Consider the following 70,731-nt stretch of genomic DNA (forward strand, 5'->3'; position numbering starts at 1 on the left):
TCGCCACTAGAGGTCACTCCTTCCCACGCGAATTCGCAGCTGGACATGGCGCACGCGGTGCTTGAAATGAAAGCCGAGTCGAGTACAAAAACTGACCACGGGATTTCTGGCTAGTAAACACGCACACAAAAAAATGCATGTCGGACTGGCAAAGTAATTCATGGTATATAATTTCCACATGTGTTAATTTTGATACACCACTGGGAAAAGGAATTGTATAAGATACTGTTGTACATTCTGGGCCAGCACATTTTTGACTGAACTAGCTCAGTTGGATAAAATTCCATACTTATGGGGCCCAAACGATTTTTTCCCGAGGACCACATACTATCAGAAATGCACCGATCACATAATACGTCTTCACTTATATGTTGCTCTGTCACTTGGCGACCACAGACAGTTCTTTCTTAGAATGATGCCTGGGTTAGTTTTGAGCAGTTTCTTTAACACCTACCAGTATTGCACCAAAGCCCCACATATCTTACAGTTTTTCAATTCTAAATATTTTCCCTGCTCCTGTCTTGTTCCAGTGGCCGATGTGGCATTTTAAAGCTTCTAATCACCATGAAAACGACGTAAAAACCAATATAAATTATAATTATGTTCCTCAAGGTTATGGTGGATTGACACGTTTCAGGACTGTAATCCTTCGAGTTGTGAGTCACACTCATACACATGTCCGCTCGTAGACTAGGTCGCACAGAGCCTTCAGTTGGAACGGCGACGTTGTGCGTTAGAGAGGTCTTCCCTCTGGGCTGAAACGTTCAAGCCAGGCCATCGGAGGCATCCAGTCAGAGTTCTTTGCTTGTTCTTTGATGTAAGCTGCCATTTGCCAGGCAGGATGCAGAACAGGCCCAACTGTCACATCACTGTGACTGAGCAAAAGGGCAGAGGGTTGCCTGGGGTCCTGGAACGGCAGATCAAAACAAATAAATTCTGACTCCAAATGCTTCGGGGAATCAGTAAACGCGACCTTAGTGACCCCTGTGTGTGTTTTTAGGGCACACACTGCAGGCATACCTTGGTGAGATTTAGCATTTCCCCGTGCCAACACTCCAAACACAACAACATTTCAGACCTCTAACTATCTTCTCGTTTACAGTGGATGGTAACTGACTGCGTTTCCAAGCACCGGTATACGGCAGGTGGCACCTGAAGCTTATGATATCAATGGACCCGGGTAACGCAAAAACGCCTCCCTTCACGTGACGGCAGGCAAGAAAAGCAAGAAAAATCCAGCATAAACACTATTTAATTATTGATGCCGGACCAATTTTTATAGCAACGTTAAGTAAATAATTCATAGTTGGGAAAAGGTAGGAGAAGACTGAAATTGTCCAGTCAAATTTACTCCTAGCTGGAGGTGAGATGAGTGTTTACCATCATGGATCGTGCTTATAAGTTGCCCTGGGATCTTCTTCAATTACTATTATAAACCCCACTTCTGTGCGATGTTTCAGTATGAGAGATCACTAGCATGGATGGGTCTTCAAGAGAAAGGTAAGGTGACACCCCTGATGGATGGATGGATGGATGGATGGATGTATTCTTTCAGGCCCTACAGTAGCTGCACTTAGCCCAATGAGCACAGTATAGATTCAGACTTACTCTCTCTCTGTACTCTCCACTGTGATGATATCAGGGCTGTCAGTAAAACTAACAGCAGTAAGTCTGGACGTCCGAATCTGCATGCTCTTGGCCTCACACTCCCCCAGGTTACAATATGCAGGGCAACTGGGGCATGAAGCACAAATAATTTAACGCGTGTGCCTTTGCAATCCCTTATGAACACATTCACTTTCCAAAAACTGAACTCGCTCTGTCATTGGAATGAGTCTGGACCCTAATTCAAAGTAACAAGTCCTGTCCTCTCAGCAGAGACCTGCCCGACTGCGGGGGCACCTCCAGACACAGGTGACTGTGTGATTCTGCGGCTCCTCCCTTCCTACCGCCATTCGTTGCTCCCCCTGTACATTTGCCACCTGCACCGTTGTCGTTATTGGTTTGAATCTTTGGGAAGGACTGCGGCGCCATCTTCATCCATCTTTGTGACGTTGCTAGACGACAAAGCTCGGCCTCATATTAACTTAAGTGAACGGTCCATTAATGCAATCCTGGTACCAATGTATCCATAAATTAGGTGAACACTACATTAATTTCATTGAAATAACCCAGCCGTCCATCTTCAAACCTCTTATCCGACGCCGGTGACGTGCAACGTTTGATGTTTTTCTCTGAAAAATGTCTGCCAATTCATGAAGCTAATGAAGCCTTCCGAGGAACATTACCAGAGTGATAATAGGGGTGGTCTTGGTGGGGGGGGGAAGGTTCCCCCGTGGCAACATGCATGGCGCCCCCTACTTGGGACTGAAATAAATGCATTATTATTATTACAGTTATTATTATTATTTACATGTATATATGTGTGCTCAAATTCTATGTGCTGGGAACAGGGGAAACACAAACATGAGCACATCTTCCTGACAGACTTGTAAACCGGGTCAGCTGGGTTGATAACAGAAAAAAATGATCAAGTTTCTGGAAGTGAGACGGTCTAAACAAGAAATCAGAGTGAGTTACATGTTTGTAAAAACTGTAAAATGGGACTGCAAAGCACTGCATAGATAAGTTGTCAGTTTTTAAATTTGTCTTTTGCTTCTTAATGCTGGCAATCTAGTGCAACGCTTGGAGGACATTAAGATCTAATGCGTCTGGCCCCCCCTGACAGAACGATTGGCCCCCGTCTGCCCCCTCCCCAACTGAAATGGTCTAAAATCGCCCCTGGGTGTTAGTCATAATGCGGGCTTTTGTTAATTTTCTGGGGTGACCGCTGTCTGAGATCCACCATCGCCTCGAAAGCAGGGTCCTTACCTCACCAAGTAAAACGTCACACCTGTTTCTCATTGCAGAGTATCATGATAAAATATTAATCAGCAGTAATACAATAGCTCTTCAAGGTTTATGTTCTGGGAACCCTACATGTATTGATTTTGTGCATATAAACTTCATACGAATCCATTCGTAATTGCTGCCGTAAAAAGCAACGATTCTGTGTGTTGTTCCTGGTAGTGAATGCAGCAATGGCCTTATTATACATTAATCAGGTAATTTCTCTACAAAAATTACTTTCAGTTAGCTGTGTGTATAATTTCATAAACAAGAGCTGCCAGAACATTCACCGATGAGGTAAAGCTGTAATACAAATACAAATTGTATATGGATTATTAATTATTGGCAAACATATTTAGAAGAAAGACATTAGAATGGAGTAAAGAAATAGTAAAAGACTGCTTGTAAGTTATGTAAGAGTAAAGTGCAAAGGTAAATTGACACGGCTGGGGGGCCCATAAAATGGCTGTTACTAATAACACCTGTTAGCTTTATTTCTTGGTTCATTAAATCCTTCAGTAGCTGAGCATTCTTTGAGAGGAACTGGTTTTATATATAAAACATGCTCCCTTTCCACATACAGTACAGGAACAGAGGGTTACTTGGAGTCTGGGTTGTGAGCCGTTATTCCTGAGTGGACACTTCTGAAGCTTCTTCTGACCGAGTAGCTATGCGACTCGCTTCTGCCAGCCAGGCGTGGAGAAACCCCAGTGCATCGCCCTGTAACGGCGGCCCGTGGCGTGCGGCGTACTGGTTTTGATGCGCGTGGTGGTAAGCGGATGTCGCGTCGCCGCCCAGGTTGACCAGCTTGAGGTGCTGTTGCTGTGCCAGCAGAGAGTCACACTCCCACGACCCCATGAGCTAATCTGCACACATGGAGCCTGGGATCAGTGCCAGCGTCACACCTGTCAAACAGCGAGATAAGACAATGTGCAGGAGAGGCTAAATATCGCTGCCCGATCTACAGCGGCCCATTCCAGTTGGTGCTTTTCTCTTTGGATTTAATTAGCTCCTTTCGTTAGCATCTATTCTTAATAACCTTTTGGAAAATGAGCACATACCCTTAAAAAGTGGGTGGCAGATATACAAACTGCTGTAATTCCTACACCGTTCACCTGATTTGTATGTAAATACCCTCAAATTAAAGCTGAAAGTCTGCAGTTAAAGAACATCTTGTTCATTCCATTTCAAATCCATTGAGGTGGTGTATAGAGCCAAAAAGATTAGAATTGTGTCGATGTCCCAATATTTATGGACCTGACTGTACATAGCACTTTGTTCTCCATTCCTGACGGGCTGTTTAGTATTTCAAAGCACTTTCATGTTCTCCAAAGCAAATACATTTTCTAAATATTTTTATAAATAGCCTCTTTGCCCTCATATTCTCCGTCTGATTTTCATGCCAACTCAAATAACAGCATGTTTTTTGTTTGTTGTCTTTTTCTACTACCGGTTGCAGTTTGTGCAAGCCTGGATGTAAATACACTCTATATTAACCTTGTAAGATAAACTTTTATTAAGCACATACTCAGCTCCCAATATCTGCTTCTAAAAAAACAAGTCTGACAGTCAGCAGAGGTTTTGGCTTTTTTGGGTCTCAAACCCAACACCTTCTTCTATCATTAGCCTGAATATTATACCATTATTGTTGTAGAGATGTTTTAAACCGTATAAATATCTGCTCAGATCAGGCTTGCACACAGGGACAGGGGCCTGGGCGGTCCTCGTACATCACAGAGAGCACAAAGGCTTCACAGAATGGAGAGTACAAATCACAGATGGCCACTCTGTTATTGGTGCTGTGTGTCTCTCTTTAAAAGCGTGCCAGGCACACGCGGAGAATTACTGTGCCGTTTCCTTGGAAGTCTGTTTGCTCTGTAATGATCCATGAGCAATAAATTTCATTCTGTGTTTTGATTCTACTAAGACATGAATTTAAAAACGCAGAATAAGGAAACTAAGCCACAGGCACAGTTACTGAATCCGGTTGAGCTGCCACATGTTCTAGGGCCCATATACATAAATGACTTTCTTTGGGATTCTGAAAAAATAGGGAATTAAAATAATACTTTAATCCTTTAAGCCTCAAGCAAATCACATCTGACTACAAATTCATGTAATTTAGGTATTTGTGGAAGGTGAGATCAGATATGTAGTTTTTCCTGCCTTCTGATAACATTTCTGGATGTGTCTGAACATATTGATCATAAAATTGTTGACTAAGTGCTACAATGTGCTTTCAACATTCAAAAAGGTGTCCAGTGGTTGTTAACTAAATAATTTATTATTAAATGATTGTTTGCATACCATTGCAGGAACCACTGTTTGGCATGTAATTTATTGTTGTTATATTTATCGAATGATTAATTAATTACTTTGTTTTCATTTAGTTATGCTGTACATATAAAAAGGTAGCCACAGTTTTTCTGTGCAGCCTCCTGCTGTTCCTGGATACTCTCGCCAACCCACCTCTGCCATAGACCAGAGTGATCCCGTTGCTACCATGTTTTTTAAATAGCCAGTCGCATCCTTGACGTCATGTCCGAGATCCATGCTCAGTCACGGTTAGCGATCACGTTAGATCTGTACCGTGCTCGGGTCCAAATGACCGCGCTCGGGTCCAAATGACCGCGCTCGGGTCCACGTCTTCAAGCAGGCCCAGGCATGATTCAGCATACCGTGCCCAGGTATGGCACTGAGCGATCACACTAGTCAAACGGACTGGACTTTGGGGGTCATTGGTGCTCGGGCACAGTACGGGCTCACGCTCAGTGATATCCACAGACGCTACATGAAATCAGTCTGCAGATCGGCACATTGTCAGCCAGGGTCGGCTAATTCAGCGTGGGCATTTACACTCACTCGGTGCATCTGATTCATTCAAGTCAGAGGCTGCGAGGTAATTGTCAGCGTATTTGATCGATTCGGCTCCGGCACTGACGTAGTTCAGTTTAACCGATCCAAGTGTTTATGCAGGAAGCCAGCGATTAAAATGTTCCTTCTGCTCATGTTCTACTGTGTGCTAATTCTGGATACGAACTGCGGTAACAACATTACCGAGGAATGTGCCAGAGATCCTGATTTTAGAAAAACAAGAATTAATCAAGCAATATGCTTGCCGGTCAGAAATATCATGCATTCAAAGCAAAGTGCAGAAAGCAACTTAAACTGGCCGCATGACCTTGAAACAACTGTAAAATGCAGCAAAATAATAGAAAAAAGTAATACGTACTAAGCAAAGTAAGTGTGAGAGAGATCTGATTACAGGCATTAAACATACACAGCACTATGTGGGAGCTCTGGGGGTTTGGAGAGTGATGGTCGGAATTTTCTGTGGATCCTGCAGCAGACCAAGATAAGGAGTCCAACTGAAGGCAATAATATGTCCTAAATATGGCATTGGAACAATAGACATCAATCCATCTATACAGTACATCCATCTATCCATCCATCTTCCAACTGCTTATCACTTATAAACGGCCAGATAGCTAGTTGGAAAATTAACGACAGTTTCCTCGTACAACGACCCTCCTGATATGTTGCTTTTAGACTGAGACCGTAGTACCAGTCAAGCCGAGGCAATACAAACGAGACGAAACACAACATGTACGTCACATAAAACAGTGTTTCTCACATCTAAGCATCCTGCATGGACTTTGTGGGACCTGGGTCTTGAGGAAAGGTAAGAGGAGAGGAAGAGTGGAAGGGGTGGAATTTACTATCAGAAGGGGACTGGCAAATCGAAAGCGATGCTGCATCCTTTGATACTCCGGAACGTCGTTACCCCATAAGTCTGACCACATACTGTACATCAGATGTAATGTCAGATTACAGCCAACTGATGAAACATTCAGTGATGCGTGACTCATGAAATGATGCGGCGTCTGAATAACGCGTGGGATGGTCTGCAGAACGTGTGAACAGTCCATGTTTCAGGCTACTTCCTCTCAGCAGTCTTTGACGCGTGAACTTGTTCCAAACCGTGTGCATGAATGGGCCCAGTTAAATAAACAGGGCGCAGATAAATTTTGGAGAAAATGAAAAACTGCGTGAGAAGTTCGTCTTGATGTTAACGAGACATCTGTGAGGCAACATGGGAACTGGTCCAATATGATAATATTTTCCACTTCTGGTTGCTGTGATATTTTGAATGTTTTTTTTTTTTGTAGGGCAGAAGTTTTGCTGCCAAAGATGTTGGCAAACGCCAGTGAGACTTTCAAAGGCTACAGCAGGCTAATCGGCCATAGTCAGATGCACATACTCACTTTCCTGCACATTAAACAATAAGGAACTGTCTCCGCTTTGCAATACTTCTAGGTAAGTTATGTAAAAATTAATAGCAAGCATGAGATTAAAGAAATGCTATAAAATTAAGCAGAATTGCTAAGCAACAGCTGAAACCCTCTAGGTTAGTGTTTCCCAGTTTAGTCCTCAGGGACCTACAGACAGTCCATGGTTTTGCTCCCTCCCATCTCCTGAGGGAGAAAAATGAGGTAGCAAAAATGTGGACTGTTTGGCAGGGAGCTCTGAGGGAGCAAAAACATGGAGTGAGGTGGCTGAGGAACGGACTGGGAAACTGCTCTGGGTTAAGAATCAGAAAACAAACTATTCTCACCTGTGCTCATGTCTCCAAGTAGTATAGCAAGAGGTCAGAATAATATTTTCGGAATGTAGGGAGACAGATCATTTTCATTCATCCGGGGCTTTTTATCTCAAACGAAGAATATCGCAAGACTGGCAAACCTTGAAAGGACAAAACGTTAGAATGACAGCCATGGTGGGGAGGGGGGGGGGTGGCAATCCGAAGGAGCTTTGCTGCTGACGATAACATCTTCCCAGGCGTGCAGTCAATAAGCAGAGTGCCAGCTCTCTGCATCCTAGGGAAAAAAAAAAACCGTATTACTCAATATCACTTCCCAGAAGTACAAGGACAAGCTAATAGAATACCCAGTGGTGTCAGGAATTCCATGAGTACGACTTCCTGAACGATAACGCCGTTTGTACCCTAGTTATTGAGATTCAGGGCTGTGTCAGGTGATGCTTCTATATATGCTGACACAGTGAGAGGCAGCATTTCTGTCACCTCAAAGCAGGGGCAAGAAGCTCCTTGGTCAATGTGCCAAAGTTCACGTGTCAGGATTCTGCAGTCGAAACATCCCCATGCAACTCAGCAGGTCTGCAGCAATCTGATACTCAACCTGCGCAGCCAAAAGAGGCAGTGCATTTGCTGCAATGTGTGCATTTGCTGCAATGTGTGCATTTGCTGCAATGTGTGGGCCAATGTTTCTGCTATGCTTCCTGGTCATTGGCTCCATTGATTAGAGTATATATTTATTTACCCATATTGAGTAGGCTGGCCTTCTTCATGCGTAGGATACAACTGCGGCTAGGCAAGGTCGCTTCCTGCTACGAGCCTGGGTTTCATTGCTGTACGCAAAACTACTTATGAGAGTGTTAATTAGCCTGACTGATCCCATCGGGGTCATTTGTAGCTTGTTAGTGATCTGTGCCCGTGTCTGGAAGGTCATGGGTTCAAATCCCATTGCTGGTAGAGTAATTATATCCATGCTCCTGGATCATGGCTGACCTGGTGCTCTGATCTCAAAAATTACTCTCACCTACATATACGTGTGTTTGTGGTTCGTGGAAAACAAGATGAGGTACGTGATAAAGGCTCAATTTCCTCATGGGGATGAATGAAAGACTTCCGTTGTAATGCATTCGGTTCTATGATTGGTTGCTCTGAATTTGCGCTGAATTTGCTAAACACTGGAAATCACAAACTATTGTAACCTGACAATGTACTATGCTGAGCTGTCTTCTCAGAAGTGGAAGGAAAATGGTTAATTGATAATTAACTGTGAACTGAATGGATTTTTAGTGATCTCCATGTCTAGCTCACACAAAATGTAAACTTTGTGGTAGTGAGGTAAGTGCACTCAGACAACGAAGTAGAATATTATGAAATATTCAGTTTTGACTAGAAAATGATGTCATCAGTTCAAATGCTGAGGCGATTCTAGGGCCGAAGGCAAAGACAAACTTCATGGGGTCCACCGACTAATATTCCCCTGACATGGTAAAATTTATTACCATTATTTTTGCATGAAGTCTAAATTAGTAACAATAATAAAGAAAATTTATTAAACGCAAGTTCCTTATTTTCACTTTTATGTAAAATTTGAATACACAAATAAAGCAGATTTGCTGTTGCAATGTACTATGTAATCTGTGGCCCTCGGGGGCCCTCTATCAGCTCGGGGCCCCTTGCCTGCCCTGCCTGTCTTGATGCTGCACCTCTCTTCAAATAAGTAATTGCTTGCACTAAAAATCTTTGCTGAAAAAATTATTTGTTCTGCAGTGAGAATTCTTGTCAAGGCAATCATAATAAACGGTAAGCTATGTTTGACATTTGCACAAAATGTAAACCAATAATGAAAAGGGCCACTGGCAAAACATATAAGAGTTAATTATCGTTATTAACAATGTTAAGCACATAAGCCTTCTTGCCTATAACAACCAACACATTCACAGTAACGCCATCTTGCTGTGCATGATTACTGAGGTATTTACTGAATTATTGTCCCTCAAAGATACGACGGCAAGGCAGTGTTTGTGTTTCCGGCACTTGGAAAATTCCTGTCATTCTCTGCCCTTTTGCAGCATCTAAAGTCCTGCTTAAGAGAAATGACAGACGAATGCTTCCAAATTGATAACAGAGAAAATGAGAAAATACCAGCAATGTCCCACTGTCTTTCATGCAGAACAGGTTGTGAAAAATGATTCTATAATTGTAAATAATTGCTTTGGGAGAATAGTTTCTCGCATAACAAAAAAAAAAATGCAACTAATATGTTTAAATGTGCTTGCTCTCTGGATAGTTTCCCTAAAATGGACTTAACAACCTCGCTCTCCCTTAAAAGGTGGGGAAAATCCATGCCGCAGTTCTGCATTTCCACTGACTCCGCGAGAACCCAAACACAAGCAGTACGGGACAGACTGCAGAACTGGCCACCATTTTCAAGGAAAGCTGATTACCTGCATCGGCACGTAACATCCTCACACCTGCAATCACTGTAGAAACCTTATTGCCAATCAGCTTTTAATTAAGGAAAAATTAGTTCAGTGTGCTGACCTAAGTTCCTCTGCATGCCTATTTTTAGCGCTCTGCACGTCATTGAACTTCCATTCACCCTTGATTTAGTAAATGTCTGGGCAAATATATTGTAAGCTGGAGTAACTTGTGTGGCTCTCCCAGACACATTCAGCCAGCTGTGCATAATTAACAGTAAGATGAACATTCTGCCAAGCAGAAAACGTCAAAGGTCAGACACAAAATTGCTTCCATTACGAGAATTAAAGAATGAATCAGCGATTAGCTATTCAGGATAGTACAGGATAAACTACGATATCGCAAAGGAAGGACCAAGTCACAGATTAACAGTCAAAAACCTAACAATAATTCTATTTACCCCTTACTATACACCCCTTACTTGGTGTATAGTTGTACCCCAAACAATAATCTAGGCACTATAAAGGAATTCGGTTGAGGTAATGTTGGATATAGATAAACAGGAAGGAGATTTACAGTGGAAGCCGCTTTTAGCCACTAAGATGAATGTGGGCATTACAGCCATCGGCCGAACTGAAGAGTTTCCCCCAGCAACAATAAAGTATTTTTATCTTGTTTACAGAAACCACACAGTATAACACATTTAACAGAGATTTAACACATCTATGGGTGGCTGGCGGTCATGGTGAACACAGGGATGCTGCCACCCGGCTAAATAAATTATAGGTGTGTTTTCTCCAGGATAGTTGCCACAACTATTTCAGACAAAATGGGGACATTAGACAAGACTGTCCAAAGCTGAGTGCTTCATTGCCCAAAAAAGTGAACAGAGCAACAACGGAGACCCGAGCCAGGACACCATCTGCTGAGGGCGCGAGGTTTTCTGCCCGAGGCAGACACCTTTCCCAGATGTATTAGTGAGCATTCAGTGCTGACAGGACTTGGACTGCTGACAAAGAGGGGCTGCCCAGCTCCAGATGTGCAAAAAAAATCTCCCATGTATTAACAGAAAACAGGGACTCTGGGAATAAGACCAAAAATGAGGTGATTGTGTGGCTCAGCGGGTTTGGAGAATGGGGCTCTGTTCAGAAGGTTCCTGGTTCAAATTATAGGATTGGTCCTGATTTTACTGTTGGGCCCCTGAGCAGGACTCTAAACCCCCAGTTGCTTTGGAAACTGTCTGACCCTGCATTCTCATTTGTCCTTTGGATAAAACCGTCTCCTAAACATATCCAAACAAAACTGACTAAGGAACCACCATCCACAACTGTGGCCAAAGGCTTGATCTTGCAATTAAACCAGACTGAACAGTGAGGGCCAGTGACTGACTGTTCATATGGAGCCACTGGAAACCATTGCCTGTTGTCACTTCCAGTTGGTCCATGACTGTGTTCCTTCCCAGAATACCGGGGGTGGGGACAGGGCACCACGAAGCAGGATTTCTCAGTTAGCTTGAAACAACTTAAGCTAGAAGTCATCTTGGTCTAGTAGGAAAGCTCCTTACCTAAACACTTATTGTGCAATCAGGACTATCGAGACTTCTGGCTTAAGTTAACCCAGCTAACTGAAAAATCCTGCTTTGTTGAACAGCTCAGATGTAGGTTCCAGCCTGCATAGCACATCAGCTTTGAAATAATGTTTTCAGTGCTGATGCTTCTTTCTTCTCTTGCTCCACGTCATTCCATGCATTATATACTACGACAGAAAGTTCACTGTACTCCGGTGCCTTCAACTGCAAGTTTGTGATGTAAATCAGTTTCAGGAGCCAGACAATTATGAGTATTTGTGTCTGTAGTTCACAGATTCCACCTTACGTAGCACATTTATTTTCAAGGACAAACTGAAAGATTCATTTTCCGTAAATTAGACATTAAAATTCAGGGAGAACAAGGACTTCACTGAGCCATCACAGCCCTGGAGCACCAGCAACGTCACTGCAGCCTTACACAATTTCCCCCAACAGTGAGCAAGGGAGGGAAGCAGCACGTTCTGAAATGAAAGACTCCATTCCCATCTGTTTCACAACTCTGAGTAATAGCATGACACGACCTTGACAATCCTTAAAATCCATAAGACTGTTGGCCGTGTCAGCATTTATATATATTCGGCCAGCGTATGGGAGCCTTTTTCTGGAAGAAAGATGTTTTGTCTTTAATATGGAGTGTTAGCCAGTGGACCTCAGATATTTAACCAGGGAAAAACATATAGATATGTGGTAGTAAGTCTTTTCTCTGCTTGGAAGAGTGAGAATTCCATGGTAACAACAACAACGATAATAACAACAACAACAATAATAACAACAACAACAAGGATAATAACAATGACAACAATAATAACAACAATGATAACAACAACAACAACAAAGATAATAACAACAATGATGACAACAACAACAAGGATAACAACAACAACAACAATGATAATAACAACAACAACAATGATAACAACAACAACAAAGATAATAACAACAACAATGATAACAACAATAACAACAACAACAAAGATAATAACAACAATGATAACAACAATAACAATGATAACAACAACAACAAGGATAATAACAACGATAACAGCAACAACAAGGATAATAATAACAACAATGATAACAACAACAACAATGATAATAACAAAAACAACAACAATAATAATGATAATAATATTTTAATTTCTTAATTTGTGTTCTATGAGCCTGTGAATTTCTGACCCAAAACTACCAAAACACATTCCCATTCCAAGGACATGCAGGTGGACCAGACCTTTCAAGTGAATTCTGACTGGTTCTGATTTGTATGGTGCTTTTCGGAATTTGTAAATGCACTAGGATGAAATACAGGAAGAAGCAGGAAGCACAGCAGAATAATAAGAAAGGTAACAAATAATAAAAAGGAAAACTCCAAAAAAGCACATCTACCTATATATTAGTATTAAGTGAGTCTTAAATGGCTGCACTTAAGAGCATCAAGCCGCTGAGGAAAATGCAGTGATGAGGTAGCGACTGAGAGCACCCGGGGTCCCGAGATTAATAACTGCGTGTTTTTACTTCGCTCACAGCGTCACTGCGCTGTGCACAGAGAGCAGTTCCTGAAGCTCGTAGTTTGACCGAGGACCTTTGAAAATGTGCTATATGATGGCCTCTGCCTGTACAGAGCTTTCCGCTTTCCGTCTCCTCCCACTGTGGGAGAACCTCCTCCGCACCCTCATACCGCAGGGCCTATCTCAGCCCCTTCACCAGCTTTTTCAATTACAGCCAAGGAGATTACATACTGTATAGAAACTCGTTCCTTTAGCGTCTGAAATGCTTCAAAATAATATTCCTGTTGGCTTTGTGGTTTTTATTGGTTGTTATATTAGATGCTGTGCTGTCTGACGTATCGTTATATTTGAGCCGTATACAGCCGTGGAAAAAACTAAGAGGCCAGTCTATATTTTTAAACAAATCTGCATTTTTAAATCCTGGTTTAATCGTGGTTCTGCTGGCAGAAGGATACGCTGAGCAGCAAGATGCTTTTAGGTTGAAAATTTCTACAGCAGCAGTACACAAAAATAAAAAGTGAAGCAGGAGATATTGGGAACGACCAGAAACCAACCAGGTAAAAGGTGAAAGAGGCTTTCTAATGCCAGAGATGACCGTTAACTTATCCAACAGTTTCTCATGAACTGGAGGATGACATCAAGTGACCTTCAAAAGGATTGGGAAACATTAAGTGCAGGTGTGAGGTGCACTGCTAGGACAGTTCATATCAGGCTACTAGAAGCAGGACTGAAGTCCCATACAGCAAGGAAGAAGCCCTTCATTACTGAGAAGCAGAGATGAACCAGGCTACAGTTTGAAGAAAAAAATATATTATTCACAGATGCACAACCATAAATTGAGAAATGAGTGAAACAAAAAATTTTGCTGAATATGAGAGGAATTTCTGTGAGCTTCTAATAGATGATGAAGTTTTCTTGAAGCCCGTATTCACGAAAAACGCCACCAGCAAAGCAATGATATTCATCCATCAAATTACATGTCACCAAGAGTGCAATTATAATAGGTTAATTGGTCGCTTACCACGAATAAAACCATTTTAACACCATGGCTAATGAGCAGAAGTGCTGACTCTGGTGATGGAATAAACTAGATGTAACAAAGGTGCCTGGTTTAATGAACTTTTATTGCTGTTCCATATTATGATATCATGTGAATTTATGGACCATTTTTATCTGAGTCATTTTCTTCCTTTTCCTGAGCTAATGCTTCTGTCCAAATGCTCCTCTGGTCATTAGTTTTTTTAAGGTTTGTCGCCTCTACGGATTCCGTCATAACAATTCAGATTCATCTGAAAGTTTTGTGTCCGGTATACAGTTCTTGTGATGTGCATGGAATGTTCTATTTATGTCATGTAAGTCTTATAAAATGCTATGAACACATGGGCGTTCTCTTTCCTGTTTATTAACACGTCTGATGGTAGAAGGTGTTCATCGCTGTTCTTAATATTTTATTTCTCTTCCACACTCAAGACGACTGACGATATCAATGCCAATCACGCTGTACAAAACTCTCTAACGTCGCTTTAGTTGGCAGGCGGAGCGGATGGGGGATTGTGGCCGAAGTGTACGACTGTCCCAGATGTTTGTCTAGCAGCAGAAGCTACAGCCTAGCACGGAATATGCAGCGTGGCTCTTTGCTTAGTTACCATGGAGACAGCCTACTGAATAGTGATGAGAGGTTCCCGCCCAGTTACCATGGTGACAACCTAGATGCAAAACACAAAGAAGGAGCTTCCATGCCCTGGATGGCAAAGCTGCTAAATTTAACAGTTTGTGCTGCTGTGGCCAGGTGTGTGACTGGTGATTTGGGGCCTGCAGCCATTACAGTGATAAAGGCATGGATGACTTACCTAAGGGGCCAGTCCCAGAAGACTTTTCTTTTTTTTTCACTTGTACTGGAAGGGTCTTGATGTCATCCTCTTAAACTGCTCCAGGGACATTGCTGCAGTTAGTTCTCATGTGGAAGAGCGATTTTTTTTTCAATATTGTGGGTATACTGGACTTTACTGGCCGGCTTTTGGGGATTCGCACTAACGGCATACAGAGGGCAGATTGGACTGGACACCGCTGAGGGTAATTTATAGTTACCTGTTCACCTTGTGTTTTAAAATGATGTTAGAGGGATGTAGGGCTTTCGAAGGAACAAACAGGCACGCTTAGGTCCAAACAGAAACACTTTATTAAAAATAATACAAAATAACCTTGCATTAAAAATCAATACCAAGATATTGCATGAAAAGCAATGCAAAATAACCCTGTATATCAAATAGTACTATAGGCAATGATAATATGTGCAAAGATACTAATGATTTTATATATATACATATAATCAAAAATTATATATATGATAAAAAAAAAAAAAATATATATATATATATATATATATATATATACCTCTGGGACCCTGGTTCGAGTCTCCGCCTGGGTCACATGTGTGCGGAGTTTGCATGTTCTCCCAATGTTGTCGTGGGGTTTCCTCCGGGTACTCCGGTTTCCCCCCACAGTCCAAAAACATGCTGAGGTTAATTGTACTTGATAAATTGCCCGTAGGTGTGCGTGCGTGCGTGTGTGAGTGAGTGGTGTGTGAGTGTGTCCTGCGATGGGCTGGCCCCCCATCCTGGGTTGTTCCCTGCCTCGTGCCCATCGCTTCCGGGATAGGCTCCGGACACCCCGCGACCCAATAGGATTTGGAAAATGGATGGATGGATGGATATATATGTGTGTGTGTGTGTGTGTGTGTGTGTGTGTGTGTGTGTGTGTGTGTGTGTGTGTGTATAGAAAAGAAGCAATAATACATAGAAAATGCGAATTATTATCATAAGCGGTGATAATTAATCCCAATAATCAATGAAATGCACAAGCCGTTGTAAGTTACTCACACTCAGACAGACCATCATCGCCCACCTTCACTCTTAGACTGGGGAGCCTGTTTCAGTCCTGGCAAGAGACCAACACATGAGTCCGGAGAAAGTGCCGGGTGAAACGCGTTCTATCCCACGGCCCCAACCAACACTGAGCTCTCCCCCTTCCTTTATACAAATTTTTGGGCACTACATGTGGGCAGGGGACGAGCTGGCCAGGCTCACCCCTCCCCTTAGGTAATGCATTCTCAAATTTCCAATTTTCTCCGGGTAATACTGCTGTTTAAAAGAAAAATAATGACAAGTTTCCACGATAAACACGTTCCCCTCTTCCTTTAGATAAGATCAGTTCAATCAAAATAATTAGACAAATGTCCTTGATCAACTTCCCATTTCTTCTGAAAACATCTTCTGAGAACGAGATAAGCGTCCCACACACTAATCGATGATGTATAAAACACATGTTAGACCGCCCCTTCTTCCCAGGGAAACCCCTCGGAAAAACAAAGTAAGCGTCCTTGAACAGAGTTAGCATCCCGTAAAAATAACAAATGTCCTTGAACAGAATAAGCATCCCAGGACAAGAATTTTAGGACAAAATAAACATCTTGACTCCTCTCGTGAGAAGTTTTTCGTGAGAAACAAGTTATATAAATGATCAGTAAAGAACATGTTTATGCATCTTCGACCTTGGTACAATAATATTATGGGTGAATCGTGGACGATGTATCTGAATCTCAGGATCATCAGTCCATACACGATCTGGATTAATCCACACCTCAATCACCTCGTACGTATGTCTGCTGGGTGGGGTTGAAGGTACTCCACCAAATCGTGAGTAGTGGAGTCGGGCAATTACAATTTCCCAAATCATCACAGTGACAGGGGGACATTTAACATATTTCTTAAATTCTATGCTATGTGGGCGACGTGGCCAGTAGCGCTGGCCACCTGTGAGTTCGTCTTAATGCACCTGAACAGCTTGTTATCAGGCTGTGGACCTGCACAGATACACTGGGACAACGTGCGCGCTTCAGACAGATTCAGCCATGCTGAACAAGCGCGCCATCTACGTCAGAAGGTAACCCGATCAAGAACGTTTGGGTAGATGGATGGATGTGAGGATCGAATCAAAGTCATTTCATTCGAAATCAAATCAATCAAATGGCATGTTTGTCACCTGACTGAGTGCAGGTGAGTGACAAACATGCGCTGCAAAGTCTGACAACAGCAGCGACAAAACAGCGCAAATATTAGACGTATGCAAAAACGGTAAATATAAAAGGGTAAACACAGTAATAATAAATAGCATGCAAATTAAAGGCAAATGAGTGAACGAACAGCAATACAGTGATCACTACCAGTAGATTCAGTAAGAGTTACACATACTCATTGACTACATGTAGTGTGTTAACACCGTCATATGAATCTGAATATAAACACAAAAATGATATGGACAGACAGATTATTAAGATGATTCCCAATGGGTAACACAGCAGTTTTTGTAATAGAGCAAGATAATAGTTGAGACTGGAAACAAAATATACCAAATGTCTGAGGGAAGCCTAAAATAAAACCTCACCTTCAGTTCATGCCAGGTGCTCAAGTGACATTATTTCCAGTGCAGTTTCCTGATATGAATGCAGATCTTGAAGCACATCCATTATTCATTCAAATAAATGTGACTCTGGGATGCCCTTCTTTGGTAGGAAACTCAGCTGGCCAATCCAAAAGCTAATTGGCTGAGAGGAGCCTTTCTGGGCAAAGTTTAACGTAAACTAGCACACCAGCAAAATGACAGACAGGCCTAGCTTTTATACAAAAAGAGATTTGGACGGCAGCTTAGTTGTTCATGGACACCCTACACATATTCATATACAGATAGTCATGTTTGATAGATGCATATATCACAGCTGCATATATCAATACAAAAACTGATATAATGGTTATAACAGGAATGTCCCTAATTTATCCAAAAAGCTAAACTCAAGTCAATGTTTTTAACTGCAGAACAACCTGTATTAGTATGAATGTACTGCTCTAGAATTTTGCTTATATGCATATGAATATAATTGGTTGAGAATGTGAAATCACGTGATGGGCTTGAATATATAAGAGTGGAAGAAGCCTTTCTTGGAGGGGGAGATCGTAGGGTTTGCTCAGTGGGACTCTGTGTCCCTGCTCTTCCCACCTTTTACTTTGTCTTTTGACTCTCTCATTAAACTTTCCCCGACTATCCGCTGCTTGTAAGTGAATTATTCGACAATTATTCGCCATCACGGGATCGCGGTACCAAAACGTTCACAACATTAGACCCTCCTTGGAGACTCCTGGCGGCAGATTGGGCCCAAAGCAAATGGGATAAGGGAACATTAGATTAATGACCCCCCCCAGGTTAGGCAATCTTCCTGCTGGCTGTGCTGGTGGGGGGTGGGATGGGGGCTGTGACAGAAACCAGTTTTGCAGAAAAAGGTTTTTGGGAACATCAGCATCATTATGGGAAACTGGGTTCCTCTCTTACTTGGTTCTGATGTAAATTATGTTTGAAAAAAAGTGTTATTTAGTTACAGCTGCATTACGATTTGTGGTGAGTTTAAATGCCATAACTTTAATAGTGCTATATCAGTGTTACATTTGCATGGAATAATTCGACAGTTGACTTTTATTACATGTTTAAGGACAGTGTATTATGTAAAAGACTGGATGGTTCAAGTCCCGCTGGACTATATTCAGCAGATAGTCTTGAGAAAATTATAAGAAGGACAAGATTTGTGTATTTGTTGTGTGCGTATGTTGAAACCTGAATCTGTTTTGTGTGCTATTTTTTGTGTGGATTTAGGGATTGAATGCTGTTTCTGCTCCAGCTGTGTAGTCTGTGCATTAAAAAGCCGTACATCCACGTCTGCAGCTGACTAGGTGTGTGAGGGTCTGTGTGCCGGAGGTGCTCTGTACATATGGGAAGCCATTCTTCCAATTTGTGCTGCTTTTTCCTCGCCTTTGATCTGCGCCTTTGTGGGAGAGACCTGTGTACTGCTTCGCTTGTAGTTTTGTGTGGGGAGTAGAAAGGGGGTGTAAGTTTCGAGTACCTTGTAAATAGTGTGACACAGAGTGGCGATACCAAGTGGTGAAATGGGCTCTGAAGTGTTCACTCTCCCCAAAGGGGGCACCAGCAGGTTTTATCTGTGTGAATTACGTGTCTGTATCAGTCTGTCAGGTGGATCGGTGGGTGAAGCAGACCGAAGGGGATGATAAGGGCCGGTGTGAGACTGGTAGATTTAAGAGAGATGGACTGGAATATGAATGAGAGATATTGAGGAACAAGGGGAGCGGAGAGCAACAGCGAGTGTTACGGCTTGTGGATCCAGGTCCAGGTGGCGTGGAGAGCAGTGGATTCAAGGATGCGAAAACTTTATTGTCTTTTGTACAAGAACAATGAAATACTGCCTTGGGCACCTCCATACAGACTAAAGCAGCACATAACAATAAATAACAGCAAGTAATAAATAACAGAAAAGTGAGGAAAAATAACATACATATAACATATGCAGTATTTATATAATATACACTAGTGGCCAAAATTGTGGCAACGCTTAGCATTTTTGTTATTATGCGTTAAACATCGCTACACAAATATTGGCAGTAATGTATATACACAATCAAACCTTAGAAAATTGGCAGTGTTTCCAGTTTTGGCCATTTATACCTGCCCTATGCGCAAATGTCAGTAGCACTGATCCTGTCAGCTGTGCTGATGTCCACTAGCTGCGCAGACACCTAGCAGTATTGGCCCTGCTAGTCGTGCAGATAGTACTGCGCAGACACCAGTAGTGCCGACCCTACCAGCTGCACAGACATCCACATTAATGGCTCCAGCAGCTGCACACACATCAGAAGTGTAGACCCACCTAGGTATGCAGACTTCCCCAGTACAGACCACACCAGCTGCGCAGACTTCATCATTATTGAGCTCACCAGCTGACATCAGCAGCGCAGACCCCAAACCCAAACCGGTGCAGGGGAAAGCATGCAGACAGAGAGGTCGCAGATGGAGCGGATGGATTCAGGACCTTCTCTCCTACCACCAAATCATACCTCAAGGAGAAGTATGAAAAAGCATCTCGAGTCAGATAGCGAGAGCAACAGCCGGCACTAAAGCAGCAGCGATAGCGGTGAACTAGGGAAATACTGCCCTGGAAATAAAATCTGGAAAAAGGGAAAGTCAATCACCCAAAGGTTAGCTAAGCGAGAGTTTCCAGGTCCGGAGGGAGGTCCTGCACGAGTGTAACTGTCCCCAGACAGGTTTTGAGTTAAGAGAAAGTGCAGGGATCTTAACGCAGAAATAGTCATGCATAGCTACACAGAGCCAATTCATCACTTGAGAAGTGCATTTGTTAAGTGACACTTAATAAAAGTCACGCGTCGACACTTAAGAAAAAAGTACAGCAGGCAAACTGGACGGTGACTGGGGAGGATAAGAAGAGATTGATGACGGTGGTTAAAGACATAATTCTCGCTTATGTGGACTAGCCTCAAGCGCAGGGGTGTAAACGACATCCAGGAGGAGAGCCAAGGGAGTATCTGTAAAAGGGACCAGGGAGGTTCTGAGCAGCACCCAGGACTGATGGTGCCACTCACTCATATGTTTGTGTGAAGCCTGCGGGGAAAGTTGGCGAGCGAAGACAGAAAAGCAACGCGCACGCTGGGAGAGCTGAGACGTTCAGGAGATGCTGGGTGTGAAGACTCACTTGTCTAAACCAGGTCACCAAAGGTCGCCAGGTCAGATCCCATGGCAGACAGAATGACGTCACCACTGGGGCCGTGAACGAGGCCCTTAACCCCAACTGCTCCAGGAAGCGGCTGGCCCCGCTCTCTCTGATCCTCGCTCGTGTCTCTCTCTGGACAAAAGCATCTGTTAAATGAAAGTCAGTGAAAACAGATGGCAGATAGCAGTGAAAAGAAATTGCTTTTGATGATGCCAACACTGCTCAGTGTCACCCAGGCTTTAGATAGTACCTATGCAAGCGCAAACAGAATTACGCCGAGCTGCGGATGGCAGGACGTGGCGGCCAGAATGGTCGCCGCGCTGCTAATCTCCCTAACTGGTAATTACCCCAGAACTCCAGCAGTCTCAATAAGCCCTGCCAGCTTCCTATTCAGGTACGAACACGGAGCCTTGCACTGCCATGCCGTTACCTTTTATGGTAGATACAGGAGCTGCATATTAACATTTCACTTTCACATAACATTCATTCCTTCACTGCAATACTTTCCCTGACATTCGTAGCGCTGTAACAGTTTATCGTGGTCAGTTACTTATTGTTGTTATTATTGTCTAAATATCATTTAACTTTAATGTCTATCTATCCACCTTCCTGCGCAATCTTTTACTCACCATTCTGACCATCATAAAGGGATTCTCGGGCACTGTATTGATAACTGTTGGTGTTTCGGGTGAAACCACTAAGTGAAGGAATGCTGGTGAACCTCTTCACCAGAGACGTGTCACTGCACAGTTACCGAGACCTAAATGGTTTCTATCCTTAGCATAACTCTATCAGCCCCTGCAGCACATTGGTATCGAAACGTCCTGCCCATTTGCTTTCTTCTTTTCTGTACAATTAGCCGTACATTTCCACAGCCTGATTATGTGGCTCTCTATACCTCGCGCGACGACCGAGACGATGCTGAGATTGTGAGACTTACGCTGTTATGAGCTCCATATATCTGACTTCCTTTCTTTTTCAGCCGACAATTCTGCCTTTCAGGGGCTCAAACTCAGTTACATCAATTTGCCAGCAACACTCCATATGTGGCCTTGGTGATTTGGCCTAGTTATCAAGTAGAAGACTTGGCTAGGATGGCCGCTGAGGCACATGAAAGGGATTATAAACCGAACAAACGAACCTCTTACAGATTGGGAATCCACTGTGCACCAGTAGGGGGCGATATCAGCGCCATTCTGCCAGGCGGTAACTATGGCTTCCTGTTATTCCCTCAATAAACTCTAGTCTCCTTACCCATCACAGACTGCTTGTTAATTTGCCAAATTGATTCTATCGCATTGTGTTTCCAGCATCCTTAAGTACTTCATCCATATCTGAGCTGGCACCTGTTACTATGGGGGTTTCCATACATGACCAGCTGTCAGAAGACCCCAGTCGTAAGAATGAAAAATACAGAATTCTAATGACGTTGGTCACACTCCTTCAGCTACCTCCATCTGCATCACTTCAGACATTTCTAAGCCTCTTCCATGGAAGCCGCACTACCAGCTTAGTCCAGAGGCTGAAAGAGGCACGAGTAGTGAGTTCACCTAAAGCTGGAAGCAGTTTCTGTAAGACCATTAGGCACTGAATGGAGATACGTTTCATCTTCCCCGGACACATGGCTTTGTGATGCATGTTTCCTACTTCCTGTTTGCCCTCTTTTCAGTAGCTAAGCTAATACATGAATCCCAAACAGTAGATTCTGAACAATATTAAAATTTAAATAAGCAGATATCTTCGCATGAAGTCAAGTGGATCTTTACTGCCATGCCCTCTATATACAATCTGCAGCATACAATGGCACAAAATCACACTCCCCAGGAGCACAGTGCACAGTATATATTCATAAAGTACAGAAAACCTAAACAAGACAAGAGCAACACATGAAGCAGAGCGAAAAATATAATAACCAATAAATAGAAATAACACAGAATACACATGCAAAGACACACAGGGCAGCTAGGGGCACCCGCGCAAAATAGAATATGATCGAAATCTTGATTTAAAGAAAATGAATAAATAAATAAAACATACATAGCGATACAGTAGATGACACAGATGTACAAAAGGTGCAGTGTTGTGCATTGTCCACTGGATAAGGTAGCCAGTGCTGGTGATGATGGACCAGGTTTATAATGGGGCTGGTAATGAGTTCAGAGTCCTAACTGCTTTGGGGAAGAAGCTGCTGCAGAACCGGGCAGAGGAGCTCGGGTTCTAATGGGAGGGGGGCAGAGAAGGATGGGAGGGGTCCTCCGCTATGCCGGAGACCTTGTGGATACAGCGCATGAGGAAGAATCCGAATCACAATCAGCTTTATTGGCCAAGTATGTCTAAGCATATAAGGAATTTGGACATGCAAAAAAAAATTTTAATGTGACTACAAGAAACTGACAATTAAATATAGCACGTACAGAAGAGACTTAAGCCAGAAGGACATGGTGCAAAGTGCAAGATGCTGGTTGCTAGATATACAGTGGATGCTTGGTGATAGCAAATACTGCACAAGAGTTGTCCTTAGACTTAGGTGTTCATCAGAGTGAGGGCCTGTGGAAGGAAGCTGTCTATGTGTCTGGTTGTTTTGGCGTCGTGCTCTGTAGCGCCTCCTAGAGGGGAGGAGCAGGCGCTACAGAGGGTGAGATCAGAGTGTGATGGGTCTGCAGTGATTCTGCCTGCCCGTTACCTGACTCTGCACATGTAAAAGTCCTAAATGGAGGGCAGTTCCACACTGATTTTATTGCAGTTCTGACTATCCTTTGTAATCTCTTCCTGCCCTGTTTGGAGGTCAAACCAAACCAGTCCACAGCCTCTGTAACACTCACATATTGTCTGTTGAAAAAACCAGAAGAGATTCATTGCAATTTCTACAGAAATTTTAAGCAGTAAATTTATCTATTATTACCACATTTACAGTGGTCCCAAATCCAGCAATCAAATCCAGCGCATGTTGCTTATTATACTGTAATTAATTTATTTTCTGCTTTATTTTTTGCACCCAGATATCCAGTTCCGCTTCCACCTATCACAGATGTCCACACACTTGTACTCTTCCCTCTAGGTTACAGCGAGACCCCCCACTGTTTTCCAAGGTGGCGAGACAGGATTTGGCAGACGTCCACTTTCTAGGAATCTCCGCCTCGATTAGTCGTGATGGTGACCTCCAGATCGCGTCCTCTTCACTGGAGACATGGAAGACAGATGCTCTTGGTTTAATTAAAGCTCTAGCTGTTGGTGATAAGTCACAGCTCTGGTCGCTGTTTGTTAAATATTTAGGACGTGTCTTGCAGCCGCTCTGCATCAGCAGGACTTCCTCCTTGTTTCGGAATGCCACCAGCAGCTCCCTATATTTACAGTACATTCTATTTATTTAGCAGATGCTTTTATCCCAAGTGACATATATTTTAAAGATGGTGGGGTCAGGCACTCCCTGGCGGGGGGGAGGGATGGGGGGAGAAGCCTTGATCAAGGGTCCGAGAGTGAAGACGTTACTGACCCTGGGATTTCAGCTGGCAACATTCCGATTCTGGGAACAGGAACCTAACCTGCTGAGCCATCCCCCAGTAAAGGTGTTAGACGTTCAACCACAAATACACAAGGATTTAGACAATTGCGCCTGCATTGGCTACCTGTGTGGCAGGCAAGAATTGTACTAGTGAACCACCAATGCTCATGGTTTAGGTCAGTGTTTATCAACCTGGTCCTCGGGGAACCCCCATATGGTCCACATTTTTGCTCCTTCCCAGCTCCCTGCCAGACAACCCACATTTTTGCTACCTCCCTGCTCCTGAGCTGGGAGGGAGCAAAAGCATGGTCTTTCTGCGGGCCCCCAAGGACCGGATTGGGATCCATTGTAGTAGAAGATGAGCTACTTCTCTGGTACTGGGACAGTGCCTTATCCTCATGATCCCACATGCAGTTGAGCAGATGCATTTATCCAAAGAGACATACCTTTTTTTGAGAACGCTGAAATCTGCTACCTAGCTTACTGTATATTAGCATCCACTTTTGAACTCCTGCTCCCAGCATCCCTCTCCTGCTGAGTGCTCCCACTAAACCAGGTACGCTTCTTCTGTATCCCAGTGATGGACAGCCTGTATGATTTTGTACGCCATACGTTTATCGCCAGTGAGTCGTGCGTCAGTCTATCAAACGTACCTCTCACCATCCCTGACATGACCCTGTAAGTTGACGGTTCTTGTTCCCACCCCGCCGACAGCCCGCTAAATGCTCGATTTTGCCGCTTGTTCTGATACCTAGACGCTGGAGAGCCCTCGTCTGCCAATTACAGCCTCAGCTCCCCAGGCAGAGCTCATTGATTTCCAGAGCCTGCTTTGTATCAAAAGAGGTAAATCTGTGACTGTATATGCCAACTCCAGGTGTGCTTGTGTAGTTGTGCACGACTTTGGAAGTGAATTCCCCACTTCACCAGGGAAGCCTATCGAGCATCACTTTCTTATTCCCAACCAGCTTTCTGCCTTTTTTCTATCTGCTCCGACTGCCATCATTAAATGCAATGTCCACATTCGATCTTCACATGTTGTGCAGACCTGCCTAGCCTAATGGCTACTGTCAGCTCTGTTCTTTGCATTTCTTGATGCCCTACTTTCTGCTCGCCTGACCTGCTTTCACTTAAGGACATGGTTACATTACAAGCAGCTGTGCCCATACTGATGACCTGAGTAAGGTTGTAAGGCCCTCCACTCCTCAAATGATATCAACAGCACCCCCTGTTCGACAAATTTTATTGACCTAAACCAGAACAATAGCGGGAGCAGTAGCCCTTGGCTTTGTGTTTAAATTCTGATTGAATTTGGCCCACTGGGAAAACAGGGAACAGTGGCGTAAGACATGCGTGCCAGCCGTGAAACGTGAGGAAGGCTGCCCCCGCAGGCCCATCTATGCATCTGCAGGTGGACTCTACTGAAATTTTAGATGTTTTCGAAAGGGAAGCTTATCCTTATAGGAAGTCAGATGCTACTGCACTGTCCAAAGTTTTGCAGAAACACTGGAATCCCACAGAGACTGTCTAGTGACCAATTACCCCGCTTTGCGAGTGGTCAAGGAACCCTGCAAGGAACACCTGCCCATACCACCTGCAGTCTGGAGGTGTGGTCGAAATTTATGATGGGATTTTAAAGAATAAGCTGCAGAAATTGTACTGAAACAGGACTCAAATGGCCTGACCTTACTGGTCACTCTCATGTCTCTGAGAGGGACACCAACGAAGACCACAAGATTGTCTCCGCATGAGGTAATTATGGGCAGACCTATGAATACCCCCTGATCTCCACCACCGACCGTGAAAGAAATGGACATTCATAAGTTAAGACGATTTAGTGTTTTTCTTCCGTGTCGGTCTGACCAGAATCCTTAAAGCCTTCAATTCGCAGCTCCGAGAAGCACAGGTGACCCCAAAGACAAAGATATTGTTTACCTGAGTGTGTTTAAAAGGAAGAGTACATTGGAGACAAGCGAGGAAGGATCATACCAGGTGGAATTGGGGTTAACCATGCTGAATTCAGGCCGGCCACTGCAATAGGACCAAGTAACACGACTGGGAAACGTTCATCGTCACCTGCTTCAAGATTCTGGGCCTTTCTACCACAGTCTAGCATTTTTTTTGGTAACAGATTCGAACACTTGAGTCCACACTCCTTAAAAAACACCAATCACTCCCTATATGGATCTCAGGCACATGCTTATTCATGGATACTGAGTGCATCGCACGCTGACCGTAGACCCTGCCGACCCTAATGTCACCATGACCAATGCTTTAAATATCTTTCCAGCTCACTCCCTGCAATATAGCCACCATTTAACCCCCCATTACATTTACCCCTGATGATGTGTTAGTTGTTCATAGTTTCCTCGCTACTACTGATGAGACAATTTTATCTGCAGCAGTTAATGGCAGAGCAGGAAGTATGCTGGTATATAACCTTATGCCGCCTAATGGTTCTTAGTTGCACTGTACTGGTTACAGTGTACTGGTTTCCAAAGCTGCAGTTTCCCCGTGCATATAGCCTGTCTGCTGTACTTCCAGCCCTTACACTGATTTTTAACCTGACCAGTTTCATGCACCTCACCCCAACCTCCAAGTCTGTGTTAGGATACAGTGTTTGCAGTCACCACAGACTGGCTAAAGGGGATTCCTGTATTCTTTCGCTTAACCCGTCATCTCGCCGGTCCGTTGGTTGCTTTGAAAGTGACCCAAAAGGCCTGATAACAAACTCCAGAGGGACTCCTGATGGCACATGCTTCACGCGCGGGAGAAAAGCTCATCCATGGCTGCACAATGGCTTGGAGCTGGTCCTATTACTTGGGATTTAGTTCCATCTGTGTCACAATGACAGCTTCCCTGACCCATTCACCCCGAACAAGACCAGACAAGATAAGATAAGATAAGATAAGATAAGATGAGATAAGATGAGATAAGATGAGCTGAGATAAGATAAGATAAGATGAGATAAGATAAGATAAGATAAGATGAGATAAGATGAGATAAGATGAGATAAGATAAGATAAGATAAGACCGAATGTCATTTAATGTCACACCACAGACGTGTTTTGGCATGATGCCTTCCTCTGTGCTACTAGCACTGCACTGTGTACTTATTTATTATTATAAATTAATTATAATGTAAAAGACACATCCCTGCTGGACAGCCAATGATAATACAGCAGCTGTCATGGGCACCTTCAGGGCATCGTCAGACCCCCCCCCCCCCGAGTGAGTGATATCACACGAGAACTGTCAGAAAAGCACATTGCACAGAAAGTGTGTCCTAAACACGTATGCTGACACATATACATATATACTTATCAAGAAGGTATCAGAAGAAGCAGGTAAGAGAGAAAAGATACGATGAAATGTGAGCCTTACTGATCTCTGTGAGAGGACATTTATTTGTCTGGTAGCACCGAAACAGGATACAACAAAGAAAATGCGAGTAAAGGAAAGACAATAAAGGGTAACATAAGTAAAAATAAATTATAAAAATGTAAAAAGAAATCAGCAATAAAATATTCATTCATTCATTCATTGGTCGCAGGACTCTGGAGCCTATCTTGTACATACTAGACAAAAGGCAGGGAATAACCCACGACATGGTGCCAACCAATCGCAGGGCACAAAATAAATATTACAATAATAGACTTAAAAAGAATAAATGAGAGCAGTGCAAGACGATGCGCCACTGTGGCGAATACAGTGCAAGGCGGCTGTGGTGCAAATGGCAGAAGAGGCCCAATTGTCACATGATTCGAAATTAGCTCCTCCCCCATGTATTGTGTGAGAAGAGCAGCCAGTACGCCTACAGACATGGCAGCCTCCCTGAAGAGACTCTTAACGACTGACCTTGTTGTGATGTGATTGTAAGCAGGATGGCTTCATCAATCACACCATGACGATCAATATGAAGAATATGATGCATATGAAGATGAGGATTTTGAGTATATTGACTATACAAACCCTGAAACATAATTGTGAGCAGATGTCCTCTGCAGGAGCCTCAAAGCCCAGAACTGGAGAGCGATTTCATTTTTCATCCAGATTGGCACTGGGAAGTTTTTCTGTTCTTGATTCTGCCAATAGCCTCTCAAAACATTATTTGTGATTCTAGTCCTATTTCTGTAATTGTTCTAAAAGCACATATGGGGAGAATGTGGAATCAGTTGAGGTTTTGGTATTTGTCATTGATCATAGTTTTTGCTTGGATGTGATTAACTATGATAAATTGCCATTCAAAAAAAAGTCTGTCTTTACATTGTGATCAACCATTAGTCATGATTAATTATTAAGTATTAGTAGGGAATATTTCAGCGCGACCCAGTAGGATAAGCGGTTTGGAAAATGGATGGATAGTAGGCAATATTTCATTCTGTATTACGCAGCATGATAAGATGTCACTGAAGTAGTTAGGGATTTGTGTTGATTTCTGGTAGGTCGTGAGTTCAAGTCCCATGGCTGGCAGAATGATGATATCAAATCATGGTCTTTAACCCCAACAGTTCTAGCAGCCCCGGCTGACTCTGACCTCAAGTGACCCTCCGTTGTAAATCATCTTGGGTGGAGGCATCTGCTATATAAATGTATGTTATTCTAGTTAGGTTATTCAAACTTGACTGCAAGTTTAATTGCAATTTACACTAAGGGGAGTTGCTTTTTGTATTCTTTGCCTTATTATGGAATGAATTATCACTTTTAAATCGTCCTAAAACACTTTTATTTTGTTAAATAGCAGGTGAGTCTGTTTGCTGTTTTACTGTGTCTTGTTAGTTTAAATTATTTTTATCCTTGTACAGCACTTTGGATTAACTATTGTTATTTTTAAATGTGATTTATAAATAAACTTGACTTGACTAAATCTGTAAAAGAGAACTGTGAATCTCCAGTGAATCATGTAAAGATCCATCTGTAAAGATCTCTCATGCATGCAGCTTCTGGGCCAGGTGGAAAACTGGTGACTGTGTGTGATTTTCTGAGTGATGAAAGCATCATTTGTGTTTATATAACCACAGGCGGAAAGTTCAGGTGCAGAAAATACAAACCCAGACCAAGATTTTGTTTCAACCAACCATTTGAGTATAAATAGTCACATTCACAGAGTACTCTGTTGGGTGGCTGAAACAAAATCTTGGTCTGCATTTTTGCTTTCTGGACCTGAACTTCCGCATATGATTAGTTGAAAGTTTAATATAATGTGATGGGCATTATGTAAAAAAGAATATAGAAGAGTCTCTGGTGAGACTCTGGTCTTTTTACTTTGGTACTTTGTCTTTTCAGCATGTTAGCACCGTGACTCTCCACACAGCAGCTTTTTTGCATCGATCTGTACAGGAGCCTTGACTCACATGCCTACACATGCTTATTGTTTTTCCTGAGAAGTCCAGCTGCGTGTTTACAAGCCAGTTGCCTAGTACTGGATTTCATTACGGGTCAGACTCGGCCCCTACACCGTGAATCCCCCCCCCGGAAACCACAAAAGATCAATACTAAGCCAGTGGAGATCATGTCAGCTTCCAGTTCTGCCTTATTACACACTAACCAGAAAAACAACCTGCCCTAAAGCCCCCTAACCTTTACACTGAATAGTACTTAATTCTCTCACCACATAGCAGCACGGCTGAAATCTCCCAGCCATGACTCTAGGCCCAGGAACTTGCTTTGCACTCAAAACGCATATCAGCACAATGGGTTGTCGTACTGTACATGCAGGGATAATGAGTTATAATCTGGCATGCATCCAGAATCGCCCACACAGCGACACTCTGCCACACATCCCTGATAAAGCTCTATGCCTCAGACAGAGGGATAGAGAACGGGATTGGTTCTACATGGGAAGGCATTGATGCTAGTTTATTTTGTAAAAGGATTACAGCACTTCCTTATTTTTCGTTTACATAGCCCCTGTATGTGCTACAGCCTGTTCTGTTTTAGGAGAATCTATTGTTTTTTTTGTCATGACTTCCTGTGTGCCACGCCCACCTCGTTAACCCCGTGTGAATTCCCTGTGTTCACCAGCTGTTTCCTGTTACTGTCATTAGTGCAATGTCTTTAGTCCGCATTAGGTAGGTTTTCCCCAGTCCGGTCATTGGAGTCCGTTTGTCATTCGTGCTCCTTTGTTTATTAAAACCCTTTATTTTACCCCAGTCCTGTTCCCTTTGCCCGCTTCCCCACTCTGCACCGCGTCAGTCGTGACAGTTTTTACTGTTCTGACGCTACCCTCCCCCAGCCGGCTAATGCTCTGTCCTGCGTCTTCACCTCTGCTCTTCCAGGCCAGGGTGCGTAGAAGCACGTTCTGCATTCTGCCTTCAGTTGGGCTCCTCATACTCGGTCGCCTTCTGATTTAACTGGAACTTAGCTACACCTACACATACGGAACAAGGACGCTGTGGAACATAATGAGTACAATGGTTTCGAACGAATGCCCCCACCCACACAAATGTAACAGCCATGGTGGCAGAATTAATTAACCACACCCACCTAATTGTAATGTGAACCAAGGGTCAGTATGGAGGCTTGAGTTCCGCCGGAGCTGCAGCTGCATCTTGCCCACATTTTACGTCACATGACGGATCATCAGCAAAAGCGCGACGGACCAAATGTGACCATCCATCTTGACTTGGTTGGGACCAGGCCTACGATTGTGTTATGGACATTTTGGCTACAAAGTAATGCTCTGCAGAGCGATCTTCAGAAGAAACCATGGCATGACTTAAGAGAGCAAAAGAAAGTAAAGAGGAATGAGTGTGGAAGGATAAGAGAGAATCGATGTCCAGGAATGAATGAGAAGATGCCTTAACGCCTCCACCCACCCACCTTACAGAGCCCACTAATCATCATGGAGAACCTTGGTCTCATAACTACCTTTCATGAGACACCTATGAACCACACTCATCCCTAATGGGACTGTAATGTAAGAATGGCCTTCATTAGTCTTGGAACATCAAGGCGGATTGTAGGAACTGGAAATAACAGGCTGTATAACTGGTTTGAGTAAAAATGCCATCTTTTCTGAATGTCATTATGATTGACTGCGATGCCCAGCTTCTTGGTTCAGTACCCTGGCTGCAATGAGCTCAGAGTCATTTTGTTCCATGTATCCTTTCATATCTTAATGCCGTGACTCTAGTGTTGGGGTCTCGTTATCCTCGGCTGGCGGAAACACCTAAATATAGCTGCCATAGTAATTTACAGATGACGTTAGGAGTGCGAACTGTGCCGGTCAGACCTGTTAAACACCGCAGGGTGAAAATGAAACGCCGGGTAGATTAAACCTCCCTGCAGTGACATTAATTGCACGGATACCTGGAGGTCTTCCTCAGCAGGCAGGCCAAACCTAGCTGCTGCGTGCCGGGACAGCATAGGGTCCAGTCCCCACCTGCTGTGCTACACATATTCCAACACATGCAAACCCCAGCTGCCCATCTGCCCTACCCATCTCAAAGTACCCCCCCCCAAGAATGGCAGTGGCACTTTAGCTTATTATTATTTATCTAATGATTCAGTTTCACTATTTTCACTCACATTGCACTATGCAGGTTCGTAACCAGAAATAAATGTCGATATGTCTCTCTTAGTAAGTTTTGCCGAACAGGGGAGTCCCCTCATTTTGGGTGGTGGTTGGTCCCCTTCTGTACATTTCACTTATCAAGGGCCGAGGGAAATTTTGAGGTAGGTCGATACTTGTTATTTTACTACATTGCATTATATGTATGACACAATTGCCCAAAACTCTCCCCTTGTCACTCTCTGTCTGTATATCACAGCATGGTCCTGGGGGGTACGCTATTTAGTGCCACTGTATACCAGCATATTGACGGACTGATAAAAAAAAAAACCCATTTGACTTTAACCCTGAACTAACAAAGGAGCCACAAATTCTGGCACCGGATAATTACTCTTGCTGTCATTTTCCCTGATCCCGGCGTAGAAAGGACTGTCAGGGTTCAACGGCTCTTTGAAAAGGATTTAGCGATATTGATCCCTTTAATAGGGCCAGGTAATTCAAGTCCAAGTGTAATTTTCTGCATTTATGATGACGTTTAGGGCGACGTTGCCATGTTGGAAATGAACAGGAGGCGTAATGCTGCACACAGGGAGTGATGAGAGACGCTGTTAGCTGTGCTGCCTATAAGCCGAAAGCAAAGCAGCCGACATGCCAGTCTGTCCTAGTCCTGCCTGATAAATGCATAATGTGCACATCGGCCTGACAGAAGTGACACGAGAAACTCCAGCAAAACCCATTTTGAAGCACTTGGATGACAATGATGTGTATAGAATGTGTGTATATGTTCCACATTTCCATGCATTTCAACGCGGCTCTTGCGTACTCATGGGCCTGGCATTTATAGAAATTAGGCATTCAGACTCTCTGTGTTAAATCTACTGCACTTATGACGGAAACGCTCAACGTGTCTTGTTTCCTGATCTTCCCACATTATCACACTATTACGGTTACTTCTACGACTCATTAATAACACAAGTGAATGATAGATGACAAATCAGTGGTTAGAACTGTTGCTTTGTCTCTCAAAAGTAATGAGTTCAAGCCTGCATAACGCCTTCAAAATATGCCCATACAGCAGCTTTGTAAAATAATATTTAGTATAAAACAATATTTATCAACACTAATTGCATTAAAAGGATATTCATGTAATAATGCTATTCTTCTTTCAGAAAGTGAGTGGCGACCTACAGAGGTAGCAATGGCTCCGCCCCTCGATGACTAACACGTGCTCAGGATCCCTTTCTTGTACAATCGGTAATGCCTGGTGATTCTAGGTGGTGTATTTATAACCTGGGTGGCATATTAAGCCTTGGCTACAAAGTGATGGGCTTATTTGTGTGAGTGAAGGACTGTCCTTCTGCCGGTGAAGGACAGACCCGGTAGGAAGGACAGCATTCATTCCGAGCCATAATACTACGTAAATCTTACTATACTGACCACAGACGCTGCCATAAATTCAAGACTTGTTACTGTTCACCTAGTATTCCATAAATAATCTGTAATGTAGGAAGGGGAAGCCTACAGACATGTTGCACTACCCTCAGTATGACTGTAGCTGTAGTAGTAGCACATTTTAATATGTAAATTTTAGGTTACACTGTAATATAAGCAATTTAGTCTGCAATCTAATCCATCCATCAGTGTTCCAAATGCTTAGGTCAAGGTCAGTATTTTACATGTAATGCAATTCTTATATATATATATATATATATATATATATATATATATGCAGAATATATACTGTATATATATATATATATATATGTGTGTGTGTGTGTGTGTGTGTGTGTGTGTGTGTGTGTGTGTGTGTGTGTGGGTTTACATAGATGACTTTCGAAGACCAAAATATTCCCAAAAAGTGGTAAAACCCGAATCCTTCCTTACTTTTGGGGATGTTTTTCAGGGCCACATTTGGATAATCTCAGTTGTATTAAAATCTGTGAATGCGATCAAAAAAGTAAAGATGCCAAAGGTCTTCTATTTTGCTTGGTTACTTATGGTTATGGTTAGGGCCGGGTGGTGGTTAAGGTTGTTCTAGTTAGCGTTAGTACTTTTTCCATAGAAATGAATGAGCGGGCCCCATAAAGATATGTTTACCTGACATGTGTGGGTGTGTGTATGGGGGTTTGACAGTGAAACTGAAACACTAGCCAAAATAGCGCTTGAAGTTTCACGCCTATATATGTGTTTCCTGTCCTTTTTATCTATATCTAAAAAACATAAAACCACAACTGCCCAGCTCACTGCAGTATTGAATACACACCTTGACTCTCCTTTTTCCACCAAAATGTCGTTGTGAGCTCAACGGGGTCAATATTCACGGTCAGGTTGCTATAGTCAAACCTTTGCTGACTTGTGCTAATGCCAAACGTTGGGTTCAATGGTGCCAGGAGCGCATAATTTGGGCTGTGGACAATGTGAAACATGTATTCTTCTCTGAAGAGTCCGTCTTCACTGACTGTCCCAAATCCGGAAGTGTTATGGTGTAGAGAGTAAGCCTGACTCTCAGAGTCCCCACAGAGGGCCTTTTGGCACACCAAAAGTGATGGTCTTGGCTGTAACATCATGTCATTCCCTAGGCTCACTACTTGGTCTAGGTGGATATGCCACAGCCAAAGACTACCAAAACCATTTCAGAGGACCATGTTCACCCAGTGGATTCAACATTGTACCCTGAAGGTACTATCAGGATGATAATGCACCATGACACACAGCAAGACTGGTGAAAGGGTTGTTTGATGAACATGAAAGTGAAGTTGAACATCTCCCATGGCCTGCCCAGTTACCAGATCTGAGTATAACTAAGCAACTTTGCGGGTCTTTTGAGCAACTTTTGAGTGAGTCAGGAAACATTTCCCTCTGCCCACTGTGCAGGACTTCTGGGTATCTGTCATTCCCAAGACGAATCGATACTGCATTGGCCACAAAATGAGGCCATGCACCCGGGCCCTTCAAATCTGGCCCTCGATTCCAAATCCAGGCCTTGATTTTAGTTCTCCCAGGCAGTTAGTTTAATAATTGCTCATTCTGATTGGGCACAGAGACTTCACACCCGGCTCCCAGGTAAAGGAAGGCTGGAAAATCAGCAGGGCTCGGCCCTTGAGTACCGTGATTTGAATAGTCGTGCCCTACACCATACTAAGAAATTATTGCGCTCTAAAACCATGTGTTTCAGTTTCATTGTCTACTGTACTCCAGGTCCTGTACTCTGTAATTCTGTGCATTACATGAAGAGGTTGCTCTAAGACTTACAGTAATCACTAGTTCTTAGATATATAGTAGAAAGTTGGTTTGGTAAAGTATTATTTTGATGAAAATCCTGCTATGGGATTTCCCCAGAACTGCAGCTGCACCTTGTCCACATCCTACGTCACATGACTGATCAACAGGAAAAGCTTTGATGTACCAGGTGCGACCAAACGACTTTACTTGGGTGGGACCAAGCTCATGAGGAGTCGGAGCAGGTGGACTGGATAGATAGATAGATAGATAGATAGATAGATAGATAGATAGATAGATAGATAGATAGATAGATAGATAGATAGATAGATAGATAGATAGATAGATAGATAGATAGATAGTAACAATTGTACAAAGACATGTGCTTCTTTTACAAAGGCACGAGTCTATTGGTTGCTTTGGTGAAATGGTTGTGTCTCTCTGGTTTCCATGGTGAACAGAACTGATATCAAAGAGTCTCTCTGCTTTAACACAGCAGTCCGCTGATGAGAATTATAAAACACGATCCAAAGTCACAAGGTAACACTACAGCAGGATACAGTTATAAATATCACTAAATATTACTGAAGACATTACTGAAGAATAGCTACAGCCAGGGACATCATATTCTCCTCTTTGTCCCTCTCCTCCTTTCCAATACTTTTTGAAATAATTGCTCTTTTTGTAGCCTGATGAGATTCGGGAGTTGGTTCGGAATATAATTCATCCCCTGCGATTTCAATTCATTATATTGTTTGGCGGTACAGTTGTTGTGTCTCTGCCCAGTTCAGTAACCAATCACCCTAATAAGACTCAAGGCTGCAACTGTAGTGAGATTTTTCATTCGAATGAGGCAATTGAAATGACAGAGGTTTCCAGTATATTATCACTTCCCGAGAAATGTTCTGTGCTTCATTGTTTAACCCATACTGCACTCCAGCTGGACGTTACTCCTCCTGACACACCAGTGTGACTGGTCGGCTGCTCTCGATGGGCAAAGAAAACCTCACTGATTATATCTTTTCACATTTCAGATTATCCAGTCATTCCCCTGCAATGAACTGGCATCCTGTCCAGGGTGTACACCTGTCTTCTGCCCTATGCTGACTAAAATAAGTTCCTGTAATTCTCCCCAGGATAAGTTATTCGATGGATGGATGGATGGATGGATGGATTACTTGATAATATGCAGCCCTAAGTGTCACTGCAAATGAAAAGCAAATACTGGGTGCGTCCTCACGCCTCTGATCACAGTTCAGCAGATCTCACATTAAAGGATCTCACAGACTGCATCTGACGGAGACGGAAAACGCCCGTGTTGCCCCTCTGCCGCTTGTCATGCTGATGGAACCACGATTACGTACACAAATCACTATTTGTGAACTTTTCCAGTTTATTACTCGAGAAGGAATTCAATTTGAGCCGCACTGCTGCCAGCGTTATCCAATTATATCCCCACCTTTCATCTAGGAGATGCGGTGGGCCTCATGAGGAGAAACAAGGATAACTGCTGAACGACTGCGGTGTAGAGGGATCTTCTGATTCAATTTGGCTGGATCAAAGGTTAGGTGGTTTAATCTGAAACCGAAAAGAAATGAGTGATATGAAAACAAAGCATCGGAAATACTCCTTAAAGGTCACCGAGTGATGTTGCCGTTGACAACCTTGAAGAGCAATTCTGGAGTCTTCTCCTCCCCCTGGTTCCATTAATGTTGTGGACTTGATTCTGCTGCCACGTCCTTGTGAGCTTAACCTTGCTGCAATACTGACCCAAAAGACCAAGAAACTGCATGATTTAGCTGATAGACCAAGATTTTTAAAAATCAGCTCAGATGTCTAGCACGTACTTCAGAACAACAGATCAACAGTAATGGCCAGCAAAAAGGAACCAGTGGAAAGACTGCATTTTTTTAATGCCGGTCACATTTGTGGATGTGCACAGCTCAAGATTCAAGATTTTTCTTTGGCTTTTGTACATTGGTCACAGTGAGTAACATATAACTGGATTAGAGAGCGCAAAATAAAACAAAGATACTCAGAAAACATCAAAGTACTCATGTAACTAGCAACTGCAGAGGTAAGTATTTATAGAATAAATATGATTTGAAAAGAAGAAACGGTTGAAGTAGGAAATATGACTATATAAAGTCTAAACTTACAAAATATAACGTAAAATTTAAAAGCAGGTGAAATAGGAGAAATTGCAGAGGGAAGTGCATTGTGCAAAGTGGCACTCTGTCCTATAAAGTGTATCGCTGTGCCCTGCATATGTCTTTAGCTATTAGCTAAATGTTGTGCTGTAATATATTTCAATGTTCTACATTTGCTGATGTGCTGCTTGGTGATGTGGAGCACCAGCGATGTCCACCTGCCTGCCTGTCTTTCTGCCTGCCAGCCCCCCTACCTGGTCCCCCCCCCCCCCCCCACCTACTCACCACCTGCCTAAGCTGCCTCTCCTGCCCATCTGCCTGCCTACCTGTCTGCCCGCCTGCTCGCTCCCTAATGTGCCAGCCTGTCTGTGCTGTCAGGGTTCAAGGATTTTTACTTGTCATCGTGCAAGTGGTTTGCATAAATACAACACAATGTACTAGCAGCCCCTGTGTTGGTATAAATAACACACTTACATACATGCATGTATAACACAACAATCAACATAGAATGAAATAAATACTATAAAAACGATAAACATACGGAATATATATGCAGGTGCTTCTTGATTTACGATGGAGTTACGTTCCGAAGAACACATCGTACATCGAAAATATCTTACGATAGATAACTGTTGATAGATAATTAAATAAGTAAATGAACAAGTACTGAACGTAATTAAATGCCAGTAACTGTAAAGTAAGTAAGTGAATACAAGTTTATTTTTTAAACACCACAGGATATGTTGTCAAACATCGTATGAGACGTTTACGCTCACGATGGCCACAGGGACTGGAAGCGTAGCTGCGTGGATGCTAGTCCAGGAGCAGATCGAAACGCGGAGTTTGCTGACTACTGAATGTGCATCACTATTCCATTATCGTAAAGTCAAAATATCGTAAGTCAAACTGCCGTAAAGTGAGTAGCTTCTGTATGTGGGTAAAGGGCACTGCATTCTGCCTAAGGTCACCTTCTATTCATGGATGCAAACTCATGCTGCCCAATACCTGCCAGAAGAGGATGGACTTCACCTTCGATTCTGGTTCCTCCCAAGGTTTCTTCCTCTTTCTGAAGGAGTTTTCCCTTATCACCGTCGCCTCAGGCTTACTCTCTGGGGAACGCAGCCCGGCACTTTATGACATCGCTGCTCGTTAAAAGCGCTGTGTAAATAAAATTGAATTGCATTGAATTAAATTGCATTAACTCATGTCTATTGGAAGAGAGTAGGAATCATCATACCCATTAAAATATTACAATATGGAAAATGATTCCTAGTCCTTCTGTGTGTGTGGTGAGAGAGCCAAAACCATAGACGGGCTGTGCTGCTTACAGTATGTGTCTGTATGTGTGTGTGTGTGTGTGTGTGTGTGTGTGCATCCAGGGGAAATCAGTGGTTTAAGGGGTTTGTGTAACCCATAGATGTATGCGCTGGGAAGGGCCTAGAGCAGTTTCCTAATCCGGTCCTCGGGGACAGACGCGCAATCCAGGTTTTTGCTCCCTCCCAGCAATAATGTGGACTGTCTGGCAGGGAGCTCGGAGGGAGCAAAAACGTGGACCGGACTGGCAAACAGTGGCCTAGTGTTACTGGGATTTCCCATAGACTCAGTAAAGTCCAGGGGAAGGTGGAGGCTTGATTAATTCACAGTCTTCTTGAAGACATAAGGTGACTTGGGAGCTTACTTACGCTGGCCCCTTAAGTGAGGGCTTCCCCTTACAAAGGACTGTTGCCAGTGAGGCACAAATGCTTGACATGGAATACACCCTTGTGCAAATTAATCAAAATAATTAGTAATTTTTTTTTGCAATCTGATTTTCAGTTTCATTCTGGAATGCCAACAATATTAGTCACTTTTTCAATGGGTTGGGGTTACATCATCATATGTTGGAAATTTCATCATTGTTACATTTCCTGACTGGTCAGGCATCTTTCAGCATGTTCTAGCTCTGTTTCATATGTGGAAAATGGGGAGGAATTTCATCAACAAGAAGAAAATCAAGATACTTGATTGGCCTGTAAACTCTCTGGATTTAAACCCTACAGAGCATCTATGGCCAATCTGCAAGCGGTGCCGTCATGGAATGGACTGTAGCACAAAAGATAAGATTATTCAGGCAATAATTTAAGTACTGTATGATACTGGGACCCCGAGATCATCAAAGACTGTTCAGAATTGTTGGATTCTATGCAAAATCACATCTAAATGCTTTGCCATGAAAGGTCCAAAACTAGCATGAGACATGGTGTTGTGTTTACATCGCTAACCGACTATTCCTCATGAGATTTACTGTATGTTCGGCATAGACCAACTATATGAATACAAATCATTCAATTAGCTTTCTAATTAGGAAAATGGAAATGACAAATTAAAAAAAGTAAATTCATAGGTTTGGTGGGTTAGCATTAATTTTAAATGGTGCTGGAATTAGCTAGCAAAATTTTACCTGCTGGTAAAACATTACTAAAATATACCACTAGTGAAGAAACACAAAACTAAGATTATTACTCACATCTAAGAATTTCTGTATTCTAAGCAGACTATTACAGTCACTAAAAAGCACTTTTTCACAGTTTTCTGGAAGGAATCAAATTGTAGGAATACTTGTAAGGTGTCTGTCTACCTGATATACAGTTACACACTTAGGATTCCCCTTCAGGATCCCTCTTCAACACCTTTGTCTACAGGATGGATTGAATCGGTATGTTTTTGGCCTTGACTTGATAATCATTGATATATGAAGTAGATTATCCTGTAGAGTGGGAGGTCTATAATCCTATTTTTGGTAGAGTGAAAATGTCAGAGTCTTGCGAACGAAGTGATTGATTTGCAGACCATAAGAAGAAGGTCACTTTGGTGCCAGTCAGTTCAAGGGTATTTAAAGACAATGAAAGTGTTTTATAATAAACTCTAAATTTGACATTCTCTGCGAAGATATGTAAGGACTTGAGTGCAGAGCTGATTTTCTCCTTTTTTTGGTTTTGATTAGAAAAATTGCTACATTCTGTAGAAATGGTAAGAATTACAGTGAAGAATTAGAAAGGCCTGTAAGCAGAGATTTTTGGGTAATCGATGCATGATATAGCTAGGATTTGCACATAAGCATCTGCCTGAGTGCACTAAAACAATTGCAAAATGATGAAAACAACCAGAAATTGCTTTTATGATGTGTACAACTGACTAGAGGTTGTGGAAATTGAACAAGCAGTTTTGAGAACTTCAATTCTGTTGTGAGAAATGAATCAAAGCAATTGAGAAAAACTGTAAATAACCACCCGTGTCTGGGTGCACAGTCATAAAAAAAAACAGATTAGAGGATTATCCTTCTTTTAATAAGGAACAAACTTTTGGGCTTTTCTAACAAAATGAAACAAAGATTTCACTCTGACCCATTTTTTGTTTGTTTCCTATTTAAGGAAAGATAATCCTCTAAATTGTTTTTTTTTGTTTTTTTTTGAGTACGCAGCCCGACACTGGAAATTGCAGTTTTTCTCAGTCGCTTTGATACATTTCTTAAATCATCCTTAAGATCTGCAAAACAGTCGCTGCATTTCTCTGAACAGTTCATACAAACAGCACCACTCCTATGATTTACCTGCAACAGCCAGTAATTTTCCCAAAATCCCTTTGTCCGTCCCTCAAAAGAAAATATTTACAGTATGTCGATGGACTTGTCAGTGCTACCAGAATGATAAGTCCTTGTGTCGTCAATCACGAACAAGGTGGTCAAAATGCTCAGCCATGTTGTCAATATAACAGCTCGCCCTGTAGGTATTTTGCAGTGTAAACTATGGCTAAGGTTTTGATGACAATGTCGGAAAATGCACAAGGTTGCACTTTTTCTGTATATAAATTTCAACAGTACAGCATTGTATATACTGTAACACACCCGCAAACACACACATATGTACACATATATACAATAAGTATGCATACACGTGTGTGCTACAGTATGTACAGTATTTAACCGTATAAAATATACTTAATGTATAAAATGTAAATGGAATACTATAATATGAAGCATTACAGTACGTATACAGTATTATAGGACAGTGCATATTGTTGGATTACATACCAGTTGTCTCTGAAACGTTTGAATGAAGACACAGTTGTTCTCCCAACATTTGGCTGTACCCTTTGATCAGCTTCCGCCATTTTAAGGCCATGGTTTACAATTGTGGCCTTTATTTAATCAAGAACATGCCTCTTCTACCTCTTCCTCTGTTTTGCCTCCCTGCCCTTCCACCATGTAGCCATACTCCTCTTCTTCTTAGCGCCTGCTGACCCTGATCATTTCCTTGTTGTTCTTCCACTGCCAAATTGTAACGCTGTGTTTTGCTCTGTTAATATATGCTTGCCAACTGGAAGGTTCATGAGATGCACCTCTGAGCTGTTTCTGATTCCCCTCTATTGGTGAAAGTTAAGATTCAGCTAAGGACAATTGATAAATTCAGGACACCCATCCATCCATTTTCTGAAACTGCTGAATCCCAACAGGGGTGGCAGGGGGGGGACCGGAGCCTGTCTCAGGAACAATGGGCACAGGTGGGAACCAACCCTGGGTGGTCGCCAACACACCGCAGGGCGTATACTACTTTAATTTAGATTTGATAACCAACCTATCCTGCACGTTTTTGGACCGTGGGAGGAAACCGGAACCCCCGGCAAAAACACACGCGAACTCCAACAGAAATGACCCAGGATCGAACCCAGGGCCTTTTTGTCGTGAGGCAGCAGCACTAACCACTGCGCCACCACACTGCCCCCCAACTCAGGACACATTTATATAAAAAAAAAACTGTAATAGCGATGTATAGCGAATATGCTAGACCAATTATGACAACTGGTTCAGCCATTTTGCATGTAATGACTTATACAATTAACTAATGCCTAGATATTTTTTTTGGGGGGAGAGGTAAGACTATTCAACTGAATATCAGTATAATACATTTTGACCAATATGACATAAACAACTGAGAATGTAGGAAACAGCAGGTGATTGTACATAATCATTTGCATGATTGTGCCAAAGCATTTGCAATTTGACCAAATGAATGAGACTTTGCATTTATGGTGAGGTTGTACAAGTAGTTATGAGAATTTCATTCCTGAAATGTACCCAAGCAACTTTTATATGTGTTTTCTCTAAACTGCAAAACTAAATCATTACTGAGGGAGCACCCGTGCACACATGTAATCAGAGATCATCATGCACCAATGCTCTTTCCCATACTGCGATTCCATTTCTAAGCTCATTAAGGTAATTCTAACCGGTTCCAAGTAGACTTAGCCCATCATTAAATGGAAAATCCAATGGAAATTTAAATCCATACAGTCTCTGTGCAACCTAGACGGTGCCTTCTCCCATTGTTAGATGTCAGTCAGACTACCTGATGGCTTCTGAGACAGTTATTGGAGATCTCAGAGCATTGCTTCTACTGTATATATATATATATGCCCAGGAAATATATAGAAATATAAGAAATGTTTGGGTGAATTGTTCAGTGTGCACTCAGTGCCGACCTTATTGTGTGTCTTGTCTTGTACCAGGTACCAGAGTCGGTCCAAGGTTTTAACTAAGTGGCTGCCTAAGGCCCCAGCAAAATCATGCAGCACGCCTCGGGGAAAATGGAATGATCGATCTGCCAGTAAATCCCAACACCCCCGCCAGGCACAAACTCCTTTTGTCTCCAGAAATACTTCTTGGATAGAAACTGCTCAGTGGAGCCTTTCTACACCCCACCATTGTACTGAGCTTCTCATTCGCGGTCTCCCTGTGAGCCTTAATGAGTCTGGCCACTCTCTCCGACCTCCCTCATTAACAAATGTGTGAAAACCCCAAAATCGTGGCTCTTTCTGTCACGCGGGACCTGTGATTGGCCGTCCTGGTGCCAAGAAAGAGCAGAAGATCTGGGCTCCGTCTCCCTGCTGTATATGTTCGTCTGCAGCTACATTACTGGCTATTTTAAGGGCAGACTATTTGCGTTAACGAGCAGGTGTACCTAATAAGGAGGCTTCTAAGTGTACATAAAACAGGAGTGAAAGACTTAACAATGGCTGCATGGATAGTCTCTTCATCTGAAAGCAGCGTCACGGACTACACACATGCTAACATAAATCCATAATGATCTTCTCCTTTTTTTGTTCCCCCCTTTGTCCCCCAACCCCCCCCCCCCCCCCCCCCGCCTGCACCTCTGGCATCCCCCACAGCGTTAAAAATGGCTGTACCTACCACCACACAATTCACACCCCTACCATCAGGTTGTGAAATCAAGTAACGCATTTTCTACCAGTGGGCCACCAGGCTTATGAATCACTCTCATCCCCTGCCCCTCCCCCTGACACCCCCAATTTTGTTGACACAATGTACTTCTAACCAATGAGGTGATGCATTTGCAGCCCAGCATACGCGCAATGGACAATGTTGCATCTAGACCTCTGAAAACTTTGCACAACAACCTAGTCATTTGCACACACTTCTCTATCTATAGCACTATAACCCAGCACATGGGACGGACCAGTTATCCACCTCTTAGCATTCTTTTGCAATACTAATATTATTTGCCTTATATATTTACATTGCAGTATATATTTACATTCCACAGTGTTTACATATTTATTGTCATAATTGTGATTATTTTAAATGTCTTGCATTTAAGCTGTAAGCACCTTAATTTGTATTTTGTGTTTACTGGTGACAGGAAGGATATGCAAAGCAATATTTTCATTGTAACTGACCGTTTACAGTGCATATGATAATAAATTGCTGATTTCCTGTTGCTTTATGCGTGGAAGTGGTGAGACTGATGTGCAACAGCCTTACAAAAAAACTCCATAATCTATTTATAAACATATAGTGATCAATTGAATATATAATTTCAATAACATATAAGTACATGGTATAAATGCATATTTGGCTCCCCTTACATGAGTCAAGGTGATTCTTTGCACCAGCAGTCTGTTTCCTGTTTTGATTTTATCTGAACCAGGATGATAAAGTTGCTTGCTCTGGCAATCCATTGGCTCTCACCTTTATTTACACTAATAAAATAATTCCCGAAGGAGAAGTAAAACACCTCTGCTTGCACAGTAACATAATGAAATGCGGACGACTAGCTAAGGTTGTCAGTTTAAGCTTCATGTGGTGCTGACTGTGTGAATTTATAAACGATGGAACGCTGTTCCAAGCCATCATCCTTTATGCAAAGAAGTGTTTGTTCTGCTCAGCCTCAGTCTGACTTCCCAGGACTTGCCTCTGCATCACCAACCAGTTCTGTGTCCCCAGTAAAATCCAACTCAGTTCTCCGACTGTTTCTTTCAAACCCTGGATCTTACAGCCAAAGCTGAACGAATCCAGCGCTGTCTGCCTACGATTTAAAGTATCACAGCATGGAGAATAAATCAGCTATTAGGTTTCTGCTTGTTTATCCTCTCATTATATACTGATTTCCCATTTGCAGGTATCCTTTTAAGCTACACCCATTGTAACACTGTGAATCTGTATTTACAATGCAGCTAAGCTACCACATTTAATATGCCCTCTTGCAGTAGCTATATAATAGTCCTGTGAATCTACACTCAGTGGCTACTTTTTCGGGTACACCTGCTCATTAACACGAGCAGCCAGCTCCTTCAAATAGCAGATCATGTGGTGTAACTGAATATGTACAGCACACGGGGTCAAGAGCTTCGGTTACTATGTGGCTATGGATTAGAATGGCTAAGACGTGTGATCTAAGCTATTTTAAACGAGGTGTGATTGTTGGCGCCTGAAATGTCGGTTCCAGCATCTCTGAAACAGCCACCCTCTTTCACACTCCGTTGTCAATCTTTTCTTGCATTCTAGAGCCACAAATCTGTCCTCATACAGTAGGTACATTCTAGCACCACACATCTATTCTCTTAAAGTAGAGTTATTCTAGAACTCTGAATCTATTCTCTTACAGTAGTCATTCTAGAACCATGAATCTGTTCTCTTACAGCAGAGCTATTCTAGAAGCATGAGTCTGTTCTCTTACAGTAGAGCCATTCTACAACCACAAATCTATTTTCTTATAGTAGATCCATTTTAGAACTGTGAATCTATTCTCTTACAGTAGTCATTCTAGAACCATGAATCTGTTGTCTTATAGTAAAGCCATACCAAATGCATGAATCTACTCTATTACTGTAATGTGGCTTTTGCACTTACTTTGCACAGAGAATCTATCCTCTTACAGCAGTGCACTGTTTGCACCGTGAACCTATCCTCTTACAGCAGTGCACCTTTTGCACAGTGAACCTATCCTCTTACAGCAGTGCACCTTCTGCACAGTGAACCTATCCTCTTACAGCAGTGCACCTTTTGCACCATGAACCTATCCTCTTACATTAGTGCACCTTTTGCACAGTGAACCTATCCTCTTACAGCAGTGCACCTTTTGCACCATGAACCTATCCTCTTACAGCAGTGCACCTTTTGCACCATGAACCTATCCTCTTACATTAGTGCACCTTTTGCACCATGAACCTATCCTCTTACAGCAGTGCACCTTTTGCACAGTGAACCTATCCTCTTACAGCAGTGCACCTTTTGCACTATGAACCTATCCTCTTACAGCAGTGCACCTTTTGCACAGTGAACCTATCCTCTTACAGCAGTGCACCTTTTACACAGTGAACCTATCCTCTTACAGCAGTGCACCTTTTGCACCGTGAACCTATCCTCTTACAGCAGTGCACCTTTTGCACCATGAACCTATCCTCTTACAGCAGTGCACTTCTTGCACAGTCAACCGATCCTCTTACAGTAGAGTGGTGCTAGCACTGTGTATGTATCCTCTTACAGTAAGGCCACTCTAGCACTGTTTATCAAGTCTCTCTCTCTAAATATAGCTCCCACAGAGGCTCCTGGGTGGCAGCCATTGTTACCTCGCAGCATTACTCTGGAAGGGAATGTATGAGTGATTAGGATGCTGATTTCCACCACAGGAAAGCTAAAATCGCTTAACTTAGCATTCCATTCAGTGCAAGGCATTAACATTGCACAAAAGCATGTCAAAATATATACATTTACATTTACAGTATTTGGCAGACACCCTTAGCCAGGGCGACTTACATTAGTGCTTTGAGACTCTGCGATGAATTTTTCCGATACTAGCTCAATAAGGACCCAGGCTATGAATACCATCTATCTGAATACTCTGTTGAGAAAGTGCAAATTTTTTTTTTTATACACACACACACACACAAGGAAAACAGCTGAGTAAGAATACAGAAGTACTACTTCAGGTATTTCTGAAAAAGGAATGTTTTCAGTTGTCGCTTGAAGACAGTGAAGGATTCAGCTGTTCGGACATCAAGGGGGAGTTCATTCCACCGACTAGGTGCCAGGACAGAGAAGAGCCGAGATGTGTGTCGTCCTTGTGCCTTGAGGGGTGGAGGGACCGGTCGAGCAGTGCTGGAGGATCGGAGAGATCAGGGTGCAGTACGGGGTGTGATGAGGTCTTTTAGGTAGGATGGTGCCAGACCATTTTTGGCTTTGTATGCGAGCATCAGTGTTTTGAATCTGATGCGGGCGGCTACAGGAAGCCAGTGGAGGGAGCGCAGCAAAGGAGTGGTGTGGGAGAACTTGGGAAGGTTGAAAACAAGTCGAGCAGCTGCATATATACATACATTTATTTAAAAACTTTATTAAACACAACTGTCAATGGGGCCTTGTATGTGGTTTTTGTAGCACCTTTGTTATATACTGTGCAATACATAGACACATACCTTTTATGGCATGGTACAAAACATATTAACAAAAACATTTACGTAGATGTATACACACCTACCCTGTGGGCACCATACACTCACACACATATGCTTCATAAACACTCAGCCGTGATGTCATTAGTAATAAGTTTGTGGTAATTAAGGCACTAATCCCAGAGGCAGCTGAATTCTGTCTATTAACAATCAAACCTAACAGCCTGAGGACTAATAATAGAGATGGCATGTCAGTTCATTGTGTTATAACTTCTGTAAGCAGTGTGTAAATACCGCTGGGTGAAGCAGAATTGGAGTGTAGAGGACTTTGGGTATTTTTTTTGCTGAGGTTGGCTGTCATTTTATGTTTTAACTAGGGCGAGGGTTCAAGTTGGGGGCCATCCCAGTTCCAGCTGGAATGACAGATTCCATGTGCGGTTCAGGTAAGGTTGGATGCGGAGGGTGAGAGTTTGTATGTGTATGATTTGCCTGTGCGATTTTCTAGGTAATATGATCGCAAGCTCATTTGATTTCTTCCTGAGAGGATGAACGAGCAGGTGTCAGCAACAGCGTTGACCATACTTCCATACAACACTGGCTAAAAGCTTGAAGTGGTAGATGATGGACCATGCCACTCCTGAAGGTCAGAATGAACGTCTGACCAGCCTGGTTTCTGCTGCAGGTCCTCATGTCCGACTCCATCTGCAGGATGCTGTATCACTCAGTTCCTCTTGGGTAATTTAAAATTCTCAGCCTAACTGTGGATCCTCGAAATTCATAATTACCCAGGATATCACCTGCTGAACATCCACCTTATGTGGTCTGTGGTAGAGCGACTGTAATGGGCTGATTGTGTAGATTTTTACCTCCGGGCAGGAAGTGTGTGATAAAAATTGAGATTTGGTCAGAGATGTCAGGTTCCCATCATTGCTGAAATGAACCATGAGCATGAGCCATGAACACTGGAGGATTGTCTGAAAATCACTGCCAAACCTTCACCGAAAGACGCTTTGTTCTGTGCGAGTCAGAGCGGGAGCGACGTGGCCGACAGCCCCGGTCGACTCACTCGGCACCGTGTCACTCGCTAAGAGGTTCATAGGTCACCTTTAGATAATGGTGTTGCAGGTCCAGAAGTGCCAGGGAAAGAAAGGGGAGAGGAGCAACAAAAAGGTGTTTAAAAGAGGCTGTAAAAGGCATAAAAGAGCGGGCAGCTACATCGGCAGCCCAATGCAGGGCAGACTGGGCTGAAAGAGGTAGGATCCTGAGGAAAGATATCAAGGAGACTCCAAAGAAACATTGAAAAATAAAATTCGATAATATACCCGTTTTTTTTTTGTTTTTTTTTACTTGACCACCAGCACACTTCTGACTAATCAATACCTCGTTACCTTTTTAAAACCAATTACGTTCATTAATTAAGTGAGCTGGTGATCACATTTAACATGGACACCAACGCATGTAATGGCTGAAGTGCCCCTGAGGAGAGGTTTGGGAAATGGTGTTCGTCTAGCCAATCCAACAAGATATCCGTGACTTTTTGGGGAACTGAAGAAAACTCTTTTAGTTTTCATTGTGCTGCTCTTAATTTGCATATGTTCTGATGCTAAATTATGTTTTTCTTCTAACCGATATACACTCACTACCCAGATAAATAGCTTTAAACATTTTTTTTGACTGCTTAAGACTTTTGCAGAGTGCAGTATATATAGTTTATTAAGCAGTTATAAACGAAGCATTTCTGAGCTGTGGGAAGCTGCCTCATCAAAGCTGCCATTTAATCCCTTAGAACTGAGCTGTTAATAACATTTCACTCTTTCATATCTCTCTCCCTTAATAGGTGTGAACCCGGAGATGTCCATCTCCCGTCCTTCTTTACTTCATTAAAACAGCAAACTAGATCTCTTTAGCATTTCGTTAATTAGTACAGATTTCATGCGACTGGCTTTTTAATGAAAATTTATGTTTTATTTCTCTATGGTCTGTCCTAGTGACAGCATGTATGCACTGTTATACTACATATATTTTAACAAGTGACGGTTTCTGATTAACCTTAAGTCACACACAGATACAGTTTATGGGCTAACATGGTTCTAAGACCTATGCAGGAAGGCAGGTTCTAGAGCAGTGGTTCTCAACTGGTGTAGCGTCAGGACCCCATTTATCCTTAGTCATTGGGTCATGACAATGGTGAAAACAGTGGCAAAAGTTGTCCACCCTTTGGGGGGGGAGTGGGGGTCTTTTGGATCGTGACCCACCAATTAAGAGATATTGTTCTAGAACCATATGTACTGCCAGAGACAGATCTGAATAGATCAGCTTGTGCATCAAGGAAGAAGCCGTGGTCTGTCCTAAGTATTAAAACCTGATGTCGATGTCTGTCAGATACATAGTGATACTGTATGATGCCGCATGTGTCTTTGCACAGAGGGTAAGATGGGAGGAGCCTTATCCTCCTTCTGATCCACTGATGGATCCCAGCTGTGGTTCCCCTCTACTTGCTCTCCGCTGAAGATCTCGGACCATCTGCAGCTTGTGCCTCGTGATTGTGAAAACGCTTCTCTCCTTTCAGCTGGAACTTGGCATGTCTGCATGTGTGTCCTGGACTGTTTTCTTCAGTTCCCAGCTTTTCATACTATTGGTTTGTAAGGAATTACGAAATCTCTCAATGCTTAATTGAATTGAAAACATTGTGTTCATATCTTGGGCTCCAGGCGGCTTAGAGATAGCAGTAAAATACCACAGCTAGGTCTGTGTTCATAAATCAGGCACTTTCTTTCCCTGTGTTTCCTTAAAAGCGTTGCAGAGGATACTATTATCACATCGAGATAAAAAAGCATATCACATCGAGATGAAACATATATTTGTATTCTCAGTTAAACATTTCAGCTGCAGTTTAAAACAATACTTTCTTTGTAAGTGTTCCCACCAAGCGCTGGCTGTGAGATATTATTAATGGCTTTGGCAGTCTTAAGCATTGCAGGCAGAGTAAATGAATTCAGCCGGATCTGCAAGTGTCTGTGGGCTCGGGGAATACACTTCCCGGTGATTCCCTGCAGGGCTGTGACAGGCAGCGTCGATCTGCAGCCCCTTAATAGTCTTAGAGAAAGTCCTCGGCAAAAGGGCACAGACCTGTATGTAATGTGGATTACTGCTGACTGGCACAGCGTACTCAGTGAAACATCTCAGCATTCTGCTCTAGATGCACTTAAATGGCATGAGATTCTGCCACATTTATCAAATTGGCTCATTTAGCAGATTAAATAGGTGGCATATCAAGTGCTGCAGAAGGGTTACGAAAAGTCCTTTGAGGTTGTAGAGTAACAGAAGTAACGGAAACAATATGTTGTGCAATGTACTGCTTACACCCGTAGCTGGGCATTCACTGAAAGCTCAGTCGACTCACCCACGTTTGTGATGTGCTATTTGCCTCACCTGCATGTTGTTTTGGACAAAAGCATCGATAAAACAAAGTAAACATAAATATATTAACAATATATTTATATGAAGGACCTTATATGGATTAGGTCCAGTCTTCGCCTTGAGAACAGCTTAAATCCTTGGAATGCTCCCATAAAAGTCTTATGTGTGCCTCAGGATATTGGACAATTCTTCAAGAAGAAAAGTCTGCAGTTCCTTCAGGGAAGAAGGAGGTTGAAATCTACTCTACACTCTGTATTCCAGAAGGTCCCATAAAGGATTAATGATGTTTAGATCTGGGGAACGGGAAGGGCCACGGAAGACACTTGACCTCATCCTGAAACCCCGTGAATGTGTCGAGCAGTGCGCATGGGGGAATTGTCATCCCGGAACATAGGAACATTGCGAGGGGATGGTGTCTGCATGGAGAACGCTTGGTCTTGTGAAATGACCTCATATCCTCTGACCGTTAAACGGCCATGCTGAAGACGCATCAGACCTAATGATTCCCATAAGATAGCTGCCCACACCAACAGATATTGCAGACAGAAGGTGCCCTTTGTCTTTCTCCAAACGTAAACCTGTCCTGAAAGATGGCCCATCAGACAATATCATTTTTTATTTTTCTGCTCTTGCTCAAAGGTTCACATTAGGTGCTCCGCACATCCGGCGATGGGGGTCTGCGCATTGGCCTTGGACACATGGAGCTTCTGAGTAAATCCCTCGGCATAAATCCCAACTTATCCACACAAATCACAAGTTCACGATGCACTGCGTTCATTCACAGGGATCTCAGAGCGGCTGATTCTGTTCTGTGGTTATTTTTGAGGCCGTATTCTCATAGCGTTCGAAAACTATCCTCATAAGATTCTATTGATACCTGTCCGTGAGCTTTGCCTTGTAATCACCGTCCCTTTTAGTCAGTGCCGGTTATCCGTGTTTGCCGTAATTCCGTTAACGGTGTTTCTCCAACTGCACCACTTGAGACATTAATTAATGATTCGGCTTTTGTGACAGATGCACCTGCAATTCCGGCACCGTTTCCGTGGGTCTCGTACTGTTAGCTCTCTCATGTTGCTTTGAAAACACACATCAGACGTGCTTAATGTCAGACATTCATGCTCGACACACGCCGCTAATTTGCATACAGATTACTGTGACTCACCGTCGCAGCTGCGATTTACTTACTTCAAAGTTAAAGTCCATTTTATGGAATATTATCCAAACATAAAATCCTGAGTGGCTTAACTGTGATGAGCCCATCAGCGCAGATTTTAAGTGATATGAAAAGTAGTAAGGGACCTCTTTAGGTAATCACAAAGATTTGACGTAATTATATTAAATACAAAATCAACTAGAATAAATAGTTAATGGAATAAGTATTGTATTCTATTTGTTTTTCATTTCTTATAATGTCATATGCTAAATATTTATTGTGTTATTGTTGATTAAGAATAGAGTTTAATTGAGTGACGCTGTGCATAGCGTGCTGTATGCAGAGCTCCAGCTGGGGGGGGGTGGCCTCTGTGTCCCAATAGAGTGAAAAGCTTGGTTCTGAATGTCAGATCACAGTAAGAATCCATCGGGCCAGGAGAGGATGTGACTCTGGGGAAGATGGGAGGCCTGGGTCAGGCTTTGTGTTTTATTAGCAGGCAGTAACGCTCTGGGTTCACACGCTGCAGTGGGGGCAGGGCAGGGAGGGGCTTCAAACACTTTTATCGCGCTTGGTACGCGGGGACTGAATCCCGTTACTCTACGGTACCTTTACTTGACTGAATCTGCAGTGTGACCTACCTCTCCCCCCCACCCCGACATCACACTGGTCGTGGGCCCTGAGTATTACTGAGCAGGCAGCTAGGGGTCTTTGTTTTCTGTTGTGCAAAAGTCTGATTCTTAGAAAGAGGATCTAGACTGTTTGAGGTGATGGTGACATAGACTTGGCAATTTCTGCTTATCAACGCCGAGGCCTATTTCAAAAGTTTTCGCTACCCTCTTCCTGCCTATGAATGACTCCTTTCCCTTTCATCACCAGAGTCAGCCTGTTCGACTTCGCCGTTAGCTGTCACGTCACAGATAAACTCACCTACGACTCAAAGGCCTTTTACTGAGCAGTAGCAATGCCTCCTTCTACATTCTAGGGGGCAAAAGTGCCGCTTCATCTTTCGTGATTTCGCTCTCTGGCACGGCAGCCCAGTCGTCGCACTGCTAGTTCCGCTGGAGTCGATCAGCGTGCTCGATCTTCCCGCACCTGCACCAACTGCGGGTCTGTCTCATGCATCATCTTCCTCAGTTACGGAGGCATTTCCTCATCTGCGCATCGAGCTGTTTGTGCACTGCGTTTTAGAAAAATGAGCCTCTCTGTCACACTTGTGGCAAATCTGTGACCTTCTGGGTGCCTAAGCACTCAGTTCGTCGGCGCCCATAGTACTTCACTCACTATTCTTATTCGGTGTTTTCTCCTGCAAGCTTGCTGAGTCATCGTCCTTATTGCGTGATAAGAACTTACAGTCTCGGCGTCAGCAGTTGATGTGCTTCGGTCCCACACAGCTGCCATTTCTTCCTCCATATGCAAAGCGCACGCTAAGGTAAGTCCCTCGCACTCCTCTACAAATTTCCTTCTATTGTATTGAGATGCACGTTTACTCAGTACTGGTCCCTAATCATACTGTAGGCACCAAAGCTGCAATCTCTTGCCGCCTGCTGCAGGCGGGTAGCAAAATTCCTTTAAGTCCCGTCTTCTTTAAGCTTTAGCATCCATTTGCTACTCTGACTCCCAGAGCACAGTACTCATCCCGCCAGCTATGGCTACTGTATATTGCAGCTTGTAGCTTTCCCTTTGTCAGGCAATGAAAACAAATCTGGCACATCTGGTCCTGCTAGGGGCTTCCATGTTTCCTCACACCGTCTCTAGCATCCCCTGACATAATGAACCCTTTCCCATCAGCATATCGCTCACAGGAAGTAAGCCATCTTGCCCAATGTGAGACAAGAGTGAGGGGATCATTACATCAGTCAAATTACAGAGTACCGGATCTCCCCCATTTCAACTGATTATTACCGCAATTACCTCAATAACGAATCTCCAATACTTCGATCCCTATCACCAACGGTGTATTTGCGTGTCTACTCAATTTACACAAGCTCTTCTTCATTCCCATACAATAAACCGAGCTTACAGCGCTTACACTTTATTCCACTCCGCCATCAGTTCCAAACCCAGGGCATCGGATCCTCCATACTACAGGTACCACCTACTGTAGAAAGTAATCCAATATGTTGCTCAGAACTTATTACGGCTCATACTGTCACACTTCACGCATTAATGCAGTTAAATATCCACAAGCAGCCTGCTTCCCTCTTCTCATGTACCTCGGCTAATGTTGTCCTGCCTGGAGGTATTTTATACTGGCCCATGCAATCCTTTTTAAAAAAAATGTGTTTTTATGTTTTTTCTTTGAGGACGAACAGATTTTTGTCCACACATCAAAGTCTGAATTAATAAGAAACCAAAGTGGGCGGCTGGTGCATGGCTCAGGGGGTTGAGCTGCTGTGCTTGCGCTCAGAAGGTCACTGGTTCAAATCCCTGAGTCAGCAGAGTGATGACACCATAGGGCCTTGCAAGGCTCTTAACCCCCATTTGCTCGAAGCCGAGGTCAACGCCATAGCACAGATATGAAATGCAAAATCATCCCCTAAACTGAATCTTCCCTTTTTTATACCACAGACATGTTTGTCCGTCCGCTCACTGACAGGCTGACGGTCAAGGCCTCCAAAGACCGAGCCTGCTTCCTCTCACAAACCCCCTAAACAAATAAAATGCAAACATATGGTACTGTAAAATCTAACAAATCTGTTGTTGACTCTCCTGCCCGCTTCTGACATGGTGAGGCTTGGGTTTGGTCCTCCGCAGACAACAATCACCTAGGCCTGCAGTACATTCATATACATTTAAATTACTGACAGCCAGCTTACGCACGGCACAAACGCCATGCCATGTACTTTATTTATATGATTAGTCCGTCTACTTCCTTTATGACTCATAAAACCAGTCTCCAAAAATCGACGGAACTAGTTTTCGGCGATGTTCATTATCAGTGTTTGCATCAGTTTATCAAAAAGAACAACAACCAGCATCAATTCACTTAAACTACTGACAAACCTAACGTGTCGAAACATAACAAATGAATAGATTTTAATTACAGTGTTAACTGCTTCTCCGGTATATTTAGTACAATACCAACGGTTTATTAATTTAATAACCTATTTCCGGTCGTTCAGTAAACAATGAAATTATCGAGCGCTGCCCTCTTTGCATGGAAGCACATCTTGCAGTTTGAATCCTAAGTTGCGCTTGCGAAAGAAAAGCAGGCGGCTACGGCGGAAAGAAGAGGCACAAATTCACTGGACAGCTGTGAGACTGACTGGGTGGGTAGTAACTAAGCTGAGCTGCTTCGTAAAGGTACCTACATAGTTCATTTTTCACCGATTGCCTTCACCGAAGACACCAGATGAGCAATAATTTTTCACGCGAATGGGCGAACGGGAGCCCTTTGGAAAGAAAGAGGCGAAACTAGCAGGAAAGGGTGAGAAAAAAACAAAGGAATGGAAGGCATGGGCGAAAAGGGAAAGCTGCCGGCTATTTGAGGTCATCGCAATTTACCATTTACCGTCAGGCGGTGGGAAAACTGGGCAGCGATGGCACCTCGTGCACCGGACCGCCATCCGAACGCAGCCGGCTCCCGTGCGCGGACACTATAGTTCAGCCAGTCGGACCGATGCACCGGACAAGACGGGAAAAGGTGGCGAACGATGCATTTCTACAGATTAAAACACCGGGAGCTCTGACTCGCAACTTCGGATATTAAGCAAAGCCATTCAAAGACGTTTCCTCGCTTACCATTCAAGATCAAATAAGCCATCGCATTTAGTATTTCAGTTACGGGGGAAATATATTATACTGACACATTTGGCAACATTCCTACCTTCTGAAATGATTTTTTTTAGAGAACTATTATCTATTAAAAATGCCGTTCCGCGTATTATCATGAAATATTATAGGACCACGATCCGCTCGCATGGATTCTGAAAAGTGTGTTTAAGCAGCGCTGCTACAGCCGTCAGGATGCCCGCTGCTCTCTCGCCATCCCAATCGCTGTATATAGGCATGGAGGTCGCAATAGCGGTGTCCTCCGTCATCGGGAACGTGATGGTGGTCTGGGCGGTGAAGATTAATCGAAATTTAAGAGACACGACATTCTGCTTCATAGTGTCTTTGGCTCTGGCTGATATAGCCGTGGGGGCTCTCGTCATCCCCCTGGCCATCACGATCAGCATCGGTCTCCAGACGCACTTTTACAGCTGTCTGATGGTGGCGTGCACCGTGCTCGTCCTGACGCAAAGTTCCATCCTGGCGCTGCTTGCAATTGCCATCGATCGGTACCTCAGAGTTAAGATCCCAACCAGGTAAGGCGTGGCGAAGCTGGCAAGACTAAATATACGTTCATAATGTACGATTATTGCACTGATCATTTAAAAGGGCAGCTGTAAAATGTGGAGAAATGTTAGACACTTGAAAAAGTCGATGAAATATTCTCTATAAATAAACAAATATTGGAATATATTTGAATTTGATTGTCCTGTATTTCGGTGCCGTCCGAAGCAGTGAGTTTACCATTTGACAAGCAGAGAATTTAACATTATTCCTCTGAATTGTCTAAAACGTAGATACGGGCCTTAGACAAATTCGTTATATGGAAATGCGCATTTTGTTTGACTCATTTATGCATTATGCATCTTTGGTTTGAGATAAACGGGGTATCTGTGATATAATTAAATTGAGCGCCTACTCTCGGCTATAAATTAGATTTATTAAGATTATAAAACAAGTAGACGAAACTAAATTGCATATTATAAGTTCATTGTACTCCTATCATTTTACCAGCAGAGAAATGAATATATTCGCTAGGAATTCTGGTCATTATGCTTGGTGTTCCTGAACACAACTGAAAAAAACTTGCCATATTATAATATTAATAATATAATATTGCAAAGCAGCCTAGAGAAAATCTTGACGCATCTGACAATAGTGTTATTGGTTTGTGTTTATATGACGGCGCTGCGTTTTGTTATTTTAATTGTGCAAATTATGTTAATGTTAAAAGCAAATGAATGATAAACGCAGCTCATACATTGAGCGGCGTCATAAAAATAGATTGGAAAGTCCTGGGAGTCCCTCATGTCCCTGTATGGTCAGGATATGTAATTGTCCTGCACATAAAATGATCCATGCAAACCTGCATTGCATAAGTAGCATGTATGGATGGATGGATGATTGGATGGATGGATAAAATGATGTTTAGTAGAGGATCATTATGAGTTCAGTAAGAATCAAAGTTAAAACCTGGTTTTACTGAAGAAGTGAAAGTTTATTAGGACCCCAGATACCTAATTACATGACGTTCACCCACATTTGAAAGCCATGGAAAAAGTGAGTTTGACAGCGGAAGAGTGTAAATTAGGTGGATCAAAAAGAACTCTGTGTTATTGGCAAAGGGTGGGACACTGTAGACATTTAACACGTGCACCATGTTGACAGTGCCATTAACATCCAGCGTCTGACATACTCCCTGTCCCCCCCCCCCGTAGCTATAAGCAGGTGGTGACATCCCGGAGGGCAGGGACTGCGGTCGTGTTGTGCTGGACCGTGGCTTTCCTGGTGGGCTTGACTCCCATGCTCGGCTGGAACAACCTGCAGAAGCTGCAGGGGAACGGCTCGCTGGGGTCCGACCTGACCGTGACCTGCCAGTTCGAGAACGTCATCAGCATGCAGTACATGGTCTACTTTAACTTCTTCGGCTGGGTGCTGCCGCCCCTTGTGCTGATGCTCGTCATCTACGTGGAGATCTTCTACATGATCCACAAACAGCTGAGCAAGAAGGTGACGGCCAACCAGAACGACCCCAGCAAGTATTACGGCAAGGAGCTGAATCTCGCCAAATCTCTGGCCCTGGTTCTCTTCCTCTTCGCCATCAGCTGGTTGCCTCTGCACATCCTCAACTGCCTGACGCTTTTCTGTCCCAGCTGTGAGAAGCCCATGTTCCTCATCTACATCGCCATCCTGCTCACCCACGGCAACTCGGCCGTCAACCCCATCGTCTACGCCTTTCGCATCAAGAAGTTTCGCACCGCCTTCCTCACCATTTGGAAGCAATACTTCTGCTGTAAGCCAGGTCCCTTCCCCGGTCCACAGGTCAGTGAACGGGTGAACCTTCCGGTTGAGCAGCTGCAGGTGGAGCATAACGTGACCTGACCTGGCGAAAATGGCGCCCCCTGCAGTCCTGGAAGTGCCTCACGTGGAACTGCGTTGATTAAGATGCCCCACAAGCATCTTATCAAAACGAGGTGATTGTATGACGATCCCCCATCATGACTTAATTGCGATGATTCCTAACTCAATCTGGGGATTTCTTTAGGCGAACTAACTGGGCTAACTTGGTTGAGTGATCCTTCACCAACACCTAAGCGAAATCTGCCGCAAACTTCACTGTTTCTTATGCCAAAAAAAAACTATGTTCTTTTCCTTAAATCGGCAAACTCGGCATGAGCTACCAATCTAAAGAGGCACCTGAAATGACCAAAAACTGTACATTATTTCATATTTATTTGCTGCATGTTTTTTTTCATTCATCCTGGAACATGACCTTCGCACGGATAAAGGAATTTACGGGATTGCATAATTAGATGTGAGAGGCTGTTAATTGTTAACCTGTGTGGTAATCCGTCAAAGGGCAGGTTGTGGTAAATGGTGGATTATGTGGGGGCGTGTGTGGGGGGAGGGGGGAGGAATTGCTACAAATTAGTGTAAATATGGCGGTTCTTAAATATGACGTGACTTCAGCTCAGAAAACCCCATAGCATCATCATGCCAGTGGGGTTCTTGTACAACCGAAAGGGTCAATATTTTACCAGGACGCGAGTGTGTGTCTCCCTCAGAAGTAAGTCCTCCGCTCTGTTGCTACGTGGTGGACTTCTGCTGCTCCAGGGCCGAGGAGAAAGACATTTGGGAGCCTGGCCTGTATGATAAAGGGCAATTTAAGACTTTAATGTGACACAAAGAACAATGGGAATTTATGGGGTTCATATACAAGGGCAATTTTAAGGTTTATAAAGGTGGGGGACATGAGAAGGCCCATAATTCATACCAAGGGCCCAACCTTATTATGAGCCAATGATATGCTTGGAAACGGTGAGTGACAGATGAGGGGGCACTCCGGAGGCCAATCAGCTTTCGGCTGGGGTGGGTGCCCCTGTGGCTCCGCCCCTGTACACACCCCTGTTCATATGGATGAAAAGGATTGATCTGTAGTGGGTACTTATATGCAGGGCAGTGTTTATTTACAGCTCTTCGTGCTTAGGCTGGATAATCGATGTAAAGAGAGCCAAGCTGGTAATGTCCAAGGTCTTAGATCAACATCTGAGGAATCAGTGGTTCAATGTATTGCCCTTCACCAATGAACGTGCCATGGCTGTAGTGCGCGACTGTCAGCCTTGCGTTGTCCATACTGATTCTAGGGTCTTCTTTAAGGCATAGATCTACAGTATTTCCTGACGCATTGAATCTACAAAAGCATGAAGAACATTCGCATCCACAACTTTCCAGTTACAATGTTTAAAAAACGGTGGGAGAGAAACACTGTAAACAGCCAAGCAGTCACTTAGACCTCATCTGTATCTCCTAGCCGTGTGATGTTAGACTAGGACCCACCAACATCTCGTCCAGTTCTAACCCTGTAAATAAAGGTGATCTCAATGGCAGCGCCTGCTGCATTCATGAATATCATGTTTCATATAAAGCAGTGTGTATTTTTCTGTACGCTTATCTGGATTGGAGTAAATTTGCACTGGACTGATACCGCATATAATCCTAGATTGGGGGAAACAATTTTCTTTGTTGCATGTACCACTGTAAATAATAGGCTTTCATAAATCCGTCTTGAATATGTAGACGTTTTCATTCAGATATGATTTGATGCATCCTGAAAAGACATGAGACAGGAGCCGAGACAAGTTCCACCTCCCCGAAACCATTTTATTGTGATTTCAGAACTTAATATATTCATCCACAAACCTGTACTAGATATGCATTATTGAGATTGGATGGATACAGTAGGCATGTTAATACAATATGCAGCACCTTCCTGTTTGTCTATGAATGACCCAACTCTCTCTTTGACTAACGATTGTCAATGGCGCGTTTATCAATGGCCTGATTGTCAACGGCATGTACATTCAGACCATCCATTCTTCCATCCATCTCCCAACTGATAGTTCACTACAGAGTTGCAGCCGCTTGTTTTATACAAGTATCGTTCTCCTAAATTCCGTTCCGTGGTTGAATGATTTATATACATACCTTTCAAGCCATTGATGCAGGATGAAAGCACAGACTGCCTTCCCAGACCCTCCTGATATATACCATTTATATAAAAGGTGGAACGCTTTTATATAAATGGAACGATATTTCCAAGCATCTTTGTGAGCACGTAGCCTTTATTGACATGTAGCGCTTTGGAAAAATATCAAAGCTATCCCCAATATATAGCTGCATATACCTTACAACCCTTAACTTGTAAACCACTTTTATGACACGTCCACAATATTTTATCAGAATAAGATGAGATAAATTTCCTTGATCCCAGAGGGAAATTCTATTCTCAAAAAAGTATACAGTATACAAATGGAGTATTCAGAAAAATAGAATATTATGGAATATTAAGGAAACAAACATAAATAAAGAATAGAGAGAACAGGGCAATGTTGTACATTACTCTGTTGTACAGCTAATGTGCAGATTTTATTGATTTCTGTCTCAAAGAACGGGCTCTGAGGCTAGGGATCTGTGCCAGTAAAAATCCCATGAATACCAGCAGTGATCCTACTCTGTTGGGCCCTTGATCAAAGCCCTTAACCAGCAATTGCTCCATCCTGGGTGTGATGTTAATCTACATCCAGCCCCTATAAGGAGGTCCTCCAACTTACTGGGAAAATTTGGGGGTTGGTGGCAGGATTGGCACTCCAGCCACTGGAAAAAAAAAACTCACACTGGTCCATTTGGACTGGTGTGGTACTGAGGTATCACCCACTGCACGGCTCCTCTGTGGTTCTCATCCCTGAGGTGGTTCATCATGTGGTGGGGGAAGCGATGGGATACAATCAGCATGTGCCCCCTTACCTGTCTTTATTAAAAATAATTACGATGAACAAAATGCAGATGTGTATAGACTTTATACATCTAAATGTAACCATTCTATATGCCATAATACTGCATATGTCAAAAACATCGTCTCATGCCAAGAAGCTTGAACTCTAATTGCATTCATGCGACATCACTGATCTGCGACCTTATTCCATAATCTCCCTGCAGCTGTACTTACATTCAACGATAGGATCCCCCACTTGTTCCCAGTTCTTAATCCTCAAGAATCCTTTTTACTAGAGGTATAAATAAATGGCGCATACTCCGTGGAATCACTGTTAATCAGCTTCCAGCTGTGAGCGGCTGTACAGTTTGATCACATTGTTCATTTCGCTCGCCAGTGATGTAAATCCCAGCTATAGTAAAAATAGGAAAACATCAAACCATCATGCTGGAGGCTAACTTTGAACATCCACTTTAACGATTTTATTGTTCACCAAATAGTTCTTTCCAAAACTGTATTAATGGTTATGGATATCAGAGTACAGCAAACACACATTCCAAAACTTATTACTGCTCCCCTTGCTTTTAAACAAGCCAGCACTGAGTCTTCTTTAAGTCTATCTGTACGCTGCAGGATCTCTCCACCCAGTGTTACAAGAAACTTGGGTCTCATTTAACATTTAACACTCATTTCATTTGTTCAAGGTTATTTATGATGTATGTTTATGCATTGAGTTAAATCAGCGATTAAACCTTGCCAGAGACGTCTGCATTACAGCCTTCGAAGCGCAGGAGCACGTTTCCCACCTTGCAGACTGTGTGCTGGTGAGCGTCCTGCGTTGCGCGGCAGATGTGCTGCGTCTGACGGTGCCTGATTGCTGCGGCTGTATACAAACCCAATTAGTCAAATGGATCTCGAAAATGGATGTATAAGAAGTACTTTGGAATAAGCTCAACTAACATCACTGTGCAGTGAATGTGAACCCCCCCCCCAGAACCATTGAATAGGAGGGGAAGGGGCTGGATGGAGTCAGGTGACAAGTGCATTCATTCACTCATTCATTCATTCATTCATTCATTTACTTCAGATGTACCATGGTATATGTTTGGATTTTGCTTTCTCTCTTGTTCCCCCTATAGAACACATGCCCAGAACCTGCTGCTGGGGACTTCATCCCAATTTGTGCAATGGGCACGAGGCAGGGATAAGGATCTGCAAATAGACCAGAGTTTAGCAAATAATGGGCCAACACATCTCCTAATTTCAAAAACTGGGGCGAGAGCTATTTTCACAGATCTATGCAGCACTGCTGAAGGGGCTTGGGAATGTTCTCTGTAACTGACAACTGTTTTAATTCAGACTCAGCTACTGTTGCATTTGTTTCAGCTGAGGATATGGTTGTTTTGGGTCTAAGCATGTAAACCACCTTCCAGATTTACACAAGCTGCTGAAGTCATATTCAAACTGTTAAGGTGTAAGGTGGAGAGTTGCAACACTTACACTTCGCTACCAACTGAGAGATACCCAACTCTACTCTAAGTGCCTAACAGCAACTGACCCTGTAGCTGTACCTTCCATCCATCCATCCATCCATCCATCCATCCATCCATTTCCTGTAACTGCTTGTCCTATTCAGGGTCGTGGGGGGTCTGGAGCCTATTCCAGAGGCTAAAAGTGCAAGACAGGGAACCACCCAGGATGGGGCGCCAACCCACACACCCTGCTAATTTCACTGGTACCTTAATTGTAGAAGATCCTAAGGATGTCTTCAAATAACCTCCAGGTTAGGAGTACATGCCGCCATCCTGTCTTAGGCAGTCGAAGAAAATAATGTTTAAATGGTCATCACGTTGGTGTAATACTACACTAATATGTCTGTCATAGCGTGCCCGCTTAGCCATTTCGAAACCTCTCCTAAAGTCACCCCAGAATTCGTAGCGACCATCAAATCCACCCACATATATTTGACTCCACCACTACTCCACCTCAAATTAATTAATTGAACTGTTGGTGAACTTCAACAAATGCATGGAAAGGATGAGGTGCCCCTGAGAAGAGGTTTGGGAGACAAAGTGAAGGTTCATCTAACTGTTGGAGAACAAAAGAAGTTCTTGTGTATTGTTTATTGTCTTACACTTAATTTTCACATATCTGATGTCAAACTGTGTTTTCTTTTTGAGTAAATACTCCTGTTACCCAGATGAATATCCTTAAACATTCTCTGTGACTGCCGGAGGTTTCCACACATCACTGTAGCTGTAGATCTCCTGGGCTGTCACTGTGATAACTATAAGTGGGTATTACCTCACCCTATCTACTGACGTCGCCACAAGAGGCGTTTGTGTCCACTTGTGCACATGGTGTCATGTTTGTTTACTGTGCTCCTGTGGAGATGATTATGCCATTCCTTATTAGCACCTTTGTGTGCCAGGGTGTGCGTGTGCCGCGTCGCATTCACGCACATGTGACCCTCCGCCACCCAATGGTATGGCACTTTACTGGTTGAGGATTTATAAGCCGTTTTCATTGGACGAAAGGGGTAATGAGGGAAACTTGGCAACACAGTGCTAAGTGGAGACATGGGTATGACTTCCACCTCCAAAGCGTGGTAATTCATTTATATTACTTTTTATAAGCACAGACGTACAGTAAATCATTTTCTAATTATTCTTGGCGAGTACCTAAAGGGTAACTAATCTGCATTGGAAATCACATTCATAGTTAACGCTGCGCAATCTGTTCGCCGTCTCCTCCCACTCTAGACCCTCCATGATTTGAAACTCTGATTTTAATTCCCTACTTACACCCAGGCAGCAAACATCACCTCTCAGGCCCAGAGTTATAATCACCTACCAGGTCCGGAGACTATTATTATTATAATTTTCCGTTACTTAACAAAGCTGTTTGTGTAAAAACAGGACAAAAGGGAACTACAATGCAATCTCTGTTATCTGAATAATTGCCATAGTATTAAACATCAAAGTAAAAAGTTCTTTTTAATCCCATCCCATTGTATGTTCAAAGTCCACAGACTCCTAGAACCTCCTTAGAGTTCTGTTCTGTACACAAAATTAATGGTGGTTAGACCATGTCCAGAAAGTGCTTTTTATACCCCTAACTTCCTAGGCTGGCAATGGTCACATGACTGTGTACAAAAATAAAAAATCTAAAAATACGGGATGGACCATTCTTACCAACTTTATTGTTTTCATGACTATGGAACAATTTATCATTACAATAATACATTGTATGGCGAATCATAATTACAAGTTAATTAGTTAGCTCTTAGAAACACTGATTTTAAACTCAAAGAAGTGTCTCAAGACATGAGTAGTTTTTCCACTATTAAAAACATTTCCTGAGATAAAGTAAATTCGCATTTCATTCGAGTAAATTGCTTCTGGTAAGAATTTGAAACATGCAGATTGAACATGGGAATCCATACATCTTTGTACCTTTAAGCAAAGATTGGATTTGCAATTGCTAATGCGAATCGAGCTAAACAAATTTCTTGGAAATAAAAAATTTAATCAAAAAATGGAAGTATGCTGCAAGGGTGTGTGACACATGGCATAACTCATAATGACATAACATCACTTCTGTAACTAAATAATGAACTGGACATCAAAATCATTCATAAAACTAATTCCATCGCTATCCTATTATAAATTACAAATGTAGCCATTTAAAAGATTTTCTTCAGAATTCAAATCATCCAATATCAAAATACCTCAAAACACAGCACAAAGCAATAATACGAAAATAGTCTCAATTAATATTTTAAATGTATTGATTTATTTAAAATCACAGAAACAGGATTGATGGAGGGGTGGATGTTTATTGTGTCTCTATATAACAGTTGCCATTTCAACAATGCCCAGAAATATCAATAAAAGAATCGATAAAAATATCCTTGAAACTACACGGGCCAGAGAGGCATTCACTAAAAATGGAACTAAATACCTTCTATATGTTTCCTGCTGTGCGCTATTTACTGTGACGGGAACGTAAATAAAGCGCTGTTTTAAAATAAATAAACAATCATCTAACGCTGCACTGTGCTTCTAGCTCGAGGATGCCCCCTGTTGACCAGAGTGCGGAAAACATTTTAATAGGAAAAATGGATAACTGAAGCGTCATAGCAACCACGTGATACAGTGACGTAAATGCCGAGCCACCTATCTGATGAGCCTGTTATGGGAAGAAGGTGACAAATGACAACTTAGGGTCCCAACTTATTCATATTTATTAAGGTGTGCTTGGCACTATCGAACACTCTTTAGTGTTCCCGTTTATTGCATTTAGTTACTTACTAGATTCTCTCTAGCGAGATTTTTGCTGATTATACGTTGCATCGTTTGCGATTACAAATCCAATGTTTTTATACCCTTTTCCCAATAGCTATCTAGCACCTGTTCCCGGTCACTCACTGGAAGCTCAGCCTACTTATACATATAACACAGAGCTAAAGAGTGTAGTGAACCACTTTGCACCGTGTTCGCTTTAAATTATAATTGTACCACATTATTTATTTAGTTATTTTTTAACATAAACACCGGACGAACCCGACAGCCCTTAGAATCTAAGCTTGCACTTTGATAACTGAATGGTTATGTATCATCAACCTCACTTGTATGTTGATTGGGACAAACGAATCTGCCAAACGAATGTCTATATGCAATAAATGTTGGTTTGCGGTGAGCTCCCTCTAGAGGCTATTCTTGGTAGTGCAGGCAGTACAGTAGACCATGAATGTAGAATGTCTGTACACCTGTTTACAGAATGCTGAACCAAGTGAGGATGGCAGCTACAGTACATAATGAAGTAATATTAGCCACTGCACATACACATAAATGAGGGACTGAAAATGGCAGGGCAACATATAAATTATATAGTTATTTTTTAACATAAACATTAAACGAAACCAACATACATATACATATATATAAAACTAGGTATAGATTATTCCAATCAAAGTTTGTATTACCACCTGAAACAAGTAACATACAGAAATGGGCAGGTTTTTCCCCACAGAGCACACCGGCCAAAACCAATATGTAAACATTACGATGTTTATTTTGGTCAACTGTTCACATATGTTCAAAACGATCGAGTGAAACGTGGTTAGACTGAAATGCTGAACGACGGCTTGTAATTTCTTCCTTCGAAGAGTCTGACATGAAGACACTTCACGGGAGAGCAGAATGAGAATATTGACCCGCAATAGATCTCGATAAAACACAGCAAAACACCACAGATTAAGCAGAAGGAAATAGGGCTGCGTGGCCTTACAGTGAGCGATTGTGCACGAGGGGGGGCGTGTGTGAGTGTTGGTCAGGCTCTGATTCACATTACGATTTAATTTATTAACTTATCCAAGGATGATTAAATGACATCCTAACACAAATGCCAGTGCCCGGTATCTACTGCGCCAGCTACAAGCACCCCTGTCAATAACCACTGCAGTTCATTCCTTGATCTATTGCTTTTTTTCACTGGCCATTACAAAGCGTCAATTAGGAGCACCTGCTTTGAATGTTCTAAATCCCCACGGTAATCATTCTAGACCTGGACTCTCCCCTTTTAAGCCCCTCCCCCCCCCAAGCCCGACCTTTGAACGTATCCCTGGGTAGCATACAGAGTCTCGAGAGCCACCTGAGGTAGGTCTTTACGTCCAGAGTTCAGGCCTTTGTTGAACTTTGGATCCTTATTCCAGCGTGACTTGTGCCTAAAAAAATAAAACCATTCATCAGTATCAAGTGTGGAAACCAAGATGTGCTACATCAGCCCAGAGAACAACAAATGTCAGGTACTCTGCAGCAGGATTTCTCAGGCCAGTCCCAGGGGATGCAGAGACAGTCCACATTTTTGCTCCCACCGAACTCCCAACATGCCTGCTGCCAGGTATTCGGTTTCCTTGATTGGCTGGGAGCTGGGAGGGAGGAAAATGTGGACTGTGTGGGGGCTCCCCAGGACTGGGTTGAGAAACACTGTTATACAAGCCAGTGTAGAGAGAACGACAGATAACTAATTACAGATAACTAAGGCCTAATTACACAACTAGGGAGGGTCCTGTATCATGAAGCTGGATTTTTGGGTTAGCAAGATAACTTGTTTTCAGATTTAAGGTAGTCTGGGCTAAATGGAAGAGATCAAGGACGAAGTCCACGTCAGCTGGAGTACCTTAAATCTGACAAGTTATCTAGTTGACCACCTTGCTTTGTGATACGGGCTCCAGGCTCAGGGTCATAAACACCAGACCCAGAATGCCTCCGTTTCCATGTTAATCAAACCAAACTTTTCTTACTGTGAAATGTAAAGTGGTTCAGATGTAAACAGGCTATCCATACTGCCCTACAAAAGGTAAAACACAGTAACTGCATATTATATCAAAACTGATTGACTCGATGTGTGTGTAGTTTGCATGTCCTCCTCTGAAATTCGGACATTCTTTGATTTCATATTACATATCCTCAGAAGGCCCTTGTAATCCCTGCAGTCACGCGCTCATTACTGCCAGTACAGATGACATCATCCGCTCGCTACCCACCCAGCCACCTTGCTGAAACACCCAATTGGCCAGGTTCGTGTTGATGAAGGTCGCCATGGCTCCCTGGACGACGGCGCTCAGGTCTGGACTCTTCTTCTTGACGTACAAGCCCAGCGTGACGGCTGCCTTCAGCAGCTGGGGTTCGACCGCAACCCCTCCACTCTGGGCCACCCATGATTCACAGAGGTGCTCCACACTGCTTTTAAATGCTGTCTGCATCTGGGGTGGGGGGGGGGGGGGAGACCAGGACTTTTATTTTATAAAACATTAATTATTGCTTCGGTACTTTAATAAAAACGATAAGCAGGTTAGGATTAATGTTCATAATCAAACACTGTCTTGCTTATTCTACCCGTTCACCTGTTACTTTAAGAAATATACATATTAGCTCACCTTGTCCACAGCGGCGTTTTGAAGCTCATTCATCAGCGGCTGTAACACCTTCTCGTCGTAATCATCACCCAGCGATCGCAGCTTCTCGGCGATCAGTCTAGGGTCAAACACGTCCTCCGAATCCTCTGTAAAGCAGTTTACTGAGTACAATACAATAGGCTACAGTATAGTGTTTGAGACAAAAAAAAAACACTCCGCATATCTAATGCAACTTTCCCGTCAACATCTCTCCATGCTTGTGGGCAGTTAGTAAAATGAATGGTTACACTTTCAATGAATTATGAAAATACATAAATTCGGACTGGGTAAGCGTGGACAGGAAACTGTCCTGCGAATGTAGTTTTAGATGATTGCTTTAAAATAAGCAAAGACGATTAATACAAATATCAAAAATATAAATGTAAAAAATGTAAAAGTTTAATCGTGTAACGGAAACAAAACCTGCTTTAGGGGCTGGGGGATGAGATACCTAGTAACCTAAGGGATTAAGTCATCGAGAGACCGACCAACAGCTGACGTCACCCAGTTTACACAATAATAATAATAACAATAATAATAGATACCTTCCTATTGCCTAGTTGGCCACCCCATTTCTTAATCAAAATAAATCTAATCATTTACACGTTTTAAGTAAACGTGTATAAGTTGCTTACCCACATTGCTTATTAAAAGCTTTACATGTAACTGTATCAAGGAGCTAACAGTATATAAAAGAACTGCATCTGGACAAAAAACGATTAGCACATGATGAATATGTTTGGGAAAGCGAGGCTATGCGCCCCGTGCCGTCATACAAACACCATTCATTTATGCCGCTTTGGTCGTTTATGCATTAAAAACGGGACGTAAACAAACCTGCTCACCTGCGCAATGCAAAGCAACGCCGTCCGGTTCCGTAAAGCCGCGTTCGTACTTAAATTTGACCATCACGTCTTCAAAAAGACAATTTATAATCATGTTTGTTTGTTCTTCTACCATCCGTGGAGCCATTTCTTACAATAGCAGAACTGCGATCTCAATGTAAAAATCCTGTTTTCCGACCACCTATCCCCAATATAGTTATATAGCTTGGAGATATCTCGACTCACGATATAAAATTCTTAATGAATATTTAAAAAATTCAAACGAGGTCTCAGCACAGGCTTCAATGTCGTATTTTCCCCTTTTCCCTCATACTTCCTTGATTCGTTTCCATACCCTAACGGCGAAGATATCTTATTAAAAGCTCCGCCCTCCGCAATGTCTACATTTATGACAGGCTGTTACTTCGCGCTCTTCACAGTGTGCTACCACTTTACTGGAGGCCAAAAGAACCGCAATCTTTGCATAAAAAAACAAATCGCGAGAAACTACTTCTGTCGATTACGTTTCCTCGTATATTTCCGGGTCCAAATTATAAAATTTAAACGACAAACGCCTGCAAAGGTTTAAAGCCCTTATATTTTCACCTATCACTGTAGTTAGGTTTTCGTTCTTTTAACCTTAGTGTGTCATAATTATTAATATTTTAATTTATTAGTATTACTGTGTATAGTTCATTCGTCTTCCAACGTCTTATATTGGACTGGATTAGTGAGTCTGTAGCCCTCTAATACTCTACAGTAATGTTTGCTATTCAGGCCTCAAAAACCCCCAGACAGTCTGCATTTTTGGGGAGCTGGGAGGGAGCAAAAATTGGGACTGTCTGGAGGTCCTCGAGGACTGGATTGGCAAACACTGCTGTAGACTATCCCATGCAATGAAGTGTACAAAGCAGGGGAACCCTGGAAGGTAGGCGCCATCCTTAGGTGGGCATTCGTGTGGGCACCAGCGGCTTTAGAGGGACGCCGTCCTTAGGTGGGCATTCGTGTGGGCACCAGCGGCTTTAGAGGGACGCCGTCCTTAGGTGGGCATTCGTGTGGGCACCAGCGGCTTTAGAGGGACGCCGTCCTTAGGTGGGCATTCGTGTGGGCACCGGCGGCTTTAGAGGGACGCCGTCATTGGGTGGGCATTCGTGTGGGCACCGGCGGCTGTAGAGGGACGCCGTCATTGGGTGGGCATTCGTGTGGGCACCAGCGGCTTTAGAGGGACGCCTTCCTTAGGTGGGCATTCGTGTGGGCACCAGCGGCTTTAGAGGGACGCCGTCCTTGGGTGGGCATTCGTGTGGGCACCGGCGGCTTTAGAGGGACGCCGTCCTTGGGTGGGCATTCGTGTGGGCACCGGCGGCTTTAGAGGGACGCCTTCCTTGGGTGGGCATTCGTGTGGGCACCGGCGGCTTTAGAGGGACGCCTTCCTTGGGTGGGCATTCGTGTGGGCACCGGCGGCTTTAGAGGGACGCCTTCCTTGGGTGGGCATTCGTGTGGGCACCGGCGGCTGTAGAGGGACGCCTTCCTTAGGTGGGCATTCATGTGGGCACCAGCGGCTTTAGAGGGACGCCTTCCTTGGGTGGGCATTCGTGTGGGCACCAGCGGCAGTCTGTCTACGCAAACAATCCGTTTGGGTGGCCCCTGCTCCATGCCACTACCAGCAGGTGCTTCTAACTTCATAGGGGATTTGGTTTCATAAGACCAGAGAAGGAACCAAGTCTAGGATGCAGGACAGGGATACCCCCTGGAGGGGATGGTACAGCCCATTACTGGGCACAGACTATATTGAACCAACACACACCATGGGCCATGATTACAAGTTATTCAGTTGTGAAAAATGAGTCCTAAAGTGATCATTTGAATGCCCTTAAACTTCCAGAACCATAATGTAATTTTAAACAGATTATACTATGTGTAAATGAAAGCATAATTACAATTTACCACAATTCTATTGAAAGTCAGGATGTATCTGACTATGTTCCACCATTGTAACGTCTATGTACAGTATGAATCAGACATAACTGCAATCCGTTAAGTCCTAGTCACTCTCGGAGTCGTAATGTTAAGTATTAAAGCATCAAAATTAGCATTAAGGATTAAAAATGTCTCATGCAGATGTGCACCTTGGCATTAAAATTGTGCAGGCTGAGTGACATTTATTGTCACGGGCGACCGCGGGCAGAGCGGCGATCGTGAGGGCAAGCGGGGAATCAGGAAGCAGGCAGGCAGGATTCGGGGCAAACGGGGATTTAATCAAAGGTTTTCGGGGAACAGGGAACATCGGACACTGACTGACATCAATGACGGACGAAGGACTCAGGTAAGACACGGACTGAAATACACAGGACTGAGCACATGAACTAGATACAGCTGGGTACAATTGGGAGAAAACACGTGGGTAATCAGGGGGCGTGGCACACAGGAGGAGCGGACGAGCCGGGCATGACATTTATGTTTTGTGTTTCAAATTTCAGTTCATGGGGCAACATTAAAGCTTCACTGCCCTTTTACAAATTAAAACATATCTGCCTGCTGTCATGGATTCAGGACTTTCTGGACGAGGACGGGGCAGGCAGACGCTGATCCAGTGGCGGTTGACAGGACG

At 43.1% G+C, this 70,731-nt stretch overlaps 1 protein-coding gene and 1 long non-coding RNA gene across 2 annotated transcripts; one reads left to right on the top strand and one right to left on the bottom strand.

The window, feature by feature from the left end:
* Positions 1-311: 311 nt before the first annotated feature.
* LOC125713177 (uncharacterized) lies at positions 312-8,087 on the bottom strand. The gene is made up of 3 exons (XR_007383508.1): positions 7,973-8,087; positions 7,505-7,766; positions 312-907 (listed from the first exon to the last, which is right to left on the bottom strand). It is a non-coding gene; the product is annotated as an uncharacterized LOC125713177 (long non-coding RNA).
* A 46,342-nt stretch (positions 8,088-54,429) lies between these two features.
* Positions 54,430-60,404, top strand: LOC125712712 (adenosine receptor A1-like). The gene is made up of 2 exons (XM_048983079.1): positions 54,430-55,602; positions 56,785-60,404. The coding sequence occupies exons 1-2, from the start codon at positions 55,262-55,264 to the stop codon at positions 57,446-57,448; spliced, it is 1,005 nt and encodes a 334-aa protein (XP_048839036.1). The 5' UTR covers positions 54,430-55,261; the 3' UTR covers positions 57,449-60,404.
* Positions 60,405-70,731: the final 10,327 nt, after the last annotated feature.

Source organism: Brienomyrus brachyistius, chromosome 18 (assembly GCF_023856365.1).
Source record: "Brienomyrus brachyistius isolate T26 chromosome 18, BBRACH_0.4, whole genome shotgun sequence".
NCBI lineage: Eukaryota > Metazoa > Chordata > Actinopteri > Osteoglossiformes > Mormyridae > Brienomyrus > Brienomyrus brachyistius.

What these genes read in the sequence shown, in the direction of transcription:
- LOC125712712 (XM_048983079.1), top strand. Translation starts at nt 55,262, where the DNA reads ATGCCCGCTGCTCTCTCGCCATCCCAATCGCTGTATATAGGCATGGAG. An exon ending in AGAGTTAAGATCCCAACCAG is followed by an intron (nt 55,603 to 56,784) that starts GTAAGGCGTGGC and finishes CCCCCCCCGTAG; the next exon opens with CTATAAGCAGGTGGTGACAT.